Below are 71,222 nucleotides of genomic sequence, written 5' to 3'. Positions count from 1 at the left end.
ATATGTATGTTACATTAGAACTTTAGGCATTCAAATTATTTACCAATTTTTTCAATTTTCAAAGAATTATAAGAAAACTCAATATCTGGATGTTCTCAATATCTCGATCTTTTTCCTGTTCCTATTCGACATAACTAGAATCTACTGTATTAATAATTGTTTTTATTTAATATAAATTCCTAACGTAGCAAAAATTTCATTTGGTTTTTCAAAAATATAAAATTTTATTAAAAATAATATCGTTGTAAAATTGCAAAAAAAACAATAACAATAACAATATCTATACTTAATTAAATTAATTAGTTTACGTTTTTTATGAATTTAATTTGTCACTTTTATAAACAAACGAAATACCTACTTTATTTTAGAAATTCGAATTTACAAGTATTATTAAATCTACAATATCAATAGATATAAGTAGGGCTCGGAAGTTGTAGGAGCTAAAAAGACAAAATATGCATTAAAAATATTAAATTTGCAAAATAATTATTCTAAATTCCAAAAATAAAATACATCAGATGTTACTAATAAATTAATAATATACGTAAAAACTATTTATAATTGGAAAGAAAATTATATCTAGTTGGTATTTTGATATCTTGTTGAGCTGAAAATAAAATTAAAAGTATTTTTAAATTACGAAAAAAATGAATGTTTTCTAATACCTGTAATCTGTTAAGTTTAATTTAATATAAATTTAAATATACAGGTTAAGAAAAAAAAATCAATTTTTTTAGAAAAATATGAAATATGCATAATATGCGTATAAAATCAATGAAATATTGACTTTTTTAGCTAAAATTGGCAAAATATGCATTTTTAATTTTCAATTTTTTAATTCACCATTGTATACTTCAGATTTCTAGCTATATCTGCTATAAATTGAGAGCATACAGAGCAATATGCAATTCCTAAATATAAGATATCTATAAAATAGCATAATATAAAATAGAATATAAATTTAAAACATAATATAATAATTGGGGAAAAAAATAGGATATTCGTTCACCGACTTTGACATCTAAACCAGGAAGCATTGTATATGCAAATAGTTTACATATTATTGTCGGATTAAATTGTAGACCTGTTGATTTCAAAAATTATATCATTTTAGTATTATCTTCGATTTTGAGTCACAGTGCGATGAGGGTCGTGCCTATCTATTCCAATTATTTGGCATAAAATAAATATTTTAGTAAACTGTCAGTGTTGACGGAAAAACATGCATTATCATTGAACTTGCGTAAACAAAATCCTTCTTAACAATCGCTAGTTACATTATCTCCCAGAATTGTTGATGAAACAAATCATGAACTTATTCAGAAAATTCATGATCAATGGAGAGCTCTTCCATTGGAACATAACTCTATTCTAGAAAGCATCACTACATTAGAGATAGATAGATCAGTACTCTGATGATTCTCTAGACTTACTATGGTAAAATATTAAATTTGATTAAATTACAATTAAGGTCTCAAAGAATATCACAAAATGTTTCAAGAACTTGCTGATTTTTCACTGGCAGTTTTAAGACCTCCATTTCGACAGCATGTATCTACATTTGCAATTTATGAATTTTGTTATATACACTATTTTGCGGATAATTTGCGTGATTTTGCGGACAAGTGGTTTTTTAGCAAATCAAAAAAAAACGGTTGACATGCTGGTGAAATGTTGCAAAAATTAAAAATTTCGATTACTTCACTTTTTAGTATACCATTATTTTTCGAATAATTTGCGTAATTTTGCGGACTAGTTTTCAATTTTTGCGGACAAACAGTTTTTTTTTTTTTAGTAGATTAATATTTAGAATATTGCAATGAAGAACACGATTCTACTTATTTTAACATTTTGGTTAAAAAGATTTTCTTATAATATTAAGTTAAATTAAATTTTATTATGATTTTAAATAGCGTTTCTAGGTATACAATAAATGTATTATAATTTGTTAAGTATTCACCAAACAATATTCAAAATGATACAATTTATTCAAACATAAAATAAAAGTGATGAGAAAAGCTTATTGGGTGTGGCAAAAGCCGTCTTTGATGATGTTGTTTGCAGTTTGGAAAGCATACCAACAAAAATAACATTTTTGAATGAACTTTTTATATTGCGTGGAACAGCTGAATTTATCGGTAACAGAAGTACTGTAAGAACAGGTATGGGTCATTATGTAGCAGTTGCACTAAGAAATGATGGACATTGGGAAGAGTATGATGATTTTAAACATAAGCCAGTACCTATATCAAAATTAAAAAAATGTGGTGTACAAATTCTTTTGTATTCTAAGGAAACTTAGATGTTATAGTAAAAAATCGTGTGTTTTTTTAAATAAGTTACATTTTAATTTTAAAGAAAAAAGGGCTATTTCAATATGGTTTAAATTGGTAATACAAATAATAAAAGGTAATAAAAAAATAATTTATTAATTTCACGATTAATAGGAATACTGCAAATATAGGTTAAAATTAAAATAAACTGAGAAACTAAGTTAGCAGGTTTTAATAGTCAAAATAATAACATGTTTAAAAAAGAATAATAACAAATAAAGTACCTAATCTGTTTTTTTTACATTTTGGGAAAAAATTGTTTAATTTGTAAAAATTATAATTTTAATAAGGTATATTATAATATTAAAAATGTTTGTCAAATGAATTTGAAAAGTCCGCAAGATTGCAAAATTTTATTATAGCATGTCAACAATTTTTTTGATTTGCTAAAAAACTATTTGTCCGCAAAAATTGAAAACTTGTCTGCAAAATCACGCAAATTATCCGCAAAATAATTTATATAACAAAATTAAAAAAATTGCAAATGTACAAGCTGTAAAAATGGTGCTAGTTTTAAGTCTACCGCATTCTAATGCTGACTTTGAACGTGTATTCTCTAGACTAAATGAAATTAAAACCAAACGCAGATTCCGTCTCATAACATCTACTATCAATGGCACTCTTTTAGCTAAACAATGTATAAAGGGAGAAAGATATGAAGATAAAAATTTTATTAACTTTACTCGAACTCAAAGAATGATTAACTCTATAACAAGTGCAGTTTTATATCCTACTAATAGTAATCTTCCAATTACTGAACCTGATATGTTCACAGATAATGTGAATGCATCAATTTATATTCCAAATGACTAAATCCAAAAACACTTGCGGTTTAAAAAAATAATTATTTTATTTTATATTGTTTAACTTCATCTTAATATGCATCTACTTACCTTTACTATTGCATTTTATATTTTATTTTTCATGATATGGTTATAAAATCGAGATAACTAACTATAAACAGCTAATTTGTAACATTATATTATTTATTTTTTTAAGTATTGATAATGACTTTATCTTTAACAATTAATATTGTATTACACATAAATGTTGAAAGTTTTCGTTATATGGAATCCAAATACATATAATAGGTATGCCTATGGAATTTACAAATGAAAAAACTTCTTTATTTTTAAAAAATGACTATGACATTATACAAGTAGCTGGTATAGTGGTATTCGTATTTCGTACATAGGCCATAAGGACTATAGAGATAAAAACATATTATATATTTATACGTCTATGATTTCGTCCGATAAAGTAAGATAACTAAAATCAGTTTGGTACGATTATTAGATTTTAAAAATCTGCAACACTGCCGGTTGTCTTATAGTTTTAGTTTAGTGCCAGACATTGTCTGTATATTTTGTTCTCTGTCAGTCCAATTGTGTTGACTGAAGAAGTGTTTGATGAACAGCTAGATGTCTGCGTGGTGCTCAAATAAAAAGAGATGGTGCATATGTGTCAAACTTCTGAAGCAGAGCTCTTAGACATCAGAAAGAAGGTTAAAGCAGAATATACGAGCAGAGGTGCTGTACGTTAGGTATCTATAAGGTAGAAGATGGACTGTTGTATAGCAGATTTAATGGCAAGTTGCTATTCGTCATCTCCACGAGGAAGAGTTTTGTTGTTTAATTGGTAGTTATATTCATACAAAATATCGATACTTATTACATCTTATTTACGATAAACATTAAAATAATTGTATTATTAGGTAGTTGAAGTTTTTTTTGAAGCGCACGAGAATTACATTTAAAATATTGAAATTGAACAATAATATTTAACATTTTTTTAATAACTTTAAATGAGACTTAACTAATAATTTAAAAAAACCATTAAAATGTTTATTCTTGCAGTCTCATGCAGGAAAAAATAATAATATTATTATTAACATAATATATAGATTTGTTATTGCAAAACACCTAACAATCATTTATTTCATTTTAATTAATAAAGTAAAACTAATTAAAATGCCCATTGTATTCATACAATAATACCAAGTGAGTTAATTTTTCGTAATAAAATAAATTATTACTCAATAGTGCGATGCTAATAAAATTTCGGTTCTATTATTGCTTTTCCTGTCACTGCCATATACCGATTTAAGGAATAAAATATTTTTTTTTCTGCCAGTCATAATAATATAATGTTAATTCATACAATACTGCCTATCGGCCCCTTTAGTTAAATATTATATTATAAATAAAATGTAGTTACCGAAAATCCCCACATCATTACACATCTGTCTATTCTATAATCAATGCTATAGATATTATTGACGACATCGACTCGGTGATGGCGAAATAGTGCGTACAATAATCAGTACAAATGTCACAGCTATATTTTGTGTTCTTGTTACAGTAAATGGCAGTGCGAGCAGCGTTGGTAGAGGTTGTCTAAAGTTTGATGGTGTGTTTGCGGCAGACAGACGATGGCTGGCGCATAGTGCACTGATGATACTGTGGTTCTATTGGACAGTGCGCCGGTGCGCGTCGCTGGTGGGCGATTGGTCTTGCGGCGACGCCGTCTCGTGTTCGCCGAATGTTGAGTGGATCGTCTCCACTGCCGGCGCAGTGCAAGCGATAGTGTCCGTGGCCACGGCTGCAGCCCACCGGTGGTCAAGCACAGCACACCTGCTGAACTATGCGTACAACGTGCTGAGCCGTGGCACAAACAGGCGTGTTTCAGGTGGGCGATTGCTGCGGCGGCAGCACGCGTTCACCATGGCTGGCGCGTACGCAACGGTGGTCGGAGTAGTGGTGTTGGCCAGATCGGTGGCCGTGTTGATAGCCCGGCCCAATAGATTTGCGGTTGTCGACGTACTGCTGCTGTGCCTGCCTGCGGTCACCGTGACGACCGTTGTCGAATCCGTGATCGTGTGCATGTGCGTGATTGTGGAGGACACGTGCCGTGACGTCGTCTACCGGTTAAATAATATAGCACTTGATGCGGCCCGGCCACCAGCGGTCGGTCGTCGAGGTGGCCACCGGCCGCTACACTGGCAGCTGGAAGCTGCGTGGCGCGATCACTGGCGTGGTTGTCAGCTGGTCGACGGCCTGTCCACGTGTTACGGGCTCGACTTGGCAGTAAATTTGACCACTAGCATGCTGTATTTTGTCGTGTACGCGTACGTCACGCTCATTTCAGTTTACGCGTCATACACCTCATTAGATGATGACAATAGCACTACGGGGCACGACTACCCTGCCAGCGTCATCTACTGGAATATAGCGCTGGCATGTCAGCTGTTATGTGTCTCGTTCCGTATCGTGTTTATATCGTACCGGGCCGAGAGGATCAAGCAAGTGGTAAGCGGTGTATACCGGAGTGATTTTATTCCATAATCGCACTCATACAGTGAGCACAGCAAGTAGTGACATTAAAAACACTCTTAAATTATTTTAAAATTTGTTTAGACATTTAGGGGAACATGGGGCAAAATGGGAACGTTAAGGTTTTAGGAGGAATAAAATGTTAATTTCACATGATATTTTTTTAAAATTGGAGTCATGTGATCTTTATGTTGTTTAATATAACACCACTATCAGTTAATAACAATAAAACAATTTTTCACTTAGTAAAAATTAAAAACTTAAAAAGTTCATTTTGCCCTATGTATGGGGCAAAATGGGGTATGTTTAATAAAATGAATAAAAATTTGACAAAACACATATTTTTTGATTTATTTATTATTTTATTAATACCTATACATTTTTTTATTTTATATTTTATACTAACAAATGATTTTATGAGTAACAAGTATAAATAAAGTAATTAGGTAGTAAAAGATATTAGAGTAACACATTGAAAAAAAATTATAAACAAAATTCACACACAAAAATAGAGTCTTCTTCTTCATCATGCCAGCACAAAGATTATGAGCCCATCTCTTACAGAGTGAGCATTTAATCCAGCCATCAATAGACTTCGAGTACAGTTCATTACAATAAAAGCAAATATCATCATCATTTTCAGAACTTGACAATGGAATTTGATTTTTTTTTCTTTTTAAGTTTTTTGTCTTTTGAACTTCTAGTCATAACTTTTTTCTTTTTTGTTTCTTCTAATGTGTAGATGTATAATGTATAATGTATATAGATCTTTTAACTGAAGTTATAGAAGTTTTGTTGATTGATAGAGCCAAAAGTTCATTTTTATATGGTGATTCAGTTAGAATTGCAGTCTTGCCACGTCTCCTAGAATTTCTTTTAGTTGTCTTATTACTTTTTGGAATTGGCATTAAATCTTCTGGTGAAGAATTTGGAAAAGGCTGTGACCAATGAGAGCAACCTGGTAAAGAAGAGTGTGTTGGTGTAAGTGGTATGTATTCATCTATTGAAACTGCTGTTTTATTACTATTAGTGTAGCCTGGTGAAGATGTTGATGTATGTGGTATATTTTCTTCAATTGAACCATCTTTTTCTTGATTTTCCAACTCTATTTCTGTTGTAGCACTAGCTAAGAAATCCGATTCATTAAAATTATTAGGATCTAGTGGCCATATGCCAGTAGCTTTAAAGCCATTTATAGCAGTAGTCATTGTAGCAGCTTTTAAGTATGCTTTACCTAGAAGTGATGCGATTTGATAACGCGTTACTACTCTGTGCTCACCAGCATGCTCTCTTAACCATTTTTTCACTTCATCACAATAGTAAATGCTAAGAGGTTTCATAAAAGCAACGTCTAAGGGCTGAAGCTTATGGGTGCAGTGTGGAGGGAAGCAAAGTAAAATAACACCAGATTCACGTGCTTTATCTATAAGTGCAATGTTTTTTGTGTGGGTAGCATGGCCATCAAGCAAAAGTAATACTCTATTGGTATTAGAAGCTCTAGAAAACACAATAAACTTTTCAAACCATTTTAAAAATAAATCACTCTGAATCCATCCACTAGGGTGGACTTCTGCCCATGAACCAGGTAGAGCTCCATCAATTAATTCTGGTTTTGATCTTACACGGGGAAATATTAACATAGGGGGCATAAATGAACCATCGGCACACATGCATATTTCGACAGTAACAGTTTGTCCTCTTTCTGCAGAAGTTAAAGCACCTACTTGTCGACGTCCACGGCATGCAACTACTTTACTTTGTGTTTTTGGTACACAAGTAATACCGGTTTCATCGACATTGTATATTTGCGAAGCTTGAAGCTTATGAGTATCTATTATACCAGATAGTAGGGTATAAAACTTACCTACTGCTGTAGGATTGAAACTTGAAGCTCGAGCAGCTGATGTAGCTTCTGGTTTACGAATTGACAAATCTGGATGTCTTTTCATAAAATTGTACATCCAATCTAAACCAGCTTGATCATTTTCTTTGGCAAATGGATGGTTTATTTGATTTTTTTCTGCAAGTTGATATGCCAAAAGCCGAATTTCTTTTGTAGTGAGACCAAATAAACGAGCTTCCATTGCTTTAATATAATTAACAAGTTGATTTTCTTGTTCCTCATTGAAAACCGTTTTAAAAGCACCTAATCCTAGAATATTAAAAGTATTATCTATTTAATAAAACATGATAAAAATTATCAGATTTTATCTGTCCATAAATTTCGTTTTCTATTTTAATATTGGTAATAGTAAATTAATATTAAAATATTTATATTTGTTGAAAATTATAATAGTAAAATTAAATTAAAATACCTATGTTCTATTATTTTTCATGATAGATAATATCTATTATATACTAACTTTTTTTTCCTGGATCTCCAGTATCTTTATACTTTTTCAATCTTCTTTCTAAGGTAGATTGTGGCACATTAAAAGAAACTGCAGCTTTTCTATAGCCCATTTCTTTATTGCAGTGTTTCCCAACCTTTTTACCACCACGGACCACTTCCACAATATTTTATAGGTCGCGGACCACCTTAATTTTACACAAACTAGGAAGACCCTTTTTTTTTTTTTTGCTCATTAACAAGAATACACAAAATTTATTGAAAAATTTTTATTATTTTACTGTACTATTATATATAATTATTTAATTATTAAACTTTACTAATAATTTACTTAGTGTGATTTTTGTGGCTGCATTTCTTTGACCAGTTTTTCAATTCTCGGATGAATGTTGCTAATGGCTAAACGCATGTCGTCACTTACGTCCAAGCGATTTCCTTGTTCACACAAATACGTAGTTGAAAATACTACTAAATAACGTAAGGCAATTTCCCGTAGTTGAATATGTAATGTTGCCCTTCTGCACCAAAATTCCTCAAGGTTCATACCAGAATCAAACATATTTTTGCAGTCAGTCATTTTGCAGTTCGATGACAGCTTCTTGAAGATATTCTGGGGCTTCTTCAACTTTTGCACAAAAAGGGTTTCGAATTATTTTTTGAACACTGTTAACTTCGTTCCATTCCGGAAAGTAGCGAATAAATTCAGATTTTAATTTTTCCAGATGTTTTTTTATGTTATGTTGAATTTCGATTAAAATATCAGCATATTGATCGTCGTTGATAAGAGTTTGGAATGTCTGAAATGCTGAATAATTATTATTCTCGATTTTATTCATCCATAGATTAATTTTGCATACAAATGCGCGAATTTTATCTTCAAAAATAAAAATATTTGCTCTAAATTCCAAGGTTTTGTGTCCCGAACCTTGAAGTTGCAAATTAAGGTTATTTAAGTGCTCAAAAATATCTACTAAATAAGCAAATTGTAATTCAAATTTCAAATCACAAAATTTTTCAAGTAACTCTGAATCCTTCTCGTTTAAAAATATTTTCATTTCCTCTTTTAGTTCATACAACCGTTTTAGCATATTCCCTTTTGAAAGCCAGCGAACCTCTGTATGAAAAAGTAATGTGTCGTATTCGGAGTCCAATTCAACACAAAGTTTTTTGAAAATACGTGTGTTAAGTGCTTTGCTTTTTACAAAATTCACTAACTTTATTGCCAGTTTCAAAACATTAGCTAATTCTTCTGGTAATGTTTTTGTAGCTAACGCTTGCCGATGAATGACGCAGTGTGTTGTTAAAGTTGACGGATTTTTTTCTTTCACTAATGTTGCAAGACCTGAACGACATCCTAGCATAGCTGGAGCTCCGTCCGTACAAAAGCCAACTAGTTTCTCCCACTTGAGATCATGATTTTCAAAATAATTACTAATGATCTGCATTACATCGATCCCTTTCGACGTTGTCTCCAGTACACTTGACAGCAATAACTCTTCTTTTATGGTCTTATCCTCAACGTCTAAAAACCGCACAAAAACTAATAACTGGCAACATTGCGCAATGTCAGTAGTTTCATCACATTGAAGAGCGAAGTAAGGGGAACTTTTTATTTTACCTAGTAGTTGCTCTTCGATATCGCATGACATTTTTCCAATTCGTGCCTTTACTGTATTATTGGACAGTGGCATATTTTGAATTTTTTTCTTGGCATCTTCTCCGAAAATGTTTGCAGCTATTAGCAAGCTAGGCTTAATTAATGTTTCGCCGATACTGTGTGCTTTTTTTGACTTACTGATTAGTTGGGAGATTTCAAATGATGCAGTTAGCATTTGCTGTGACAATGCGACATTTGCCCCACTTGGTCCTAGTTTCGTTTTCTTTAAGCTTTTACATTTTCCTTCAAAAAATTCGGGTGGTTGGTCTTTGAGCGTAGGATGAATCGTATGCAAATGCCGCAGTAGCTTTGCTGGTTTCAAAGCATCGTTACTAAGCACAACAGTACATATCACACATTGAGGTCTTATTTCTCGATTTACTTCAATTTCAGTGAATCCATATTTAATATAACTATCATCATATTTCCTCTTTCGTGACATATTCTTGACTTAGTCCGACTAGGTTTCAAAAAAATAACACTTAAAAAAACTAAACTATAAACTTTTAATTTCTTTCAAAACGTACTGCGTGGTAATCAAACGAATAACGAGCGCATACTGAATAACAGTTATTTGTCGGTACTCATAAAGTATAAATATATAAGCAACGATGTTTGCAATTGACATGATCATTATCGTTCGCGATAATAGTATAATTTATTACTCTGATACCTACACACTTATAAAAGTGGAAAATACTTATCGGTCGTCGGCAGAAACAACGATAAGATAACCGTATATTACGGTAAAATAAAATATTTTTCGCTGTTCAAAAAAAAAAAAATAATTTTTAATAGAAAACTAAGAAAGGTACCGCGGACCACCTATGACTGGCCCACGGACCACCGGTTGGGAAACACTGCTTTATTGTAACATGCCATGATCGCATTTTCCATAGACTTTTCATCCCAAGACTGCCTATCAGTTTTTCTAATATAATTTCTAACCATTTTGTGTAATAATCTACGGTTGAATAATATTTAATCATAATTATCAATAAGCGTAGGTGTATACCGGAGTGATTTTATTCCATAATCGCACTCATACAGTGAGCACAGCAAGTAGTGACATAAAAAACACTCTTAAATTATTTTAAAATTTGTTTAGACATTTATGTTATTTATTGTTTTAATAATAAAAATGTAAACGACTAATTCTCATTATCAAATGAACACTATTAATTCTGTTCATAAGTTATTAAAACTATTATTATTTTATATCGATTTATATCACAAATATTATAATTTACCGTGATTTATAGTAAAAATATTAATACGTTTTATGAATTAAATTAAATGCATTTATGCTTTAATTTTAATATTTTCAATAAAATGTATCTCGCATCTCACGGCACGTGTAAGTATTAATTACGATGGTCTGACGACTGTATAGATTAAATCAGAATGAAAACTGACAAGAAAATGCACAGCTTTTGTACATCATAGTATATTTTTTTCGTTTACTAAAAATAATAACATATTTATATTACCATTTTCTATTTGGTAATATATAAATAACAAAATATTAGTAATATTTTTCTTCGACAGGCTGTCAATTCAGTTCTTATATCATTAAGAAATGTACTGAAAAACAATAATCTAGATATTTCCACCATCATGTTGGTAAGTATAGTAATATTATTTATTTGTTTTAATTAAGATCAAACGGAGGCTAAAATTACAGATATTGTATGAAAGGTTCTGGAAACAAATTAGAAATAAATAAGTGCAATAATGGGTTATTAATTTGGGCAGGAATGCGGGGAATTGATGAGTAAAATACTGAATTCAATGTAATTTGTATATAAGATTTATCAGATTGTGATAGTATGCATACCTATTTTCAAAAGTCATAATTAATGTACGTATAACGTAATTAATTAATATTAATTATATATAACGTATTACTACCAAATATTCTCTTTATAAACTTTTTTTGTTACGAATTATGAATGCTATGTATTAAAATTATTAAAATAAATGAAATACATACTATAGAATAGGGGTTGCCAACCTTTTCAAATAAATGAGCTTTATTCGAAAATTTTAATCGCTGGTGATTGGCATCTAGGCAAATTGAGAATTTAAGTCTTTAGGAGATTTTATTTATAAAAAAAGGTCTAAGCTTCAAAGAATAATTATTGAAGAATAAACCACATTATTCGATTTTTTATTACGCGATCAACCGATAATGGTAAAATTAATTTTTACAACGATCAACCAATCGATTGCGGTCGACTGGCCGGCAACCTCTACTATAGTCTGTAGGACATTAGCGTGTTTTAATATGTGTTTCTTAAAATTTATATTTTTTAGATCAATTCATTTACATACCAAATTATGAACAGAGAACTTAAAGTTTCAGCATGCGGTTTTTTTTCTGTGAATTTATCGTTTTTCCACGCGGTAAATACCTATTTAATAAATTTAATATATACAGTAGCGTCGTGGTGATCCGAGTGATGCGGTAACCCAAACGGCATCGAGCGTACATCGTCACCGTTTTATTATTGTACAGGGTCCGTTAGAACAACCTCATGTTTTCAAAATTATTAATACTTCAATTGGAGAAGTCCAATTGGCGTGGTAGACGGCTCGTTTTAAAGCTGATAACGTGCAGTTTTAGTTGTCAATATGGTGTGGTTTAATGGTAGTTTTTCGCCAAAACTTCCCTGAACGTCTCATTACGTGCTTTCTGTGGCCCCCTCGCTCCACTGACTTGACAACAGGTAATTTTTTGGGGTCATTTAAGATCAAAAGTCTATCAATACAAGCCACGAACTCTTGATGAAGGAGTGTGTGACGAGATCACACGATTGATGAGATAGGTACCGGGACATAGCTGACCGATACGATAGGCTCGTTTGGTGGGTACAACACGATTGCGAACGAATAACTCTTATCAGAGAATTTGTTTTTTTAGCCTAAAATCGAACGATTGCGAACGTTTTTTTAGACAACGTTGCCAAGTTTATAATTTCTGAATATTTTAAACATTTATTTATTTTTATTTATTTTTAACATTAATTATAAACATTTTTTTTTTTTAATATAAACTATTGGTATTAATAATACATACAATTAAAACAACAACTCTTCGTTACAAACTAAAATAAAATTATACATATAGGTATGTAGCGTTTAAAATGTTGATTAATTAAAACAATTTTCGTTGTATAAATATTAATAATACTGTTACAAAATGTACTTGTTAATTTTACGTTATAGAAACTGTACCTATAAAAAAATAATATAATACATTCAAAATACTAGTTTTAAAAATACACATGTTAGCTAGTATTACATTAGAAACTGAAAAATAAATAAAATAATACATACATACATAGATCTGAGTTCTGAATAAAAAATAAAATAATACATAAAAATACATTCAAAATAATAGTTTTTAAAAATTTTTCTACATTTTTACTTTTTTTAAAATTTTTTCCTTGGTAGCATTTTCCAGTTTTTCTTAAATATAAAATTAAATCCTTGTTTTTTTTATAATCATTATAATTTTGTAGAGTTAATTCAATTTTAGATTAATCTTTTTTAGCCATAGGATTATGTACATTGTTTTTAATTGAATTAATTATTGTCAAAGTTTGAGCTTGTGTTTTTTTTAAAACTGATATAACTACGTGTGTTGGAGGATGGGGGCTATAAAACTGACCATTGTACGTCCTATGAAAGCTCTCTGGAACATTAGTAGTTCTAAAAAATAATTATAAAAACTTAGAGATTTTGAATTTACTAATAAAATTAACATAGGAAGGAACAAGAATTTAATTTAAAAAATTTTAAAACCATACCTTGGATTTACTGAGGGTTCTTGTGCCCAAAGATATGGTGGAAATAATGAATCAGGTGCAATATATGTCGATACTAAATAGTCTGTAAATACATGAGCTTTTTCTAGGTTGGGGCATTCAGCTATTAATGCTAAAAATGCATCTTAAATTTCGTCACTGGGTAAAAACGGTACGCTGAAAAATCATTTTAACCATTGTACCTATCTATCTTATCGGCATCGCCCCGGCGTGGTGTACCTAATAGCAAAAAACCCTTATATTATTACTATTTGATTATTTTTAAAATTATTATTTAAAAATTTGTTATTAACACCAAATCTGACAACATCGCAAAATTAAAGTCGGGTAAAAACGTTCGCAATCGTGTCACCGGAAAAGGTCCGTTCGCAATCGTATATTACCCCGTTCGCGAGCGCCTGCATTTCTGGATAACGGCTCAAGAGTGCCATATGACCGATATTGTTTTCAACATCTAAATTTTGTTACACATAAAAAAACTGCATATAGTGCATGTGCAATTTGCTTCTATATTTTTAGGTAGGTATAATTAAAATTTGTCTACCGAAATACTTTTAAATACTTATAGCGTAGCATTATTTTGAAAAAAATGCGTTTGTTCTTTCTAACCCTGTACTTAGAGAGACCAATAAAAAAATAATTATATCGATTATTACGACTGCATATCACACATATGCATCGAAAGATTCCATATGTTGATAATGCGTTTATTCGCGTATCATACTTTAGAGTGATTTCATTTTTGTCGAAAAAAATACTTTAAAATGGCCCCACGTAAGCAAAGTCATAGGTAATCCGAATGAATTGATAAACTGATCGTTCCGAACCCCTTTTCCCAATTTCCTTCGGATTACCGTGACTACTGTAATTTGTTAAGGTTTACTCCAACATAATATAATATAGTAATCACATTTATGTTTCTGTTTTTACAGCTTATACGTTTGGCTACTACATACCTAATTGTTATAATCCAATATAACTCCGAACCTCAGAAACCAGTTACATAAGGTGTAAATAATAAGACATTCTCACTTTACTATTAATTCATTCATCGATGGTTATATAAATATAACTAATATAACTTATATATTAAAACACACAAATATTGATAATTTAACTAAAATAATCTTTTAACTATTAGTCTGAAGTCATTACAATAAAAAATAATAATAAGCTAAAAATTACGATGTACTACATTGAAATATAAAAACTTTTGAATCGCTCAAAGTCTTCAATTATTTTTCATTAAAAACGTTTGAAATGATATAATATGAAATATATGATATTGAAAATTTAAATTAAATTTCGGGCCACCTTTGACATATTGTCGATATTAACACACGGAAAAAAATAAAGGTTTAACCCAGCTATTTAAATGGTTATTTTAATCGTATTTTCAGGTTAACATAGGGACAATCTATAAGTGTAGTTATAAATACTAAATTGGTTTAGTTAAAAATATTTAGCTGTTTCGACTTTATATTTAGTTGAAATTTCAATAAAACTACTTCATTGTAGTAATTAAACAATATAGTTATGTTTACTATTACATGGGATTGCTTTACCTCAATATTATAGTTGGTTCAACCAATATATTAGATTAGAATTAATAAAATCAACCTTTATAATTATCAACTGAACTGAACTGTTCAGTAAACCTGACTTTAGTTTTATTTAATTCAACCATGCATAATAGTTAGTAAACGCAATGTTTACTATATATTTTCTTAATCTAACCTATTTAGTGGATTATAATTTACAATATATTAGATTAGAATTAATAAAATCAACCTTTTTTATTATCAACATAACCTAACTGTTTAGTAAACCTGACTTTAGTTTTATTTTATTCAACCATGCATAATAGTTAGTAAACGTAATGTTATTTTTTGAGGATAAATGAAAAATGGTGGTATATAAGTACCTACAGCATTTACTCCACAGACAATGGTAACTTTTTTACCCCTTTCTGCTGTCACTAATTTGGCTACTCGCTTTTTCCCTGTAAGAGATATAACTTTAGGTTGCTTGGTTGAAACTGTGGACAATCCGGACTCATCAACATTATATATTTGGAAACTTTGATAGTTATGTTGTAAACGAATTTCTTTTTAAGTACAAAAAAATGTATCAACATTTGTTTTGTTGAAGCACATAAGTCGGCCAACTGAAGTTGTTTCAGAAGTTCTTAAACTTAGTTTGTGTTTACTCATAAACGTTAATAACCAACCCGTCTTCTGCCATTTTAGTAACATTATTAAAACAATGTGCAATACCAACTTTTTCTGCATAATTATACACAAATTTTTGGCACTGTACTTTAGTTAATCCGAATGTACGGCGTTCAATATCAATAATATAATCCTTCAGTTGCTCTAATTGCTCATTTGAAAATACTTCTTTAAACCTACGTACTAAACTTCCTTTCACACTTTTCCAGGCTTAGAACTGGCAGTAATTTTTGTTGAAATTGAAGCCTGAGTGAATTTGAGTATTGAGGTATTTAACACTATTGTAACACGACTTTATGATTATAATAACAGTATAATATAAATGTAACATAGAACTTAATCTAGACACACATCGTACAACGTATCGTGTCCGAGAGTGAAATAGACGGTACTAGACCCTCTTGGAAAGGAGGGGGGCAGAAAATATTTTAACTATATTTGGGGGTCGTTAATGGGCGACTTCCCCTTCACCCCGATATAACCCCTTCCATTTTACTAATTGTATAACTTTGTAAATACAGATTATAAATATAAATAATAAAAACATTTAAATTTAAAAAGAACCATATATATATTACTATATTAGTCCACATTTTAAGGCTAGTAATACCTACTATTAAAAAAAAATAACATGAATTTTTGTACAATATATTTTATTATTTTATAGCTCCATGCGTCGCTCAGCTGGCCCTTAATGTTTTAACCGTTTCAATAACTTAGTATTATCTGTAATTTGTTTAATGGCAATCAACAAAGCAGAATATTTATTTTTTACAGCATTGACCACTTCAGACCGACATGCCCATCTAGTGGTTGATAATAATTTTATAGTGTTCAATTTTATATTTATTAACTTTGACAAATTTTCAAAAACTGCATGCCTGGTACAACTTCCTTCAATGAAGTTAAATACTATTTGGATACACCCAAAAAAGTTAAATGTAACTTTATTGTCATTGCCAATAGAATCAACTAATAATAAGTTCAAGTAATGGCCATAACAATGTACAAAAAAATATTTTGGATTTTTCTCCTTAAACTTTGTCTGAACTCCTGTCATATTTCCAGACATAGTTGCAGCACCGTCAAAACAAGTAGAAATAATATTTTCCCATTTTATTTCATACTCTTTAACTACCTCATTTAAAGCATTAAATATACTTGTGACAACAATTGTCATCATTCGCTTCATGCGTACAAACTGTTCTATTGGCTTGTTTTTAAATTTATCAAAATATCTAATTACAACAGTGAACAGATAATTGTTCATGGTGACAGTTGTCACTAGTCTTATCAGCCAATATTGACACTTTTTCATTTATTAAAGCAGCTTTTAACTGCCTTTTTGTATTGCGATTACAATACTGATGGACGCAATGAGATCATTTTGTATGTAATTACTACAATATATAGAATTTGTAGGTCCTGTTTCGAAGTGTTTTTTTAATATTGGGTCATATTTTTTTAAAAGATCAGCTATCCCCAAAAATAGATCTTTATAAACATCATATTTCTTCTCACTCTGTTCACGAAATGGTTTACCGCCAATGCCTAAAAAACGTGATTACAGCCGTTGGGCTGGCCCGTATTCGTCCAAACGAGGCGGTGGTCGCCCGTTCCGCCGTCCAACCACCCACCACGTCGTCAGGCCCGTCTCCGGACAGCTTTCTTGCGTCCCGTAGCAGTTATGTTGCTATTAACCTATTTCCACGTGGGCAGCCAGAGCCCCACGGGATGGGCGGTTGTTTCGGTTTGGCGCTGCTCGGTCTGTCATCTGAAAATAAACATGGTTAGTTAGTGTTCTCTGACGGTCTTACAGCTCGATTTATCGCTGAGACATGTAATTTGGTAGGGTATTTACCCTCTGTCAAGAACACTCCAGTTCCTAGTTGCTTACACAACTTGACCGGTCCTAACCATTTCGGAGCGAACCCCGCATGTTCCCGCTTTTCTGTACTTGATAGCGGATGCGCATTATAATAGACCCAATCCCCTATCGACAGACGGGTTCTGCCTGGAGGTTCTGGTTGTCTATGGGTTCTGACAGCTTTCTGGTCGGTTACAGTCGGAACATTCTTCTCCTTCACGGGAGCGTCGTCCGGTCTCACCGAAGAAACACCGGTTTCTCCCGACACGTTCCGGCCGGCTTCCCGCAACTCCGGACCATTTCCACTTTCCTCCGGAGATTATTGGAAATGTACAAAACGATATGGAGCAACATTTCGGACAATATTTGAGCACGGTGAACATAAACAAGACAATTGTTTTACCTATTATTAATGATCATTCTCACGCACCAGATACAGTTAAACATCATTGCAAAATTCTAAAAAATAAAATTAATTAATGTGCTCAAACTTCACAAGATTCGCCAAATCAAATATATCAAAACGAAATTGCGAATTGCAACGTTATAATTTCATCTCAAGTAACTAAAAACGCATCCAAGCAAATTGTAAAAAGACAAAGAAGAGGAAAAGAACTAGAACCAGTTTCATTAAATTTTATACCTCCATTGGAACTTCAAAATACAATTTCAGGACAACCATTCCTTTTGAAAAATGTAATCGAAGGAAATAATAAATTTATGATTTTTACAACCGTTCAAAATTGTATATACTTGAGGGAATCAAATTGTTGGCTCGCTGATGGAACATTCAAGGCTTGTCCTGGAATGTTTAAGCAGATATTTACAATACATGGATCAATTTTACGAGGCGTTAATAACAACATTTGTGTACCATTAGTATACGTACTGATGACCAACCAAACTGAAGATGACTATAAAACAGTGCTAAACGAATTTAATAATTTTGCGATTAAAAATAATATTAATTTCGAAAGTAATAAGGAACTTGAAATAATAACGGAGTTTGAAAAAGATTCAATCAACGCGATCAATGACGTCTTTCCATTTGTAACTCATTCTGTTTGTTTTTTCACATTTGTCAAAATATCTGGCGCCTTATTCAAAAAGAAGGGCTATCTATAAAGTATATGGCAGACCCGGAATTTAATTTGATTTGTCAGCATTTACCTGCTCTTTCTTTTCTTCCAGTAAATAAAGTACGTATTAAAAAAAAATTACATAACACTTACTTTTTTTTAATTTTATTATTTATTTTATTATTATCTAATATTTCAGAGTCATGCAATGTTAATAATATTATTCGTGGGAACTTGAAATGTTTAAAATATATTATATTTTTTAGGTAATCGAAGGTTGGGAAATTGTGAAATTATTATTTAGTGACAACGAAAGAGAACAATCACTTTTAGAATACTTCGAAAATACTTACATTTATGCTAAATAAGCTATGAGACTACGCGGACGTACTAAACCTCAACGACACCCTCCCTTATTTCCAATTGACATGTGGTCAGTAGCTCCAAGAGTTGATGCAAATTTGCCAAGAACAACAAATATTGCTGAATCATGGCCCGGTCGACTTAATAGGTAGGAACAATATATCAATAACCATAACATAATTGTTATAAACTTATAACTAAACTATTAAAAAATATTTATAGATCAAAACAACCAGGAGTTTACAAATTTATGAGACAGTTCCAAAAGATTCAGAATGAAACTGAAAACTCTATAGAGCAAATCATTCAAGGCCGAACAAGTAAAAAAAGAAAAACATGCAACGAAGAACGGGAACAAAGAATAAAAATTTAGTTCTAAGACTAAAAAAATGTAGACATAAGTATTATTGAATTTCTAAGAGGATATCGTATAATTTAAGTTTTTAGTTTTTTTTTTTTATTTAGCATTTACATTTATTAACGACTAATTTATTTTACGACTTTTTGATATTTTTAAATTTAATTTTTTACGCCAAAAATCGAATCAACGAATAATAAATATTTTGGTAAAATTCATGTTTCATTTATCGATAATTTCGAACATACGACCTTTCGAACACATGACCCCTTACCACTTTGAACATCACGAGCCGCGTTGATAGTAACCAAGGAGAATACTAAATAGCAATTTTAAATAATGATACAGGGGAGAAATTATATTTTAATTTTTTGAAAATAAAACTGTCATAGCTGTGATAAAAAAACTAACTTGGCAATGTCATAATAAAGTAATAATAGTGAAAACAAAGAATAATATATATATATTATTAAGTAGAGATATGATGTCTGGAAATTACTTCTACGTTTATCTTTACATTCTTGATACGAATTGAAAGCTAAAAATATTGGAGTGCCAATGTGCCCAAAGTTACCAGGTACTTAATTAAATATGCATTTTTTTAAACATACAAAAAGTGAGTACACATAACAGACCTGGGACATAAAAAAAAAAGGAAAAACAACCAAAATAATTTATAGTTGGTTGCAAAAATTAACAAGCAGTGACAGTTTTCCTAATGTACTGAAAGCAAGATACAATTTTGTGACTATACCGGTTACATTGTATTTATTAAATAAAAATAAATAAAGTAATACAACCTTAACACTATCGACTTTATTAGCAGGACCTTTTTTTTAAACTTTTCACAGTACATACTTTATAAACATATATAAATAATATAAACAGGTACGGCCTGGGAGAAAAATTCAGGCCGGGAAAATATATTACACCAGGCCACATGTTAAGGTTTACGGCATAGGCTTTAATATAAGGGGGGTGTGGGGAAGTTAAATTAGGTTTTACCCCCTCCCCCACCAACACTACAAATTAATTTTATAATTATTTATTTACCTAACCTTTTAGACTTTAGCTTATAATATATGTAAGAGGACATAAAAATAATAAATATACCTTTAATCAGTATCAATATTTTAGTGACTGTTCATCTCAATTCAATTTTTAAGCCTAAAGGCCTAGTTACGCCTACATGTATGTATTCTCTTGTAACGTGGTTGGGGAATGACCAGTTAAATATGGGATATCCAGGGAGAGTTGTAGGACTCTATAGATATATGGTTTCCGTAGCCAGGGGTAGAATGTAGGAATCTTAAATGTAATATAAATAACTAGGATTATGTTTCAGGTGTTATGAACTTTTATTATATACTAAATACCTATAAATAATGCTACTCCCGGTAATTATCTTGTATACTAAAAATGACCTAAACGTAGTCGTACGGAGTCCTGCAATCCTTTATGTCTAAGGTGTACAATCGACTAACTACTTATACATTCAGTGGCTTGGCCATAGGCCTTACAACTATATGTGTGTTTGTATGTGTATGTTAATAATGCATTGGTCAGCAGCAGAGTCCGTACGTATACATATAAGTGTCATGTAACATACTTATTTATAATTGTTACACTCTTTAAACAATTGAAAAAAAAGTTCAATTAACCATTTAACCATTTATTAAACATAATTATAATATATAAATAAGCAATATCATGCTTGAATTTTCTATAACAAATCATAATATTTTATAAATATAATATATGCCTAATAAACAAACCAAAATAAGAATATTAAGTAATTATTTTATGTTTTAAACATAAATAATAAGTAAATAAAAATGTTAAAGACATGATGAAAGAAGATTACTTTTTTGTGACAGTTAATCAATTGTATGATCATTATCAATATTTACCAACATTTATTTTTCAACCGACATTAGCATAAATGCTTCAGTATTTTCATTACTAAGTTTACTTTCTAACCGATTTTTTATATACCTACTTTAAAGTAGAGAAAGATCTTTCACAAGCAACTTGGGTAACGGGCAGACTAAAAAAGTTAAAACTTGATAAGCGTTACTATATAAATTGTATTTTATCAGTAACTTGTAACAACACAGTGTATAGTTTCTACAACTATTACACATAACTTGACTCATTTCTTCAGAGACACCTTCCAAATCATCCTCGTCATTTTCAAGTTCCCAATTCAATATTTCATATTCATCTGCAATTGACATTTTTAAAAATTCCCAGTTATTCGAAAAACTTATTAATTCTACATGAATTTGGTTATAAACTTCATCTTCAGTTTTATAGTTGGTAAATTTCAATATTTTTTTTGATAAAGTCTTAAAAGCATGATGTGGTAATTTTTTCTTGTGCCAAAAGAGCCAAGTCTGTCAACAATTCACTATTATTAGTAAATCTTGATTTCATACTTTCAATAACTGTATCCATTACATAGTTATGTACTTCAACTGTGAATTTTTTTTCAGCATCTTTTATGGGATCATCATCCAAATTCTCACCAGGCATTTTTTTCCCCTAAAACGTGTTACTTCAAATTGTTCTTGTATACATAGCATATTTTCTTCATCGTCCATAATTTAATCTATTTTATTATTTGCCTACTCAATAAATTCATTACTTGTTTTTTTAATGTCTTCCATTCCACGCCTAAATGTTTCTAATTATTTTAATGCTGCCTTTACTAACGGTTGGCATTTGAATAAATCTATGCCACTAGTTTGGAGATATTTTGACAGTGGGCCAGTTATACTAAAAATTCTAGAAAAAATATTTGCTGAACAATTTTATTGAACTAAAAGCATGAACTATTGTAGATAGTATTATTTTATTAGTTTATAATTCAGTTTTAATAATCAACTAAAATAAATTTTACTAAACTATAGAGTGCAATTATATTCATTATAGTGACAATTAGAGTATTCAACATAAAATTGTTTGCTTTCAGTCAAAATTTAACAAATAAAATGTTTGAATTAATTAATTATTACCATTTTCATTTTTTTTTTAATTTCTCTTTCATTTTTTTCTAAAATACTTGGTTCGATTTGATTTAGATTGGCTGAATCATTGTTAACACTTTCTACATCATCCAAGTATTGGCCATCTATGATGCATAGGTATAAAGATGAACAAATAAATATAAAAGTACTTATGTAGGTACTTCTAAGTTCTAGGTACAGTACTAAGTTCATAATATACTAGATCATTATATTTTGCTTCGACTCCCCTAATTAAAAATTATTTACACACCACCGTCCACCTACTTGGGAACTTGGCTATACACTATTTATTTAGTTTACTGTTTTAGATGACTAAATTACTACTAGAGTACTTCTAAAATTTAATAGTTAAACAAATAGGTCCTACCTTATTGAAAAAAATGAATTTAATTTCGCACATTTTTTCCCGACTTCTAACAACTATTTTTTCCTTTTTTCTTTTTCTCGAGCAGTTCTTCCTTTTCTTTTTATAGGTTTCATATTAAATAAAAACGATTATACAAAAAGTATTGTATAATATTATACAACAACGTAATTTGTTATTTGTATACGTAAATTTTTAATATTTATATCAAATAAGTACTAATGTACTATTGCACTAATGTAACGCACGTTTCCTAGTTCCTATTACAGTATATTGCGGAGTCTATTCATGATGAAGAGCTCAAAACGCAAATGTATCCATAAGACTAACGATCGTTTAAGCAAGTAATAATGTTGGGAAATGGCTGGTGTGTAAACAAGTTTCATAATATATTAATATAATAATAATTGCTATCGGTTATCAATATAGTTGGATTGGACTATTTGGACTATAAATAGAATAGATGGATAGTATGGGCTATGAATACAATTTACTATAATTTATCTACATTTAGATAGAGACCCCGCGGACCCCGGACCTACATGCATTCCTGTGTGTGAGCCGGGAAACACCTAGTCCCTCCAACGAAACATAATATACAATATTTATACTATAATAAAAAACGATTTTGGTCGTGTTTGAGGGGGTGTACAAAATTGTACAATAAAAAATACATCACCAATATATTCAGTATTAGACAGAAAAAATAGAGCCAGTAATAAAATACGTTCTCTGTTCATAATTTTTTTCAGTTTTGGACATATCATGTTTATAATAAATTTCGCAGTTTTATTTTGCTTTGCTTTGCGGGATAAAAATTCGAAATAAGTACTACTATCAGCTGCAGCACATGCTAAAATACTTAACAAGGAATCTGATGAGCAGCTGTTGTCTAGAATGATTTTACCTAATCTTGGCATGTTGTATAGTTTGTTAGGTACGAAATGTATTGCCATTCTTGAGAAATACAGTTACCTTTCCAGAACCTTTTTCATTTAAATCAACATGGTCAAATCCTGGCTGTGGCATAAGATACGATTCAACAAATCGACATTGTGATATAGTCGATGATTTTTGTTTTTTTTTTGCCAATGTTCAACAGCTTTACATTCTTTAGCTTTCTCGGCGCATGTTAGACATATCCGTGATTCTTCAAATCCTTCTTCGCTGTGTATATTCTTTACGGAAACCTATTGCTTTTGCGTCTCGTACATTAACAAATTGTGAAAAAAAGTATGCACAAATCGATAAAAAAAGCTTTGGCTATAGTTTTTGCTGTTAGGTATCTTCACCAATATGTTTAATCATAATATTATATATTATTATATTAATACCTATTTGAAGTACGAAAATATGTAATTAAAATTACGTATTTTAATGTCCGTATCTAAATTTTAATAGAACTATTTCTATTTGTTTATCTTAATTAATTTTTTGGAGTTCCCCATACCTTAGAATAGAATTTGAAAAAAATTAAGGGTACCTAATAGTGAAGTATTTACAGTAGGACTAAAAATGAGTAGCAGAGCACGAAAGATGATACAAATTGTTGTGGCAGGAGGACAAGTAGGTGCAGAAACACTAGTCAGCAGTGAGGGTCAACTAGCAACAACTTCAAAACAGCAGCACATTGAATTATGTGAAGAACCACCTACTAAAGAGCCAGAAACAGTAGTCAGCAGCGAAGACCAACAACAGCAAGTAAAGAAAGTTACACATAAAAAAAGTGTGTATTTTATTACAAGAACCAGCGCAACTAAATCAATTATAAAACGACAGCCAATATTGTTACGTAATTCTGAAAGTAGTTCAGATGAACTGTCACTTGGTGGCTCAAGTGACAGTTAGCAACCATCCAGTGAAGATAATGATTCATCAAGTACAGGTACAGATACACCGAGTGCAACTCGAAGTGCTGACTCGAATTCAGGTAATTTTCTTGAAACAACGTATCCTACTAATACTAACAAACCCAAAAAAGACTGTGCGATGTTAACAACTGGGGCAAATTGAAAGCAAAAAGGTTGAAAAATTCAGGACAAGCTTATAAATCAAGAACGGTAAAAATGGTTGATATTCGAAAGATGGGACCACCATGTAGTGATAAATGTATTCTCTCGTGTACAAAGAATATTTCACAGGACTACAGATCACAACTGTTTCAGATTATTGGGCCATGGGTTCTTTCCAACGACAACGAGACTACTTGAATTCATGTATTGAAACCCTTATTCTCAAATACCGTCGCGTAAGTGCTTAAGAACCTAGAAAGCCGAATTGCGCTTTCTACATTAAGAAAAATGTGCAAAAAATTCGTGTTTATAAAACTTTTTTGATAAATACCTTGGGAATAACCAAAAGAAGAATTCATACTATTATCCAAGGAACAACTGGGACTGGGATGGCGTCTATAGACAACAGAGGGAAACATTCAAATCATCGCAAGACTGATCCCGAAGTTTTGGCCTCCGTTAGAAACTACATAAACTCAATTCCTCGAATCGAGAGCAATTATGTAAAAAACCCAAACACTTAACATCCTTCTATAGACCCATAAGTCTACTCCCTACACTAACAAAAATATTTGAAAAAATTATACTGAAAATAAAACCTATAGTTAAATCTCAAAACATAATACCTCACTCGCAATTCGGGTTCAGGACAAATCACTCAACAACCCAACAAATTCACAGACTCACAGATCAAATAGCAACCACATTTTAAAAAAAGGAATTCTGCCCTGGAGTCTTTTTAGACTTTGCTCAGGCGTTTGATCGAGTTTGGCATATCGGCCTCCTCTACAAACTAAAACTTTTCCTTCTAGCACCCTACTACTTACTCATTCGCTCCTATCTTTGTAATAGGTCATTTGCAGTCAGACAAGGGAACTCGGTTTCCTCATACTTCTCTATACAAGCCGGAATCTCTCAAGGAAGTGATCTCGCCCCAAACTTATTTAATATATACACATCGGACACTCCCAAAGTTGCAAATACGAATATAGCTACGTACACAGATATACTGGCCTCTAACACAGACATCATACTTGCCTCCTCTTATCTTCAAACCCATCTTGACCTTATTAACATCTGGGTAAGTTGTTAGAAAATTTAGCATGGTCTCTTCATAGAATATATAATTAAACAGACCTAAAAGGTAATTTAATACCGAGGAAATGGTTGACAATATAATGTAAAGGCAATAACTACGTAAAAGCTGTTTATTGCATAGTTTGTATGGTATTCAGTTTTTCAGCTAGTAACTTTTTTTCTGGATGTACAAATTTCAAAAATAAATATGCCACCATTGAAGCCCATGAAAATAGTCAAGGCCATAGTTTAGCTGTTGAAGTATATTTTCTAGCATCCAATAATTACAATATTAAAACTTCTGTTGATAAAAATATGACAAACTTAAAAAAATCCAGCACTTGATCGTATTTATGTTTTAGAGCAAGTTTTTGAAATTGTTAAGCTTTTGAGGAAACAAAATCTCCCTTATAGAGGTTCAGGTTCATCTGAATCTTTATATACCTAATATTAACTATAATAGAAGAAACTTTTTAGAACTCTTAAAGTTTACAGCCAAACAAGATTCGATTTAACCTCTTCGTGCATGATTTTTTTTATGAACAAAAAAGTAAGTAGTAAATACCTATATATAAATTTTGACGTAGAATTCGAAAAAAATACTTTAAAAATATCAAAACATTATTTAAGAAGATATTTAAAAAACAAAATCCACAACATTTGGTGCCATCCCGTTTTGAAGTACTTGACTACATTACTACAAACAAATAAATAAATAATGTATAAAATATGTTTGAATTTTATTATTATAAAACAAAAGAAATATTAATTGATTAATTATTTTATGATAGCATACATATACATCAAATAAAAAGAAAAGAAAATTCCAAATTTAAAAATTGTTAGTTAATTATTTTAAATAGCTTGAAATAAAAAATGAATTACATACAGAAAAAAAAGTTTTACTTGTATCGTTTTAATACTTTTACAATTTAAAATTTACTTGTTAGGTTCCTACCTACTTAAAATTAAAGAATTCATTTTATATCAATATTAAAAAAAATTGAATTATTTTTTTGTATGAAAATTTTCCATAAATTCTGGACACACATGTTCTTGGCATTTACAACAATTATAACGGTCTTTTGCAGTCAGCATCATGACATCTTGGTGGATGGTTAGTTGAAACTTTTTTTGGGTAGTGGTTAGATCCATCATATCTATAAATCATAATTATTTTAACTAAATAAAATTTAAGTTATAAAACACTTAATTCTACAGGCCAGTCCATAATATCATCGAAGTAATTATTATCAGTATTATAATTTGGTACATCAAACTCACTGAAAAAATTTTGTTTCCTCAAAAGCTTAACAATTTCAAAAACTTGCTCTAAAACATAAATACGATCAAGTGCTGGTTTTTTTTTAAGTTTGTCATATTTTTATCAACAGAATTTTTAATATTGTAATTATTGGATGCTAGAAAATATGCTTTTACAGCTAAACTATGGCCTTGACTATTTTCATGTGCTTCAAAAAGTTTAAGAAAGTTGATAAACTTATTTCCAGGGTTAAACAGGTTTTCTTAAAGGCTCCTGCACGTGTCTTAGCATTTAAAAGTGAAGCACCAACCATACCACTTCCACTAGAACCAATATTAACCAGATAGGGTACATGGATAATGGCGGTTTCCTATTACTGCAAACATTACAATGATATACGAAAAGTATTACTAAGTCTAAATGCTGAAGATGCCTTATCTATTAAAGAAGCGCAACAGCTAATCCAAGAACCTGAAATGGAAGCTAATTTAGTTTTCATACATTCAAATTTTGGATTTATACCGGAATATATAACAAAACTTGAAACACAAAATATTTCACTATCAGAACTCAGAAGCATTATCTGCAGTTAAATATGTTGAAAATAAATTAAACGACTGATAGTGAAATCGGTGTTACAGTTAATTAATTGTATATGCCATTCGTTGAATACTTGTTCATCTAAAGCTTCTGATGTATTGCCGGCAAACTTAGAATTTATGCTTCGTGAAACCGTATCATGGTTTTAATATAGTGCGTTAAGGAAAATGGAATGTGCACGTTTATACGAAACTATAAATAGTAGTTGCAAAGAGCAAAAGCAGCTTGTTAAATTAAGTGCTACAAGATGGCTTGCTTTCTATAACTGTGTAAGTGTAGTGTTAGATCAGTGGCTGGAACTTAAGACATGCTTTCTAATGGCTTCGAATAATGAAAGTGTCACAGTGCAAGGACATTAAATGAGATGTATAAAGACAATACAAATTTATTGTACTTCACATTTCTAAGACCAATACTTAAAGATGTCACACAAATGAATTTAAAGTTTCAATGTAATAATGCAGATATCACTAATGCTTACGGGGAATTAAAACAACTGATGCTATCTAGCGCTAAAAGGATTATTAAGCCAAATTTCCTAAGAGATCATGATTGTCCAAATATATTAAGTTTGTTGATAGAGAACGTGTATCAAAGGCCCTAAAAAATAATCTTGCATTATTACCACTTGATTCTATTGATCATGGATTTAAATTCTCAGCGTTGGTTGAGAAAAATATTGTCAAGCCCAAAGAACTGCTTATTGTAAAAGGACGTCGTGCTAAATTTTTATTTACGCTTTGTGAAGAGCTGGTTCAGCGATTGCCACAAAACTCCAAAGTTATTGAAAAACTTAGGTGAACAGTCCTGTAGTTTTATTATCTGCTATACAACCAAAATTTAAAGACTTGCTTTTGGAACTATTAGGTAGTCTGCTAGTATAATAATTTATTAATAATTTATATTGTTGTTTTCATTTTAAATGTAGATGATGATGTTGACGTAGAAATAATCGAAATTCAATGGAATAAACTTTTAACATAAAAATACTCTGATATATGCAGTATAGAATTGATAAATAAAAAAGATACCTCTAGCTTTTGGGTTGATGTCTATAATTTTAAAAACAGTTGTGGAAATAGAGCTTTTGCAGATTTGGCGCTTTTCTCGTTACAAGTTCTTTCATTACCACTGGCTAATGCACTTGTAGAAAGGGTATTCAGTGTAATGAATGTTGTAAAATCAAAGCTTAGAAGTCGCATGACAATGAATACGCTTGAAGCTATTTTAAGAATCAGACTTCATCTAAATGTAGATTCAATAAAGTAATACATTTTAATTTGTTGTTTTAATTATTTAAAACATTTGATAGGTACGAAAAAAGTGTTGCAAACAATTTGAACCGTCACAATTGATGTTCCAAAAATGTACTTCTGCAATGTATGATCAACTTGATCAAGACCTATCAATAAGTAATTCAGATAGCAACCACAGTAACAATTCTCAAGATTGTACGTTAGAAGAAGTACTTAATTTACAAGTATTTAATGAAGAATATAGTGTGTGTATTAATAATTTATAATAAATAATATTGTTGTTATATTATTTTCTATTATGTTTAATTATTAAGATATTTTATCAATATCAATTATTCACTATTTTAATAAACAGATTCTAGTTCAATTAATATGACTTATATTTATGTTTTCATTGATAGAATACCACTGTATCTCTACACACATCGGAACATATTATCTGTGACATTTTGTCATGATTGACAAGATATTAAAATTTACACGTACACGTCACAAACGCACAGTCACTAACCAATATATGGTTTAAATTGTGTTATTTTGTATAAATTAAACATTGGCATCGGTGATATTGGGCCAACTGGCTAATCTGAGATGATGGCTATTTTGGGCGACCTGAACGCGCTCTACTGGCTACTAGACTCAAACATTATCTGGCAACCCTGGTCCGGACGTATACCGGCCGCCGGCCGTCTCGCTTTCTCGCGTGAACCGTCTTACCGACAACAGCGACAACGTCTCTTAGACGTAAGTCTACGTAAAGCATATAATTGTGTATTCTCTTATGTCGTCAACACCTGAAATAGTGACATTTGACAACTAGCTATTGTGTAAACTGTACCGTTGTTTATCATCAATAAAAATACATCGTATAAATAGTGTTGTTCTTTTATACTGGCTGGCTCACCACGGACTCACCGAGCACCTACCGCCGAAGCCGTGTCACATTTAATATCTTCTTGGCTACGAAAAAGTTTAAGTTAATATGTAAATGTATAAAAAAGTGCGGCGCGACCAAGCCGTTAACGCTAAACACGTGCGGTGGCACGGACCACTCGCGCCGTTCGTCGGCCAAGTGCGCGTATACATACCGCCGCAGAAGAAACGGTTTTGGTCCACTGCTGCTGCAGTTGCAACAAACGAGACACGGCCACGGTGCTTTTGGAGCTGCGTAAATTCTGTACGGATCCCGAATTGCTGGAGGCGATATGCGGTGACGTTGAGATTGGGTTGACCATGGTCGTCAAAGCCTCACTGTACGTACATCATTTCGTGTATACGAGACTGTTGCACAACGGAGCCACTGTGCTACGACCGAACCAAAACCACCTAACCGAATTCTATTTAATAATTAAAAAATAAATAACTGTTTTTTACTTACATGCTAGAAATGCCAAAACAGATCTATATATATGAAACTCTGACTGAATACTTGAGCTTCATTTCTTACACGAATTTTCCTTATTTCATTTGGCACAACATGTTCTTTAATTAATTTAGGAAGAATTTTCACATCTTGTACTCCACTGTCCAATTCATATGATTTGATGATGTCACATCAAGTAGCTAATTTTTCACCGTCAATATTAAATGAAAAATTTTAATCTGTTCAATGCTGTAGCCAAATTTGTAATCCACTTCAGAGAATTCGCCATTAAATTCTTTATTACAGGGCCTAAAAGTATGGTATTTTGCTATTGCACACCTAATTCCACACATCAAAATATTTTAAATTTTAAAGTAATTAACATAGATCTAGTGTATAATGCACATGCCACATTTAACTTTGTTGCATAATTATTTTTGATATTTATTAATAATTACCTAGTTATAATAAATACAATCTAAGATAATTTTCTATAAAAGCCTTTGATACCTATATGACTAAAAATTTAAAAATTAAAAACAAAATAGCTTGAGTTGATATACTTATTCTAATGTACTAATAAAGATAAACCTTAAATAATGCGTTTAAAATGTTAAAAAAATTTAATATAAAATGCACTTAAAATGGTTTTTAATTTTTATATTTATATTAATATTAGTATATTATTATATACATGAAAATATATTTATTTAATACAATTTGAATAATTTAAATTTTGATTTTGATTTTTCAAAAGGTTTTCAAAGATGTTAATTAATAGAATTTAATTAAAAATACCAAAAAGGAAAATATGACCTAAAAAGGCAAAACAATTATCTAAAAAATTAAAAACTTAGAAAAATGCAAAATAAATGTTTGATAAATGTATTTGTTGTTACATAATTCAAATTATATACTTACAAAGCTACGTTTCACAATTACCAAAAAAAAAAAAATGCACTTTCCTACAAATTCACAACCTTATTTATCAGCTATTCGGTATTGGCAGTCTTATTCATTTTTATATACCTATATCATAGAGTATATTCATAATATGTCATATTATCTTTGATAATATAGTTAGCATTGTGACTGTGACAGTTATACAACAGTTCTACTAACGTAGATTGGTACCACAACATCCCGATGTCATGCGGTAAAATGTCGTTAATTGCAGACGGTGTTAACGTAGATGCCAAAAAGAACAAACAGCACAATCGAATGAAAAAAAATCGATAATTTTCATTGTGGCGGGGCTGTGAAAATGGACCTATTTTAAATGAATACATGCAATTTAGTAATTTTCAATAACCAATGTTGAATATTAATTAAATAAAAATTTATAAAAGCCAAAAAACATACTGCACACAATTTTAGGCCCTGCTTTATTATGTTTCCAATAATAATGCCATTCATTAGGATGTTAATAGCCGCAGAATTAGTTGCAACTTGATCAGAAATAGTTGATATAACCGTTAGGCAAGTTGAATGTACAGCTTTGATAACTTCATGTATTTTATGTGTCAAATCATTTCTATTTGTCGTGTTTTTCAAAAAATAAAACAAATAGGCTGTTTAAAATTTTTACAATACCTCGTACCACAAAAACTAGGCTGTGATCAGCAAGTTCTTGAGTGCGGCCTAAGCTATTTTCTTCAAAACCGTAAATTTTCCTGTATTTACGAATATGAATAATACGTACCATAAACGTAAATTCAATCTTTTTTTACGTATATAATACTAATGTTATACGAATATTAGCTACGTATACCAAAGTTATCCTAATTATAAACGTAGATTAAACGTACTATGTTAACTATATGCTTACGATTACCGTATTTATCATCATTTCTACTACCATATTATTTAGGAACAAAATTATTTTATAACCATGTTATATATATATTAATATTACAACAAAATCACTCCTTAATCGTAAACATTCACACACGTGTTTGGATTATTTTTCTTGAAATGATATCTGTCAACGATGTCGGAAACAAAAGACTATGAACATTTTATTTTCTCGATACGTCATTCCAGCAGCTCTGTCATTTGCTTCGTTACGATTCGCCTCTTGAAGCATTGTTGATAGGTGTTTTAGCCTTTAGGGATTAATAGTAGCAAATTTCCTATTTATAAACGCCGGTCATGGTATGAAAAGCCTCTCATAAGTACATATTTTTACATTACCACTAAACCCGAATTTTGCCTCTAACCTAAATCTACTGTCTACTTTAATATAAATCTTCCTCACTCAACAGCTTTCCCTATGCCCTCTCCGTGATTTCTGTTTCATCCGACGTTCTAATTTGGTGATGTGTTAACAACTTTTGACAGAACACACTAAATTGCTTTGGAGTCGGATCACTTCTGGCTCTCGATGTATTGCAAAATAATTCAAGATGGTCCTGTAAAACTTTGCATGTTTCGAGATACTTCAGTTGTACATTTTTAAGACAGTTTCTTCAAAAACATTCAGAATACTTATTGATGATATTATTACTCCTAAAGAACAGTTTTTTTTATGTTCTACCATATAAACATTGTTTTTTTTATTACATTTCGGGTTTCTAATATACTCAGCAGTCAATAGTATTATACGTTTAGAATTTCAAACCACCTAACCGCTTATCTTATGAATTCAGTCGTATCTTCACTATTTTTAAAACCAACAACAATTAAAGTACGACAGAAGTCAATTGCATCAGCTACAGTTGAACTCAATGTTTGAGAAGCTATTTGACCATTGTTTGTCTTTCCCTCCCATCATATGTACTCTTATGTCTTCATTAGTACCACACATTTTCTTAACGATTTTAAGTCTAAGAGGCTTCCAAAGACTTTTAATTCTTTGTGTATTAACACCAGTTTCCGGGTCTACAAAATTCTTTGAATGATTAACTGTTTCATGTATATAGCCTTTTTCAGATAAAACCTTTATATCCAAGCCAGGAATCAGAATGAACTGTTGTACCAGGTAATACCTTAAAAATAAACTAAATTATAAACCCAAATTATTAGATAGACAATAAACAGTACACATTATTTCATAGGCACCCCATTTTAAATTATTTGATGTAATGTTTCTTTGTCTCTTTTTTCAACAACAAAAAATCTTGCATCAATTAAACCATTTTCCAAAACACGGCATACCCACTGTCCACCAATTCTCCGACCATAATTGCGATTGGTGTTTTCTTTATCTTCTTTTCTAGGTATAATTGCAGCTTTTAAATCGGCAAGTCGAAAGCATCCTTTATTATTTTTCTGTGCGCCTCATAACAAACATTCGTCAATTTGAACGATCTGACCAGGACCCCTAAAAGGTTGGCTTTTCTTAAATAGACGTATAAGAATGTCTATACAGAGATTCATCCAGTCACAAATAGAATTTTTGGATCTCCACGTAAATTGTATTATTTGAACTAGTTGATTGTCTGTAACCCAGAAGAATACAATCTCCATGATTTCACTGAGACTCAATACACTATTGTGTCGACTAAATTTACGTCCACGTAAGTAAAAATAAATTACTATTACGTACCGATTGGGTTGTTTGGCAACCTTTTTTTTTTACACTGGGAAACTTCTCTTACTTTTCCTCGGTCATTTCTTTGGTGCAGTTTTACTTCACTGCCACATTTGTAACATTGTTTTGCACAAGGTAGTAGGCCATAATCTTGTAGGTATTTGACAGTAGATTCTTCTTTTATAAAATTCTTTAACTAGCATTTTAAAAATTATTTTTTTCAGCTCAAAATTTAAAAAAAGTTGTTTTACCATACACGACTAGTAACATGTATTGTTACATGATAAAATATATATCGTTATGAAAAATTAAGATAAAACATAAAAATTGGTAGATAATAAATATAAATGATGCGGTATTCCCAGCTATAGGTAGAACACATACTATACTCATATATTTTATAGTTACGTAGCTCACAAAACGGAGGTAGACCGCATATTGGGAGATAGCCGTTTTATTTAAATAAATTAACTATTACTTAATATTTTTAATTACCCGTATATTAAAACGTTCAATATTATAAGTGCTAAACTGTCTTAGACTCGATTAAATAGAGCGATTAAATATGTTGGTCCTGTACATCCATTCGCCAATGTACGAATCCGCTACCCGCTTGCAATTGCATCTTGTTAATATGCGTTTCAGCTCTCTCCACGACCTTTCAATATGCTGCGTGTGGTAGCGAATCGGTTGTCGATTTGCCGGTACAGCTCCTTCCCACTGCTTATCTAACCATTCCTGGCTAAACCTTCCAGTCGTCACCCAAATTGGTGGCTCATTTTTGGGGGTTCAACAAAGTTAATTGAGTTGTTTACCACTCCATGACCACTATATAATTTTTTATAAATATAAATTAACGTTTAATTTACAAATTAAAATCAATTTACCTCTCGTTGGATTGTTGCTGTATCAGAATTAGTTAACCACAAATAAATTATTTGTACGATTTTATTGCACCCTAATTCTCCAGCAACATGTACGTACTCCAAAAATGTATTTTTAGTAGGATTCATTTTATGGCCATCTGCACATTTAAATCTATAGCCTAGTTTCCTACTGGAATCAAGAACTCTATACATAGGTCTTCCACATCTACACTCAGGGATATCAAATTCACTAGGAATAATGCCAAAATATGTAAATATGATTTCTCCTTGCTTTCCAGAAGTAATACGTTGCTCTTCAGTAACATCAGGTCCTAAAAAGGCGCCTAACGAAAAAACTGAGAGTCGATTTGGTTGGAGCAAAGTGTTGATATCCATATTTAATATTACTCAAAATAATTGTTGATGATATAAAAAGTGGAATCGGAATGACATATTATGTAGACACACTAGAATCTTAGTAGCATAGTTTAGGAACGCTAAATATATAGGTCCATTAATAATCGATAAAATTCGATATTGGCTTTATCTGATTTTTCTAAGAACGCAACAGTACAATTTTGAATTTGTATAATATTATATAATTAATAATTAAATATAAAACGTTATTATATATTGTGCGACAGCTATTTTGAGCGTCATTGTGTGTATAAAATATAATAATATATACTCTATAAAGTAATGAGTCACGATTATTTAATGATGAACACGACATTGTAGAGGTAGACGAAACACATTTGTTCCGAGCCAAATATAACGTTGGGCGTGTTATGGCATGGAACGCTGTTTGGTTATTTGGTAATTTAAAATAAAGATTCATAAACCGTAAATTAAACAATTATGTGATAATAAATAGATACTTTTGTGATGTAATGATTAAGGTGGAATAAGTCGTGCTACCAAAAAAGTATTTGGTATTGTTGTCCAGGACCGATCAACTAATACACTACTTCCGTTGATGCAAAAATACAAACACCCCGATGCATTTATATGCAATATTGTAAACCACTCAATTAAAATTTTACTTCCTCTTAACGTGCATACCATCATACCAAAGATGGATAGCTTGGGATAGGCTAGGTCCTAATAATATAGGCCTAATTATTAGGCAAGTAAGTAAGTACTTATATGCCAAATTGTACAAATAAAAACAAAAAAATAACATCAATAACAAATAATAATTAAACAAACTTTTCCTAAAATATGATAAATATTACATTATGTCATCATTAATTATTACAAATGTTTAATTGACTTTCAGATACTAATTCTCTATTTAAAAATTTAACAGAGGAAAATATTCTAAATATTACAAATAACTTTGTTAAATAAACATGATCAAAATTTGGACACGGGTGCTCAAAAGGTACATTAGATAAAAATTCATTTAATTTAGTAGCAATTCCTTTAGCAACTGCAAATAAAAGAAATCGTTGAATAAATATATTTTCAAGTTCAAATATGTATTGATAAAAATCATTGTTGGGCATTTGAAGGTTACCATAAGTTGTCTGCGCAGTATTAGTGTATGCTTTAAAATAGCACAATAAAAATGCTTGGTCTAAATTTGTTTGATACCTACCATACTCCACACATAAATCACAGGTATGTTGACTTAAGCACTTGTTATACAAATAACCACAAACATAATTTAAAGCATTTTTTTTTAGGTAAATTTAAGTGTCTATAATCAACAGTACCAATTTTGAAATTGAAATATGTACTTTTTGATGAAGGTCCTGGCAATACAACATTGGTAGACTCGACTTCTTGGTGTTTCATATGACACAAAATCTCATTAATGTCTTTAATACAATTAGCATTGGGTGAATGTTGAAAATAGTTTAAACAAAACAAATTTCGAAAAACTATATTAAATTGAACAGGAGTGGGATTTCGATTGTTTCCATTTTTATTGCGAAACATACCGAATAAATTTTCTAAATAATCTTGGTTTAAACGGTTGGTAAATAAACCATAATCACTGGGATGTAAACTTGATTCATGTAATGAAACCCACAACTTTAATAGCCCATTAATGGATATTAGTCAACCGTTTATGAAGTTCATCCTGCTAGTCACATCTGTGCTATTTACCTTAGAAATAACTTTAAGATTTTTAAAACATGAAAGCATCATAGAAAGATGACCGATTTGCATGGATGTATTTTTAAAAGGTCGTCTGAAGGATTTGCTGTATGGTACTTTACTCGAATTAAAAATGTCAAAAAGTTTATCCATTTTATCTATAAAATGAATAGTACAATTCGACTCCAACGGTAATTTACCCAACTCTAAGTGTGTGTTCATTGCAGCAGCTACTGATTGACTAAACACTTGGGCTGCCAAATAAACTCTCATTTTTTCAAATGGCCCTGGATTTATGTGTGCATGAGTAAGTTTAGGTGCTGCTCTTAAATCAAGTTTACTGTCTATATTATAAAATTGTATGATGTATTTGTTATCAGTAAGTTCATCATCAATGCAAAAATGATGTTTGAAAAACATATTACGAGTTGATTTCAACAAATGTGGTGGATCAAACAAATACACAATCTCTTTACCATTAACTGTAAAATAAGGACGCTGTGGGCTAACATAAACACTTTTACTAAAACTTACTTGGTCAGTAACAAATGCTTTAACATTTAAAGAAATGCTAAACAATTTTTTTATGGTAGACATTGTAATGTCACTTAAATCTAGGCTACAGCAGCTTCCAGATACAAAAAAATATGCAATTGGCTGCTTCCATGTTTCATTAATTCCCCTAATCATTAAAACTAATGCATACTTGGCTGCCTCATAAGTTTTAGTGAGATTTGTCTGATGAAATCCTATAATTTCATCTTTAGGAAGTGAATAATATAAATGAGTCTTTAAAGACATTTCATCAGCACATAATATGCAGTCAAGGGCATTAGTTATAAGGGTAGAGATTTTGAATTTTACAAAGTTAAATAAAAAAATCATTTAGTCCAGGAATCAATTCATATTTTGAAGTAACTCTTCTTAAGGTTCTAACTGAAGGAAGACTTATTAAAGTTTTCAAAAACCTATACACAAGTGGGCCTAGGAAGTATATTGTTAACGCTAATTGTTTCATATCATTTGTGTACCTGTATCCATGAGGGTTTCTTGTTTTGCTCATCATATGAGATTTCACTATGGTTAGTACAGCAGGTGAGAAATGTTGTTCACACAGCGAGAGCAAATTTTCAACTGTATTAAACTCAGCTAACTGATTACTCAAGACCAAAACAGTTTTTTCAGCTTTGAGGCGAGCTTCTTTATCCATCTTCAATTGTTGCCGTAACAAAAGTTTTCTAGGCATTTTATCAGACCAGGCCTTAAGAGTATGACTACCTTTTGAAGAACCTAAAGCATATTTATATAATTTTAATAATCATACAGTAAATTGTGAATATATAATTTAGTAAAATTGTTTGATTAAATCTTACTAGGACTTATGAAATCGAAATTATAAAAAAAAATGTATTTATATATATATATACATATGAATAAATATTTTTAGTATTACTTCGACGTGGATGGCGGCCACACGAATAGCTACAGATGACGCGTTGCTCAGCCCACGCTGGCGTGGCGATGCGTCCGAATCCTCCCGTAGCAGTGGTGGCGTGAGGGTCCGGTCCGAATCCGAACGCCGGCGTGAGGACGCGTCCGGGTCCCGCCGTTGGCGTGGTGCCCAGTGCCGCAACTAGGTCTTGTGGGGCCCTGGTGCAAAAAATGTTATGGGGCCCCTGTACCTGTACACTTGCCCCCTCAACCTACTCTTAAAATTAACTTTTAAACAAAATTTGGTAATTTAAAAAAACTGTATATTGAAGTTGTATAGTATTAAGTTCTATAATGTTTTGTTGTTGGTAGCTAGACATTGACCTTATTAAATGTTTGATGGCACAAATGTACTTTCGTTTTATATTAAATATATATATATAGGTTTTGCTAACCAAAACAGAACTTGACCTGAGTGTATTTTGGGAATAATAAAATATTGTAATTATTTGTTTTAAGATTTAAAATAATTCAACGGATACGGTTGAATACATGGATACATATAATTTTTATAGTTGTTATTACATGAGTATATTACAATACACTGTTGTGAGAATACACACACCATTGTTTTTATAATAAAAAATATTACATTATTATACTGTGTATGCATATACATTTTTTTATTTTGTTGGTAGCTAAACCTTTACACATAATATTATGATTAAATTTAAATATACTGAAAACTATTTGCCACGATGATTTGATTTGAAATATTATGATGTTTACAATATTATTATTTTTTCATAATATAAGTATGTTACTTTAATTTTTTTGTATTAAGCATTTCAGGAGATAAATTCAAGTATTGTATGTTTCACACATAATATATTTCAATATATATAATTATTTCAGATTGCAGACAAACACATTAAATAATATACAATTTGCTTCCCATTACATTCAGGTATTTTTTATATAAGATGCACTACATCATTGTCAATAAGCAAAGGAGATCCTTGCATAACATTTTAAATTTTAAATTATATATATAGACACAGTCACATAGAAACTTATGCATTTTACTTACTGTTCAATGTAAGTTACTATTACATAGACAGACACACGAGTACATTGCAATGCACAAACATAAGAATAATTAGAAATCATTTCGTTTTAATATTAATGTACATATATAATGTTTTGTTGTTGGTAGCTAGACATTGACCTTATTAAATGTTCGATGGCACAAATGTACTTACAACCATATACTTCAGCAGTAGTATCACAATCTAATTAAATTTAAGCAATTTGAATGCATTACATACATTTGATAGACACAGTAGGTAACATATGCATTTTACTTACACAGTACAAGTGCAATGATGAATTTGTACGAATGGTGTACTTATACTTAAAAATATCATATTGATAAAGATTGTCCTAATTTCATAACCTTTGTCACTGTCATTGGCTTGCAAAACACATAATGTCAATTAAATAATACCTATTATAATATATTATTTTTGTTTTTTTAAAACATTTTATTATATTAAATTATATTAAATGTTAAATAAAAGGCACTTGAAGAGTTATGTACATTAGCCAGATTACACGTTTCCAAGTCACTTAAATTAAGATTACATTTGTTTTACTTACCTATTTTCATGCAATACAGTTATTGCAATATACCCTTAACTCAAAGCTAAGAGTTATAACACTGTCATACCGTTTGTTTATCATACATACTACATACATAACAATAGTATTATACTATTACCAAAAGATAAATAATAAAACACTGCTAATAATAAATTAATTTCTTTAAACATACATGTTTAGTATATTAACCTTTAACTTACATTTATATTGAACTTATGGTTACTAATAAAACATTATTTAAGTATTACACCACAAGTTATAATGTTATAATATATATATATATAATATATAGGTATACACATTAGGATAGGACCCTTAAAGAAAAACACATATAAATCAATTTTTCAACATTTATTGAACATTCTGAAAAAATAGACATAATAATAACAAATTATAAATTACAATGTATTTAAATTACAAATTGTTCGCACTAGGGGCTCCTCACACTGCGGTTGGCACCTAGAACTCGCACACCCTGGACCAGGTACAATAGAGCTAATATAAATATTATACAAGTGAATTATAATAGGTGAATATAATAGATCTTTATTATAATTAAAACCAATAAAATAATATATTAGCTGAGATGATCAGTCTCAGACTAATAAAACATATAAAATAACAAAATATCTGTCAAACTGATAATAATATATTAATTACATATATTCTGTCCCATACCAGAATATATGAAAAATAACAATAAATCAATAAAATATACTCTGTCCCATACCAGAGTATATAACAAAACGAATAACAATATTATAACATGTATATCATATATATATAGATATATAATATACGTAATACAACGAACTATATGTATTAGCTTTATTATAATAATATTAAATACGGCAATAGCCAAGGGGGGAATGAGACAACTGCTCAATACATAAATAATAATACAAGGGGGTGGTGCTGAGCTGCATCTTGAGCTGACTGGAACGACTTGAGCTGATGGAAACCACGAGGTTTTGAGTCCGAACTGAACGGTGTGAATAAATATAATAGTTACCACACTAATACTGCTGCGAGCTGCAAAGGTAATGAGCTGCGAACTGCTGGAGCTTGTTGTCAATTGTCAACGAGACATATGACCTAATATGAATGATCTTCCAAAATGAGCGTTTTTCACGGAACGGTGCATTGGACACAACCACAAAATGGCGTCGTCTTATTGCGAACGGCAAAAAGGTAAGAAGACAGAACTGTCCGATAGAACGGCAACGGAAAAACAGAACGAGCGATAGCCGCCCAACCAACGCGACGTCAAAAACATCGCGACCGTTGCGAGCTGCAAGTAGGCGACCGGGGTGAAGAGGAGCGTCTCTTCAGTAGTGTTACCAACCTGGGGCAGTGGGACTGGGCAACACGAACTCAGGTTGACGAAGTCCGAACACAAATAATGTATAAATAATTTTCTTATATATTACTTACGTCCACATGCATGGCGGCCAAATGGCCCGCCACCGTCGACAAGGAGCTCGAGCCCCGCTGCCGGCGCGGGGCCGAGTCCTGTCGCCGATCGCGGGACGGTGCCGCATCGTGTCGCCGCCGATCGCGGGGCGGTGCCGACTTCCACCACCTGTCACGTGGTGGTGCCGACTTCCGCCGCCGCTCCCCTGGTGGTGCCGACGCCGCCGGTTTGTCACGCCTAGGTGGTGCCGTTGGCGAGTGATGGTCCCGCCGACGCCGCCGCTCCCGGGGTGGTGACCAACCGGCCGGATTTTTGGGCTTCTTGCCTAGATAATAAAAAACAATTATTTCGAGTTCAGACGTATTGCATACGTGTACAATTTGTATATATAAAAGATACGTACAGTCGCGAGCCATATGGCCGTGTTTTCGACAGTTGTAACATTTTTTATTTTTTTTTTTTATTTTACATTTTTATAATATACAATCTATTCCTGTGGAACAATAAGAATATGTGATAGTAGAATATTTAACATGATTGATTGATGGGAGGAGCTACCCAGTGGTAACACTGCCCTTGCGTGAGGTTACTGTTTTAAGTTTTTTTTTTTTTTTTTTTTTGAATCGTTTATTTTTATTTAGTTATTAAGAAGATCACGGCACCAATCTCTTTTAAGCCTTCTGGGGGGGTTTCCAGGAATTGTGAGGGAGGAGAGGTTTGAGATAAGTGGGTTGGTATGGGAGGGGAGCTTAGAATGGAAACGTTTGTAATAGGTAACTGCTTCTTCATGAACTGTTTTGATTTTTAGGTCAGTGTGTAAAGTTAAGTTAGAGATGTACGGTTCAGAATTTGTGATTTTGCGAAGAATTTTGTTTTGAAGGGTTTGTATTTGATTTATGTTGGTTTTTTTAGCATTGCCCCAGAGTTGGAGACCGTAGGTCCACATTGGTTTAATAAGGGATTTATAAATTAGGAGTTTGGCATTTAGAGAGGTATGTTTGTTGTTTGAGATTAGGGTTTTAAGGAAGCGGAGACGTGCATTTAGGGCCAGTTTTTTAATTTTGATGTGGTGTGACCATGTTAGGCGGCGGTCAACTGTCAGGCCTAGGTATTTAGCCGATTGAGATGGTGGTATTAGAATATTGTCCAGGGAAACTGAAGGACAAGGAGGAATGCGAAGAGTGAAAGTCGTATGCTGCGATTTGGACTGGTTAACTTTGATACGCCATTTTTTATACCAGTCAGCCATGAGATCGAGATGGAGTTGTAGGTTTTGGGAAGCTATGTGAGGATTTTCGTGGATTGAGATAATAGCTTTGTCGTCTGCAAACTCCGCAACGGTAGTGTTTGGAGAGGTGGGTTGATCCGACGCGTAAATGTTGAACAAGGTGGGAGAGAGGATACCCCCTTGAGGAACACCTGAGTTGATTTTTGCTATATATGTACCAACTCTGACCTGAAAGTAGCGATCAGTTAGGTAGGATTTGATTAACAGGTAATAGGTTGGATGGAATATTGGCTTAATTTTGTATAGTAGTCCTTCGTGCCACACCCTATCAAAAGCTTGGGATATATCCAAGAATACGCAGGAGCAATAACTTTTTTTTTCAAGGGAGAAAGAGATAGCATCTACTAGTCTGTGGAGTTGGTGAATTGTGGAGTGAGCGGTGCGGAAACCGAATTGGGTGTTTGGTAGTATGGAGCTGGATGAAATGTATGGAAGAATTCTATTAAGGATTAATCTTTCAAGAATTTTACTGAAGAATGGGAGGAGGCTTATTGGACGAAAGGAAGAGGATATGTCCGGAGGCTTGTTTGGTTTTGGAACTAGAATAGTTACAGAGAATTTCCAAGGCATGGGGAAGTAGGATAGTCTTAGACACGCATTGAATATAATTGTGAGAAGGACAATAGCTCTTTTGGGGAGACATCTTGCCACTTCTGCTGTTATCAGATCAAACCCCGGGGATTTTTTGAGGCTGTATTTTTGGATTGTAAATTTTATATCGCTGGGAGAGAAATGCTTAACTGCGGGAGACAGCGGAAGGGGGACGTCAAGAAAGCGTTTAACTGTGTCAGTATGCAGAGGTATATGTATATCTGGGTGTGGAGTGAAAGTTTCAGTTAGGTGATCTTTAAACAGTTGGGCTTTTTCAGCATCTGTAGTTGCGGATCCGCCATGGGGATTTTTTATGGGAACCAGAGGAGGTTTGTATTTTAGAAGTCTTTTAGTAGCTGACCAGAGACTGCCATTATTAGGTGATAAATTAGTGAGATAATTGGAAAAGGACTGATTTTTATGTTTGGCAAGTGTTTTTTTTAGAGAGTTAGATAGATTATTATAGATGTTTTTGTGAGATGGGAGGCGTGAGCGTTGATAAAGGGCTCTTGCTCTACGCTTGTTGGATATGAGGATACGTATATGTTCAGGAACAGAAAGAGGGACGTTTTGGTACTGTGTGTTTGTGGGACTAGAAGCCCATGCTGCCGAATGGATTATGTTTGTTAGATTGTTAATTGCTGTATCAATTTCTAGAGGGGTTTTGAGGCTAACTTGGAGTTTTATGTTTTGATCTACCAGATTATGAAACTTAATCCTGTCCGTGGAATGATGGAAGAGTTTGGGCAGAGAAGGCCGAATAGGAGGATAGGCACTGATAGTCAAGAGGACTGCTGAGTGATCCGAGCAGGGTTCTAGGAGATTAGTAGTAGAGCAAAATAAGTTGTGAGGAGTTTTGGATACAAAGATGTCGAGTATGTCTGGTTTTTTGCGCAGTGAGGTGGGCCAATATGTTGGTCCAGGGGGGGGCAAGGATTGTGTAGCCCTTAAGATTAATGAGATTGTAGAGTACCGTACCTCTTGGGTTGTTTGTGCGGCAACCCCAGCTGAGGTGCTTTGCATTATAATCGCCACCAATGATGAAATTTTGACTTAAAGTGTTAAAGTAATGTATATAGTTTTGAATGTTAATATTGTGTCTAGGAGGGGAATATATTGCTGCTACGGTTGTAGGGATATTGTTGAGGTGAAGTAAGATAGCACAGGACTGTAAGTGTGGTTGACAATAATTTGGAAGGGCTTGAAAAGACAGGGAAGATTTTATATAAATTGCAGCACCACCATGAGCAGTGTTGTCTGGGTGGTTTGTTTTTAGTAGTTGATAACCAGGTATTGGGATGTGGGAGTATTTTGTGAAATGAGTTTCGGATATCAAGGCAATATCAATACGTTTATTCTGTAGGACTAGTTGGAGTTCATTTGTGTGATTTTTGAGACCATTTGAATTAAATAGTAGGATAAGAAGAGAGTTGCTAGTGGATGAGGACATTAATTTTTTTCCAGAAGTTTTGAAATTACTTGAGTGAGTAGGGAGATTAATGGGTTTATCAGTAATTTAAACTCATCGAGGAATTTGTTTATATCAGAAACAGGGGCAGGGCTTAGGTTATTTGAGTGAGAACCGGCGGTGGCTTGAGCGTAGGTTTGGGACGAGTCTGAGGGGTGAGTTACAGGGTTTACCATTGGGTGACTAACCTGTACATTTTTTTTACGATTGATATTGTCCGACAGAAGATTGCTTTTTTTTGGTTGGTTACGATGTTGGAGATCCTTGAAAACTGCACAGCCTTTATAGTTGGAGGGGTGATTACCGGAGCAGAGGGCACATCTTGGAGTAGCATCCCGTGGGTTAGGACAGTCCGAAGAAGAGTGGTTGGAGCCGCAACGAACACAGCGGGCTGGGTAGCCGCAGTATGATTTTGTATGTCCATATTCTTGGCATTTGATGCATTGACTTATATTTTTTGGGTTTATAAGGTTCTTCCACTTTAATTTTCGTGTGGATAAGAGAAGTCAATTTGTAAATGTCATTGGAATGAATTGTAGGTTCGAGATCTACAAAAAATAGCGGGAGTGGGTGTTTGTTGATTTTGTGTAAAACATTTGTCACTTGGCGGACTTCGAATAGTCGTTGTTCAAGTTCCGATTTGATAAGTGCAGTGGACGTGGTCGGGTGGAGATTACGAATGACAACTCGTGTTGGTTTATCTTCTTTGAGCTGATACGTATGGTATTCAGCATTTTGTTCTTTGAGGAAATGGATAAGTGTTCTGTATGAAGTTGGGTTAGTAGTCATAATTTTTATGCGGTCGGTTGAAGATTTACAGGAAAAGTTATCTACACCGATTAATTCAATAAGTTCTGTGCATAGAGATGGAAAGTTGATTACGCGTTTTACAAACACTGGTGGGGGAAGGGTTGGCTTGATACCAACATTGACGTGCCCCTCTGGATTTGACTCAGGAGGAGGCGGATGAGTATTATTTGATGGAGAAGCGGACTCTGGTTCATCTTGTGAGAGTACATCGAAGCGGTTAGTCGTGTGAAAAAATTTTTTATTGTTGTGCTGTATTTTTGGCGAATTTTGATCGGAAGAAGAGGAGGAGAGGTTTCTTTTAGTTCTTATCGGTTAACTGCTTATCGGTACCTGTGACCAGTTGGCTGAAGAAGGAGAATCCATGCCTGTAGAGACTAGGTTGTCGACTGAGCGATTTTTATTGACAGAAGTTGAGGAATTGTTTAGGCGAGCATTCTGTATATTGACAGAGTCATTAGTATTTGTGGCGGCTTTATTTTGTTTTGTATTTTTGGTTGTTGATTGTGACATAATTGTTTCGCGATAAGGTCGCAGTCAGAGTCGCTGCCGCCGCGCGGCGTGCGATAAGATAGCACGCGAGTTGATGAGAATTACGAATACGTGCGAGTGGCGACGAAGCAATTATTATTTTATACTGTGTACGCACGAAACTAAATAATTTACTAACTATTATTTTACTACATACTGTTGTCTATGTAAGATTAGCATAGACGTTTTATATTATTTGTATAATATATGCGTAGACCATATGCGAAAATACGCAACGCGGAGAACGGACTAGTGTGCGGGACGGATGCCGAACGCGAACTTGACGACAGTTGTAACATCCTGAAAAAGAAAGGAGTATAACATTAAAATATTTATTATTATACATGTTAATATTCATGCATACTTTTTGCAGAGCCGCCGACAGCGCTCGGCTGCTTGCTCCGGGTGACGGGAGTATTTACCGTCACCCGGCAATTGTGCAAAGTAAACATGCCATCCATATCCATAATAATATAATAAGTTCTATAAAAAAATAAATACATTTTAATTTTAATTACTTATAACAATTAAAAAAAACCTAAAACAAAACACATAAAAATACTGTAAAAGAATGTGTACTCACTTCAGTGGACTGATGTAAATAAATGGAGTCCAAACGACAATTTTGTTCTAGCCCACGGATTGAATATTACGTAATTATGATTGGTACCAATAACGCAGGTCTGTCCATCGTTCTATCCATCGGCGATGATTGACAAATAGCTTTAATAATAATTAATATTATTAAATTATATGTGCGGTTATACTGGTGCCATGGGCGGCGGAGTGGAGAGCGAAAAGCGTCGCGGACCTGGGTCCGGTACCGGTTCTCCTACTTCAGTCAGCTTTTGACTTTTCTACGACCAGCGTTTGTGCAGTACGTTTGTCATTACGTACACATTTACGTACACTTAAATTTGCACACTTTTTTCTCAACTTTTTTTTTTTTACTTCGTTGGACGTTTTATACACCGGTGAGTACATTTTTTATTATTTAAAAGCGTCTATCCCGCGTATAGGTATATTCGTCACAGTCGGCCAATTATTCATTTACCCGAGCGTGCGTGTTCTCCTAAAGTCCACACATGGTATCTCGAGAACTTCGCGTTTTTTTTTTAATATTTGAAATTTAATGCGTTCTATTATTTCCACGTTCTTTCCTGGGATCGTCGTTCGGTGTGATCAACATATATTCCCATTACATACGTTGTGCGTTACCCCGCATTTTTTTCACTCGCACATTTTTTTTTTGTATTATGTTATTACGGACATCCTATTTTCTTATGCGTTTGGTTTGTACCGTTTCGTAAACATTATTATTTACCATGTACATTATTAATATACACAGTTTTTCTAAAAATAACACAAAACTCTTGGAATTCCCGTGTTGCTGCATTATCACCACTGATAACATACTGATAACGACATTGGTAACGATATTATAATGATGTCGAGTGTTTATACGTATATACTATACTATTTATTTTACTTATTATTAATAATATATATACTAAAGATGTTAATTATAATTAATAAATACATGTATTACGTTTTCGATATGATGCTATTATACATCTTTAAATTGTCAATTTTTAGGCACATCACCATGGTCAAATTATGTGTGATCTGTGGAAACGTCGATGGTGTCGATGGAGTTTCTGTGCACAGGTAACAATATATTTATTTATTAACAATTCAATGTCATTGTACCATTACTCTAGCCATATATTAACACTATTCATAATTTGATGATTGGATATCGGTTTCATCTCTTCTACTATATAGTTGAAAACCAATTCAGTAACCTAAAAAAATTGTATAATATTTATTTGTGAAATAATAATAAACAAAAAAAAAAATGATATAAAAGTTGTAATTTTGTAACTTTTAGATAGTTACATATTTGAATTCCATTTACTACAATTTTAAATTAAATGCAATTAAAAGCAAATTAATATAACATGACATATTATGTTTTTACATTTTAAATATATTAATTATAAATTTAATTTATTTTACGTAATTATTAAAAAACAGGTAATAAATAAATATCTTCAATAAAGTTATGAGATTTTATAGGTAGGTACCTATAATAATTTAAAAATTACTGAATACAAATAAAGTAAGGACATAAATATGAACTTTTTAAATAATATGGTATACAGTATACAGTATTTATATTATTTAGAAATTTCATATTTTTGTTTTTACTTTAATTGTATTCAGTAGTTCAGTACATTTTAAATTATAATAGGTAGGTACTTATAACTTATAAGATCTCAAAAGTTCACTGAAAATATTTTTTTTATTACAATTCATACAATTACAGCCAGTTAGTAGGTACTACACTTCTACACTACTGCATTTTTTAAAAGTTGCATAAAATAAATTAAATTTATAAATATACTTAAAATTTAAAATTATAGGTACCTAATAGATATGTTTTATTAATTTTCTATTACATTTAATTTTAAATTTGAATAAAAAGAATTCAATAGGTAATTTGTAGTACATAATATGTTCTATTAATTTTCTATTATATATAATTTAAAATTTAATTAAATATAAAATAGAATTATATTAAAATTATTTATGTATATAGTCATCATAGTAGTTAACTAATTCTTTGAGAGTTAATTAATAGGTGATTTTAATATGCTATATGCAAATGTATACCTTTTCTTTTGAACATTTCCTCTTAAATCCTGAGTTTTCAGTAGAATAATATAATTGTGTTTGCATTGGTTTTGATTGTTTTGACACATTGTTAGAAATAGACTTCTCTATTTTATATTCCTTTAATTTAGTCATCAAACCCGGATGCACATGCTATGAAAATATTCAAGAGTAATATTTTATTTAAATTTAAATTATTCAGTAAAATCAGTTATAATGGTAGGAACTATAGTCTATAGCAGAACCTACACTAGTACCAATAGATAAATGAATACAAAATGCAGTCTTTCTTAAAAACTATTAGGTTCATTTAAAGTAATTTCATCTATGAATTATAGGTAGTATAATCTACATATTACTCGATAAGGTTTTTTTATTTTGGGTACCTACTTTTATTTTAGGTATTTTAGTTTATTCAATGTACTTTATTAAATAATATAGTAACTATCAGTTATAAACTTATAACTAGTATAGATATTTTTGAATGTACAATCTAATACTTTTTTTCACAAAATACATATTATGTAAATACTTTAAAATAATATATTTGCACTTAGTAGTTAGTAGTTAGTAATATTAGTTATAACTAATTAAATAATACAATTTAAAATATTTTGAAATTACACTTACTTTATAGTGACTCAATAAGTTCCCGGTAGAACCTGAGTACGCGATTATCTTTTTAGTGCAGTTTAAACAAGTAACTGATATTTTTGATCCCGTGTTTGAAATCTTCTTAAAAAATTTACCATCTAATAGGTAATTTTCTTTTTCATCAATTGTTTCATTAATTTTAGATGATGTATTATTTTGAATATCTGGTTCGCGTTCGCGTTCAGACGGTCCAGGATTGTCGGTTTCAAATTCGTTGTCCTCATATTGTCTTTTAAGTGAACGAAAAGATGTTACAAATTTATCCATTTCGAAGTAATACCACTAATACGTTATACAATTATATCGCAATATTTGTAATTTAAACTTAAAGACATAAATACAAAATACACAATAAGTATCAACAAGACCACAACATTAAACTTCGGTAGGTAATGAATGACGAACGACGAATGCGGAAAAAGAAAAACTATAATATTATTTGATACAGCAGACGCTAATACCCAATAGGGCAATAGAATAATAGGTACTCAGTAATCAGTATGTTTATTTTAATTTTCAATAAAATAATAACTAGAAACAGCTGGTTCTATTTCCTCCGAAATTATTGTGTATACGGATCAAATGTATTATCAATATAAACACAATTAAGTGGTTGGGTCTTTAGACGTTAACGCATAAACTATTTTTAGCTAAAAATGTTTTTTCCCGCAATGTCGACTACGCGTCTACGCCGTATTTTATCGGGCCAATGTTCGTACTCAGGTACACCACGACTGTCTATAGTCTGTTATTACTTATTATCATAATATTTAATATTATTATTATGACGAAATGCAGTGAATATTCGGGATTTAAAAATTTGAATATCTAAATCATTTAATGAATAATTATCTAGATAATTATTTTAAGATAACCTATTTTTTTATCTAGATAAAATAAAAAGATACTTAAAATATGTTTTATCTAGATAAGATAAAAAGATAATTATATTTTATCTAGATAAATTATCTAGATAATGCACAACACTGCTTCGGAATAACCAAATTCTTCACAGGAATGTGAAGATTTCCTTGATTTAGAAAAATCCAATAGCATCCGTTATATTACAGATGACGAAAATAGAAGAATGAGGTAGAGACTTCCAGTGATTTATTAGATTTTCTGAAGAATATTCACCGGTTTCCATATCGGTGTTACGGCTTTTTATGGAAATATGGATTTTTTTTATAGGTGTTTTTTAGATTCTTTTAGGAACTTGATTAGAATTAACGGATATTTTGCATCAGTTAAGATTCAATAGGTAGAAAAATAGAAGACTCATTTTAACGACCTGGTAACAAATGAATGTACTTCGGAATAACCAAATTCTTCACAGGAAAGTGAAGATTTCCTAGATTTAGAAAAATCCAATAGCATCCGTTATATTACAGATGACAAAAATAGAAGAATGACGTAGAGACTTCCAGTAATGTATTTGGTTTTAGCGAATTACAAGAATTCAATAGCATTCGTTATAATTATGAGGTAGAAAAATAGATGAATCGAATAAAAAAGAAATGGAAACAGAGGAATGTGCTTTGGATAAAACCAACAAATGGAAAGTGTAAATACTCTAGAATAAGAAGAATTCAATAGAATCTAATATAATAAAGAGTTAGAATAATAGAAGACTCAAATTAGGACAAACTGGAAACAAGTGAATGTTTTTCGAAAAGAACATCTACTGGAAAGCCAAGATACTCTTAAATTAGAAAAATCCAATAGCATCCGTTATATTACAGATGACAAAAATAGAAGAATGACGTAGAGACTTCCAGTAATGTATTTGGTTTTTTTGAATTATATTCATCTGTTTCCTGGTCATATTTATTTGATTCTTAATTTGTCTACCCTATAATCCTTATTATCTTATCAATAACATTGTTTTAAGTAAACAACTACAAAAACGTAACAAAGTAAAGGAATGCTCAAAAAACTACTTAAAAATTTTTTTACATATTAATTAGATTTTAAATTACTTGTTTACTTTGTATTAACTAAATGTAATTCCAAATATAGGTTATGATCATCTACTCACTGACGGTTGAAGTCAACAACAAACAACATAAAGTCGAATACATAATAAGCAATGGAATAGACGATTATGGTAGAGACTTCCAGTGATGTATTTGTTTATTCCGAACAATATTCACCGATTTCCATATCGTTCTTACGGCTTTTTTTATGGAAATATGGAGTATTTTTAAGGTGTTTTATGGATTTTATTAGAAACTTGACTAGAATTTGCGAATATTTAGCATCAGAGTTAAGACACAAGAGTAAGATGACTCAAATAAAAACGAACTGGAAACCGATGACTGTACTTTGGAAAGACAAACTGCTGGATAGTTTAAATTATCTAGAATTAGAAGAATTCAATAGCATTCGTTATAATTATGAAGTAGAATAATAGATGAATTAAAAAAAACGATCCGGTAACAAATGAATGTACTTCGGAATAACCAAATTCTTCACAGGAAAGTGGAGATTTCCTTGATTTTGAAAAATGTAATAGCATCCGTCATATTACAGATGACAAAAATAGAAGAATGAGGTAGAGACTTCCAGTGATTTATTAGATTTTCTGAAGAATATTCACCGGTTTCCATATCGGTGTTACGGCTTTTTATGGAAATATGGATTTTTTTATAGGTGTTTTTTAGATTCTTTTAGGAACTTGATTAGAATTAACGGATATTTAGCATCAGTTAAGATTCAATAGGTAGAAAAATAGAAGACTCATTTTAACGACCTGGTAACAAATGAATGTAATTCGGAATAACCAAATTCTTCACAGGAAAGTGAAGATTTCCTTGATTTAGAAAAATCCAATAGCATCCATTATATTACAGATGACGAAAATAGAAGAATGAGGTAGAGACTTGACGCGTACCTACGGTTGTCACTGTGTGATGGTGAGGTCGCGTCGGATGGTGGTTGAACGGCTCACGGGAGGAGCACGGGGGAAAATGAATAAAGCAACACAAGTCTTTGGGGTACGATGGGGCTTTATTTGTAGGCAGAAAAAAAATAATACAAATAATGTGGTAAAAAAAAAACAAAAGTGAAAAAAAAAACAGAAAGGTGTTAATGGACGGTGGGCACGGTACGGCGAAAAAGGTCTGTCGCGTACGGTGCGGTGGAAATGACTGGTTTGTCTAGGGTAGAGATGTGTCGTTCGCGAACGAACGGATCAAATTGAACGGGTCAAACTTGTGAACGAAACAATCCGGATCGTGAAATAATAAAAAGTCGTTCATCCGTTCATTCGTTCAATTTCGTTCTCGTTCGGATTGCACTGCTACCAACTCAAAATTCTTAATAATGAGTGATCCGAACTCATTAGGTAATCGGTAATCACATTTCACTCTATGATATTTTCAAACCGCGATTTAGTTCATCTATAGCATAGACATATAATAGAATAGACCGCGAATAGAAAGAGAACTACAAAGCCAAGATATGTGCGAGAGAGAAAGAACCATAAGAGGTTTTCTCATGGATGAGTTAATAAAACTGTTTTTTTTTCCAGTTGAATTATATTATGAGGCGGGATCACGATGTAGATAATATATATAAAAATTACTAATTATTAATTAGACACAATGACAATTTACAAGTTTAAAAAAAATATATTTATAATTTAAACATTTTAAATTTTAAAGTATATAATATACAAATTATTACAAATTACAATTAATATATTATAATATGTGTTTTGTACAAATGGTATAATAACAAAAAAAAAGGTAAAACAATATGTTAATTTTATGTTAATTTTATGATATTTTATTGATGTTTAAAAAGTATTAATTTTGTGTAGAATGTTCTAATTTTTTGATCTATTGAATTTGTTGATGAATTAATATGATGAAGTCTTAGTGTAATATAAATGTGCATAATTAGTTTTAACAGCTGTAGGAGATGATTATTGAAGGGTTCTTGTTCGAGAAAATGATTTGATAATGAGATAAAATATTTATTAATATTAATTTTTCTCATACATTCAATTGTAATCCTCTTTACAACGTTTGACCCATCAATTCTTTGGTATCCACGAATTATACGTTCAGCTATTTTACAAATTTCAATGATATCTGGATTCGGTATAATTAAACCACCTCTATTTTTACGTCCAATTAGAGCAGGTCCCGATTCTTTTGTTCCCAAAGATTTTTCACAAACTGTACATAGAATTTTCTTCTTTATTTTGTAAACAACAAATCCTGCTATGTATGTTACAACATCATTAAGGTAATTTCTGTGCTCATAAATGTCTAATATATCTTCTGTTTCAATTATTTCAGTTCCTGCAGCACATAACAAATCTAGCATTTCAGATTGCTCATCTTCTTTTTTTGGTGGAGCGCTTGATATTCTTAGAATACTTGTGTCGTCTAATGCTAAAGCGTTGGCAGTCGATGGACATTTAACTTCAGCATTGATTATAATGGATTTGTATGCAGCTTCAAACTGTGCTACAGTGGGATTATTATTGAAACCTCCCTTAGCTCTAATGGCTCCAAATAGCAGTTCTATATGGTCTTGGTTAAATTTATAGGTAAGTAAAAATTGCAATAGTTTGGTTTCTATAAGCTCACTGTAAAGATTTTTAATAGTTTTTAAACATGTTATTAATCCTAAAAATCCAGTCTTGCGTTCTGATTGTAACACTGATCTTTTTCCATATTTAGGTGGTTTTTCAAGACATTGGATGCCATTTAAATAATCTATAGATTCGTCAATGAATATATTCAAGTTCAAAAAATTATCAGACAGTGGTTTGTTGAAAGGACTCTTACTCAAAAAATTTCTTGAATTTAATAAATCAAATATATTATTAATCCTTCGACAAAATTCAATGGTAGCTTCAGCATTTTCAAAAAGTTTGTTCTTCAGGTCTTTACAACAATATTCCAAGGCATCAGCAACACTGTTACTGAAAACCTGTGTTGCTAAACGTACCTTCATTTTTTCTCGATGATAATGTATATGTCTTGTTCTAATTTTTGTAGCAGCATGTAGACCAGTCACATTTTGCATATCGACCAAATGTTTAAAATATATCCATTTAATTGGTTTATTATTTTTGTCAAACAATAATCCCCAATCACCTAAGCAATTCCTTATTAATTTAACCATATGGCATGGGTCAAGAACTATATGTACATTATCTTCTGTTAATGGATGTTTAAAATTTGGCTTTAAATCAGCGTAATTTAGATTAGCACCAAGCAAAGACGCCATCGACATATTATTAGCCGCCCCATTAAAAGTTATTGTTTTTATTATAATACCAGTTTCATGTAGTTGATGAAGACAAGAATTTATAATGTTGGATTTTTCTTCTGCAGATATTCCATTGACTAAGTAATATGCAATTGGTACTTTCCAATGGGTATTTAAACCAACTACCATAATGACAAAAACATCTTTAGCATACGGCAAATTATCCATTGAATCGGTACCCCCTCCTTGACCATAATCAACATAGCCTTGATGCCTGGAACCTGTCCATTGAACATGTTGCTTTATGCTCATTTCGTCTATGATCAAACATCCATATAATTGTTTACCAATATTTTTCATTTCATTTACTTTAATGGAAATAGCCTGAAAAGATTTCCTCGTTAATCCCGGTAAGCCATTAATTGTTGTGTACCACTTTCTGATAGTACTAATATCTGGCAGAGCTTTTGAAAATATTTTTCTTATGTATAAATACGCAGATGGAGAGTAATAATGTAATGTAAGGGCGAACTTTCTTAACTCTGGTGTAATATTTTTACCACTACCTAATTTTAGTTGGCGCATAAGCAAGTGCTTTTCTTCATCAGATGCAATATTCTAAGGATTAAAATAAATACTCAATTTAATTATATATTTTTTAAATGTTCTTTATTATTATTATACTGATTACATATATTTTATATTAATATTATTTGAAAGTATCAAAAAATATAAAACATACATACATACATACAGATTTATTTGTATTCAATAACTTTATTTCCTGAGTATTCAAATACGTATTTTATATACTATTCAAAAGAAGTATCTGTATCTGTACTTGAATACTTTTAAAAAGTATCTTATACAAGACTGTACATTATTAATTTATTCTTAAACTGTATTAAAACAAATAAAACATAATATATTTCAGTCTCAGTCTTACACACATACAACATAACAAATTTTCGCTTATCAGTTTTAATAAAATAACAAATTTTCAAGCAAGATATGGATTTGTGAAATATCACAAATTAAAAATGCTCATCTTGCTTGAAAATTAAAATATCAAATAAAAACCTAAAAGCCAACACTTAATCACAGACGTGTATAAGACAAAGACAACCATAGACCTATAAACTAATAGACAGCGCATTCCATTTCGCCCTGCCCACAACGCATGGGAATCATATAAGAGAAAGAAAGCAGAAAGGACGAAGAGAGAAAGAACATAAAGTAGTAATCATAGACCTATAAACTAACACTGTATTTCCCCCATGTTCTCTTTTCTTTTACTCTATATTGTACACCTGACCTCTAGTCCTACGTTGTCCATTAGTTTATAGGTCTATGGAGACAACAAACGTATGGGTGGCATCTCTTAAAAGTAACTTAAACTGTATTTACCTTTAACATGTATGAACCATTAGCATTTAACTTGTTTTGCGACTGTAAATCATCAATTAAACTATTAAGGTTATTTATTTGTGATTTAAGACTACGATTTTTTTGCTGTAACAATTTAATTTTATCATTTTTAGTCTTAATCATTTGTTGATATGTTTTCCAAAACATTTTCCGTTTTCTAGGTGTCTCTAGATCTTCCTCAGAAAAGTCTCCAGCATATCTCAATAGTTTACGTTTCTTTTCTGAAAGATGGACTGAAAATTCAAGTACACAGTTAAAATTAATGAATGTCTTTTTATAATTAAAATGTTACCTTTTGTAATATCAATATTTTCATTTGCTTGCAGAATAATCTCTTCTGTATCATTATTCATTGAAACTGTAGAATTGTTTTCATCTTCTATAATAAACATATAAACAATACATATGGAAGTTTTAATTTGTGTTATAATTATATACTAACCATTTACTACTATTTCTTCTTCTAACATAAGATTCTCAAGATTGTCATTTACTGTAAGAATAGGTTTACCTGTGGACATTGATTCGCGAACTTCAAATTCTGTTGGAGATTAAAAAAAATGCATTTCATTAAGTAAAACCTAATAAAAATGTATTATTTAATTTTTTTTTAATACCAGGGAGTAACGATTTTCTTGAACAGAAGAACCTAGATGGTACCGCATCTGGCTTCAATATATCATTTCCAAATGATGATTGATAGTAATCATCATTTGTAAAATGTTTGCTACAGAGCCTAGTATACTGAGTTATGATAACAGGAACATCTTTTTTTATTTGTGCAACCCATTTTTCCCTCAGATTTATATCTTTAGGAAATCTGTAAAAATTTTAAAAAATATTTGTAAAATTCACGAAATGATCCAGTCTATAATATACAAGGTGATTTTTTTATCATGAACCACTCATTATTTTGAAAATATTTTTTAAGTTTTTTAATAAAAAAGTTAGTTTTTTAAGTTTTTTTAATAAAAAGTTAGTTTTTTAAGTTTTTTTAATAAAAAGTTAGTTTTTTAAGTTTTTTAGAAAAAATTAAGTTTTTGATAAAAGAATCATCCTGTATTATGAATAAAAAAATATTTACCCGTGAAGTTTGACATTGTCTGTCTTAGCAGAACCACAACTATAACATTTTTGAACCATTATATCAAAATGATCAAAATAAAAAGGCTCAATAGGCAACTAAAAAACTCACTGTTCACGTAAGAACCAGAATATGTTCATCGACAATTTGTTATTGTTTATTGTTATTTGTTATGGTAAAAAAATGATAATATCACTATCACCATTATTTTGCCATGGAGTAAATAGTTTTTTTTTCCATGAGAAAACCTCTTTAGAGTCTTTCTCACTCGCACATATGTTGGCTTCTATAATTTCTACATGTAATATGTGTGGTTCGCGGTCTATTCTATTATATGTCTATGATCTATAGCCTTGTCCGTGATCACAAAAACAATAATGATAATGATTGATTGATTATATATCAAATATTAAATAATACAAGCTTCATATCTATGACCAGCTAATGAGGATTTTTGATAAAACATTTTACATATTATTATTTATTTACCTAATACCTTTGGTGAATCTCAATTTTCTATCTTTGTTGTTGTATTTATGTCTATGACCATGACACAATATGTAGTACACACGCAGTACACACAAACTTTAATAAACGATAATCAGTTAATCAAACATTAACATTATCTAATATCCTTTTAGGTACCTACCTCGGGATTTACCATTACTTTATAAGTACCTAGATATTATTAGTGATTCGTGATACTTGTCCTATTAGCCTTTAAAAGCGTTGTAATAACACAGAATACATTAAAATATTAAAGCTATTCTGTGGTAATAAGTAATAAAATACAATTTATTGAAATTCGAAGCTGGATGTGACAACTAACAGGTAAGTTATAATTTATTAAATATACATCGCGCCTTAAGCATTGATATTATAATAAATAATTTTTAAAATTCATATAGGTAATATAAATTATTTTTGTACTGTATAACATGATTGATATAGTAATAGGTATAATATAATAATTTTAATTTGATTTATTTATGTAAAAATTAAAATACCTCATGGTAAAAATAAACAGTTAAATATTTATTTTGCTTAAGTACATACTTACTTTTCAAATTACCTGATTGACGTTTAATTTGTGGTCATTTTACATTTTAACATTTCCTTATATTTAATAAACAAATTATAATATTATGTGTAATAATAATAATAATATGTTATATGTTGAAAATTACATATTATGGTTTAAAAACAAAATCTTCGATATTTTTTTTGATTCAAGCCTATTTCTACGGTCTGTAATTACCTGTCCTGCCTTTGAAAATAACCTTTCACATGGAACGGATGTGGCTATGATACAAAGACGAGTTTTAACTATTTCATAGAGTCGTGGGTAAACTTTTTGTCGCTCTGACCACCAGAGTAGTGGATTTTCATGTCTACTGATAATTTGTTCATTCAAATATTTGTCTAGCTCAATAATTCCTGCTGATGTAGAATTATTTCCACCGATAGCATTAACCACAGACTTGTCAAAATCTCCCCAGATGGCCGAGTTGGAATACTGAGGTGTTGAAGAAGATGACTGTTGAGGTAAATCTAACTGCTCTGTTCTTATGCTGCTTTGTAATTTATTACGAAGTTGGGATATAGTCCTATTATATTTGTCCTCATTAATAAATCCATGTTTTTTGAATCTAGGATCCAGAACTGTAGCTTGAGCATTAAGTAAATTGTCTTCAATTCTGTCAAACCTAATCATCATCTTTTCTTTTAAAGTATTGGCCATATTCAGCACTTCTCTGGGTAAATTTGTGTCATTTATAAATGTCTGTGTAACTTTAAACATAGCTCTTACCATAATTATTTTTTTTGATATTGAAATATTTTTTTCTGCACTTATTTCAACAGTGGCATCATAAAAAATTTTCAACAACTCTTTTGATTTATCTACAACTTGCCATTCATTTGGAGTAAGTGAATTTAATTCGGTGTTGTTTAAAATGGCTAATGTTGCAATTATTGGCTCCTTTATTCTCAATATTCTATCGAACATATCAAAAGTTGAGTTCCACCGTGTTGGGCAATCTTGTTTCAACTTTAAAATTGGATTTCCGGTTTGTTTTTGATATTCCTGCAATTTAGCTAATGCATGAGAACTTCTTTTAAAGTAAGATACAATGTCTTTAATTTTTGTTACAACAGGCTCAATTTTACCCAATCCACAATGAACAATCAAATTGATATCATGCGCAAAACATGACAACCGTCTCCAATTGCATTTTTCAATTGCACTTTTAATATTTGCAGCATTGTCTGATACTACAACAGTTATACGCTGACTCAATCCCCACTCATCTACGGTATTTTTCAAAAACAAAGCTAAATTATCAGCTGTATGACTATCTTCAAAACTAGTACATGCTAACAAAACTGAAGATAATTCAGTGACATTATCTGGATCTATGAAATGAGCAGTTACTGCCAAAAAACTTTCATTATTCCTTGATGTCCATCCATCAGTTGTAAGATATACTGCAGATACATTTTTTAATTTATCTTTTACTCTTTGGACAACCATCTCATACATTTGGGGCAATAAACTATTAGAAACTGTTTTTCTTGAAGGAATTATGTAATTAGGGGACAGCATATTCAATAATTTTCTGAACTCTTTATCTTCGACTATGCTAAAGGGGTGATACTCTTTTACTATCATTTTTTATTAATTGATGGTCAATTGATACAGATTTACACAATGGCAGAGGTCGATGAATGAAATTTGCTATAGATGATTGATAACTATTTTTGTTTTGAATTATTGAAGACGAAAATGTTGTAGAAGAATGAACTATTGCAGATGTAGATTGAGAAGCGGATGTCGATGGTTGTGGATTGTCAAGGTACTCAGAGTTTGATTCCTCTGCTACCTAAAAACAACCAACAATAATTTTTATATCTATATTTTATTTTATTAGTTTTATAATTTTTTTGTTTGTGAATTTTTATTAAGAAATATAATATTTAGGCGTGACAAGCTTGAATGTTACGTTATTATTTATTATTATTTATTTATATTATAATTTATACCACAATTTTTAAAATGTTAAGTTTATTTTATAAATAATTAAATGTTATACATTACTTAACACATTTACAGAATGACAAAATTAAAATATTGTTAATACCTATGCAGTGAATATTATTTTTTATACTCTTAAAATTCATTTTTAGTGTTATTAAATTATAAAATGTGTACCTGTGGTGTTGATCTTTGCAGTGGAACTGTGACATGCTTTGTCTTTATGTGCCTTAAAAGATTGCCTGTTGATCCCCCAGAAAAACTTTTTTTTTCATTACAATAGTTGCATTTTGCCATATTCCCATTTGTAAGTGTGAAATGATTCCACACATTGCTACGTTTTTTGTACAATTGATTTGTTGATGAAGCCATGTTTATTCTAATTGTATAATTATTGTAATAAATATATTTTCTAATAATTTTTAAAAGATGGTATTTATATAATTTAAAGTGATTTAAGACTTACCTGTTTATTAATTATCATAAACCAATTATTAAGATAATTAATTTTAAAAGAATTGTAGAATAGCAATTTTTTTAAATGATAACTAATAATTTAATAATTTAAAACACTGAAATAAAAGAAGATCACCAATCAATAAAAACAGAATACAATTCAATTTTTATGAAAAAATCTTAACATGTTAATTCAGCCAATATTGATTTGTTAATGAGACAAAAAATAAATCATATTGCATAATACATTTTTGTATTAAGTTGTAACATGCTGAAGCAAGTTTGGTTTTTGTTTTTGCAGATTTATGTTATGAAAGGATTTAATATACACTAAATACTGAATGTTAAATTACAGTATTATTGTTTTAATTCAAATAAAGTATATTTAATTTGATCTATGTCAATCTTAGTATTTTAAATATTTAGTTGGTAAACTCAGCATCATTTCAATATACCAACATCCAAGTTCTTACATTATACCATTGTTTGTAAATATTAAAAGTCAATTGTATTTATAATCAATGTTTATAGTAATTTAACACTTATTTTACCTTTTTCTGAATTTAAATAATAACTTTAATTCAACGTATTACAACAATAATTGGAGTTGACTATATATATATATATATTCAATTTTTGATGGATTACTTATTTTAAATTTTTTTTACTGAGTACCTATATTTAATTTTTATGCAGACATACTTAAATTAATATTCAAGTATGGATTTGTATATTATTTACTTATATGAATATGAGTGTACTACAGTACTTATTTTCCGGGTAACACAACAATATAAAAATAATTATAGATTTATTGTTATAACTTTTTACAAAGTTCTTTATTCATCTAAACAATGTAATCCCACAAAAAAAACAATACCAGAAAGCATAAATTTATTATTTAATAAAAAGACTTCTAGTGAGCAGAAAGCATTTAAACCTCTTTATTCTCATAACTAGATAATATTCAATTAATTCAATAACCATTTCAAAATTTGATTATGAATTATGACTATTATCACGAAAGATTTTAAATCAATAAAATATTCCAAATCGTTCAAGTTTACTAAATGAACGCGATAGTACCTATGATATTATGACTGATCACTGATATGACTAGATCTTTATTTTACACAATAGTCGTTATGTTTATAATACGTTCATCATTCAATGAACGAGAATCGTATGATAAGATTGGATTTTTGTCTAATGTAATAGTGGTTATGTTTATAATACGTTCGTCGTTCAACGAACGAGATGAACGAAATGAACGAATCATATGAACGGGTCTTTTCAATGACCCGATCCAAACGAACCGAATCGTTCAATTGACCCGTATTGCCCATCTTTAGACTCTAGGGCCGGTTCACGGTCGCGGCGGGTCCGACGCTCCGACGCGGATCGTCGCGCGTCGGCGTCGTCCGTCGTCAACTTGTGGTTGAGAGAGGGCTTACGGCGAGGCTATCCGCGCAAATGCCGTTTGAATTCAAACGGTCTTTGCGCGGGGCCGCGTCATACTCCCCCCCCCCCAAACCACCAGTGACGGCGGTTTTCCGGTCGCTTCCGGTGGCTGTGTGGGTGGTTGGGTTGTTGGATGGCTGGCGTCGGTAGATTCCGGAGGAGGGGTATTCCGGCTGGGTGCAGCGGTCTCACTCCGGCCTATCTAGCCATGTTGTGGTGGTGTCGTGGGGGTGGGTTAACGTTTTGGAAGACGGTTTCCATATCCACGTCGTCTTGTGGACCGACATCCATGTCGCACAGCAGCTCCGCCTCCTCATCCGGCGATATTTCCATATCGTCCGGTTTTGGGGAGTCGGTGGCTCTCTGCTCCGTGACCTCGGCTTGTCCGGTAGGTATTTCTACCTCCGGTGCCTTGGCCTCGGGGATAGGTGTGTCGGGCGCCTCCAGTGACCGTGGATGTGTTGCCGGTGGTGAGGTTGGGGGCGCCGGTTTCTCCAGGCGGAATTGCTGGGAGGTGGTGGGGTCGGTGGTCTTCCTCGTGTCCCAGAATTGCCGCCTTCGTGCAGTGCTCCGGCGTTGCCGCGATGTTTTCGTCGCTGTTTTTGTTGCGGTTTTCGGCGTTTCGGTTTTCGGTGTTGTTGTTGCCGTTTCCGCCTTTTTTTTCGCGGGCGGTAGCACTGACGCTCTTGGTCGTGGGACCGGTGCTGCCATGAGTGGTTGGGGGGGCGGGCGGATCAGCCGTGCGGACTGCGTCATCGGGGGCGGTCGCGGTGTGCTAACCGGCTGTACGTGCCGTCTAGGGCTCCGGGACCTGTCGGTCGCCGCGGGTGTCGGACCCACGTTGGTCGCCTTGCGGAAGACCGACGTGCGGTCGTCCCACCCGCGGGTGTAGGCTGCCCACAGTACCGGGTCCCGGCGTAGCTCTGCCGTTGACATCCGGCGCACCCGTGCTGCTGTAGTCGCATGGGCGGCTGCCTCCGCATTCGCTACCTGCAGTAACTGCTGGGTGCGTTCCAGCAGTTCTGCGGCTTGCTGTAGGGGGGTGGTTGCTGTTGACTGTGGCTTCATCTTCGAGTGCTGTTGTTGACTGTTTGCGGGTGATGAAAACAAAATAAAATAACCATATAATAATTTGTGTTACCCGCCGTTATCGTTTTGTGGTGGTGTTGGGGTGTGGGTGTGTTGTGGTTGGCGCGCGTTTAAGACATGACACGTGAATTTTGCGCGGTGGTTGTTGGTCCGTGAGGAATACACCTTTTCCTACGCGTTTGTGCAGTCTTACCGGTCCCCACCATTTTGGTGCGAAACCGGCGTGAAATTTGTCGTGCGCTTTTGACAGGTGATGCGCTTTGTAGTAAACGACGTCACCTGTTTTATATGTGGGTTGCGTCTGGCCACCTGTTACCGGTGGTATGTCCAGTACGTCTTTCTCACGCTTTTCCCTCTCCCTATTTATGTGTTCGATCGGGTCGGCAGTTGTCCTACTCAGTGCCCAATCACCCGGTCGTTTGCCCTCTCTGCCGAGGACGAGTACCGAGGGGGGGTATCCTGTTTGGACGTTGCGTCTATTCCTGATCGAAAATAATATAGGGGGAATTTTGGTGTCCTAGGTGTTATGGTTACCGTTGGTGAGTAAAGTGCGTAGACCTTTTTTGATGTCCTGGTTGCGCCGTTCGACGGGGTTGGCCCTCGGGTGATATACCGGAGTTGTCCAGCCCTCGGCTCCCCACCGTTCGATCGCGTTGCGCATATCGTTTGCTACGAACTGGTGGCCGTTGTCGCTTAGGCACACACGGGGGTAACCGTAACGTGAAAAAAATTCTCTTTCGAGCGTTTCGGTTATTGTTTTTGTAGTGGCTGTACCTAGGGGGTATGCCTCGGTCCACCTACTAAACATATCCGTGGCAACCAGTAAATATTGTTTTCCCCTACTTGTGCGCGGGTAGGGGCCCATGAGGTCTATGCTGATTACCTCCCAGGGGTGGCGGGGTGTTCTGGCGGTCATTGGGTCATCTGCGCGCGCGTTTAGGGGTTTGGTGCACGCGCATTTGTGACAAGACTTGACATACAGTCGGATGTCATTCTTTTGACCTTTCCAGTAAAAGCGCTGTTTTATCGCCCTGTATGTTTCTTTCCAGCCTAGGTGGTTTGCTAGGACGTGATCGTGGTATGTCCAAATCACGTTCTGTATTTTTTGTCGTGGTATAATGACGGGTGTGTGGTCGCGCAAATTTACTCGCAGGAGGCCGTCGGTAAGAACGTATTTGTTCTTTTTTTCCGCGGCTTGCCTGGTATTGCGCGCCGGCGTGTCCGGTGTACCGTTGTCAATTATGTCACGTGTGTCGGTGTCATTGGACTGCCACGTCACGAGCGTAGCGTGTGTTATGGTGGGCTCGCTGGTGGTGTTGCCCGGGTCCGTAGTGGCGAACAGGTTGTCGGCCGGCGTGCTAGTAGTGGTGGTGATTTGGGTGGTGGGTACTCCTACTAGCCGTTCCTCGAGGTGATCCTCGTCTACGGGGGGTCCTGGGGCTGGGTTGCGAGACAGCATGTCCGGCCCTTCGTTCTGTACGCCGGGCACGTGTGTGGTTTTGAAGTCCAGGTTGGCCAGCTGTAGTGCCCACCTGGTCAACTTGGAGTTGGTGTTTTTGGCTCGGTGGAGCCAAGTGAGGGCGGAGTTGTCTGTGTATAGGTCAAAGTGACGGGCTTCTAAGTAAGGTCTAAACTTGTCGGTCGCCCAGATTATCGCAAGGCACTCGCGTTCGACCGCGGCGACCTAGTCTGCGTGTCACTAAACTTTTTGCTCGCGTAGGCGATTATCCGTCTTTCCTCAGGTCTGTCACCCCGTTGGAAAAGAACGGCACCTGCTCCTATTTCGCTAGCATCGGTTTGTAGGCAGAACGGTTTTCCGTAATCTGGTGTCGACAGTTTTGGCGAATCGTACAGTGCGTGTTTTATTTTAATAAATGCCGCCTGTTCCGTTTCGGTCCACGACCACTTAGTCCCTTGTTTGAGCCTATCCGTTAGGGGTGCTATGGTGTCCGTGTAGTTGTCAACAAACTGGCTGTACCAGTTGCAGACGCCCAGGAATTTCCGTAGGTCCCTTATTTTGGTGGGTGTGGGGAAGTTCATAATGCAATCTAGTTTCTCCGGTTGTTTGTCTATGCCGTCGGAGGTGACTAGGTGTCCGAGAAATGAGATTTCGGTTGCTCCGAAACTGCATTTCTCGGTGTTGCATGTCAGCCCGTGTCTATGTAGACGTTCCAAAACTTTGTCTAGGTGGCACTGGTGTTCTGTGGTGTTCGAAAACACCACTATGTCGTCAAGGTAGACACGTACGAAGTCGTCCAGATACCCCTTCAAAACTTCGTTCATTAGTCGTACAAAGGTCATGGGGCTGTTTTTGAGGCCGAAGGGAAGTACTCGAAACTGATATAGACCCCGACTCGTCCGGAATGCCGTGTATTTTCGAGCATTCTGGTTAAGTGGTACTTGCCAGTATCCAGACTTAAGGTCCAAAATGCTGAAAATTTTGGCACGTCGCATTTGACGAATCAAAGTATTGAGGTCCGGCATCGGGTAAGCGTCGGACTCAGTGACATCATTGAGCCGTCTATAGTCTATGCACAGTCGGGGCGAGCCGTCTTTCTTTTTAGCTAAGACGACGGGTGCGGCCCACGGGGAGGTGCTTTGTTCTACGAGTCCCTGTTGTTCCATATCCCGTATCATGTTGTCTATTGTGGCCTGTTTTGTGTGTGGATAGGGGTATGGTTTGAGCGCTATTGGTGTTTGGTTTTTAAGGAGAATGTCGTGTTCGATTAATCTGGTGCGACCTACTCTACCGCTGAAAACGTCCGGGTAGTTGCGAATTACGTCGGTGATTTTCGCGCGTGTATGTGGGTCACCATGTATTAACAGATTATCGGTGTCTGGTGTAGGGCGGTGTGTGGTGGTCCGGCCCTTCCAGCACGCCGTTGTTCTCCTATGTGAACCTAAGTGTATAGTGCTCGTGGTGTAGTCCCAGGTGACTTCGTTGGTTACCTTCCGGCCGTACCGTCCCGTGTTCGCGGTGTGTGTGGTGGTCGCGGAGCGCGTGACTGTCCGCCTCTGTCGCGTTCCGGTTTCGTTAACGCTTGAATGGGCAGGTGATCTGGTGTGTCCATAATCGCCGCGATTTGGCGGAGGTCCGCAAATGTGTTGGGGCGTTGCAGTCGTATATGCGTACGGTACTCATTGTGCGTTAATCCGACTATCGTATGTACTAGCTGTGGTTCAGCTAGCACCGGGACTTGCCCGTTGTTGATGCGGCGCGCGAGTTGGTTTTTTGTTGTAAGTGACTGTGTTGGTGATTGTCGGACGGACACTATCTCCGTCTGCAGCCGGGACTGAATGTCCATGTTGTTGAACTTTTGTAAAAAGTCCGCACGGAATTCGTCCCAGGTGTAGTCCAGTATTCTGACGGTGTTCCACCAGGTACTGGCTGCACCCTTTAGCTGAGGTTCGATAATGTTTGTCCAGGCCGTCCTATCTATATGCGTTCTATATAAGGTCGCTTCGACCTTATGTATAAACCGCACCGGGTCCTCTGGTGTCGTTCCGTGGAACTCCGGCAGTGAGTATCTCACTGTGCGTACATCGTCATACGGTATCAGTGATGATTGTGTCATATAGGTCTGCGGGTGGGCGGTGGTGTGGGGTGTATACGACGCGTTATCGAAGTGCACGGAGCGGTCTGCGCGGTGGTCGCCCACGGCCGGTGAATCGCGTGCCGCGGGACCCCTCGCTCCGTATTCCTTGCTGTTCGCTGCGTGTATGTGTGTGTGGTTGTGCGCGTTATCGGTCGGCGGCGACTCCGGTATGTTCCGGTGTTGCCCCGATGACATTGCGCGTTGAGGGCGGGTCGGTGCGGAGACCTCCGGTTGTGGATCCGGCGTCGGGCGTGACATACCCATCTCTAGGCGACGCATTGTCTCCGCTATCCGGCGTTGGTCTTCGCTGAAGCGGGCCATGCAGTTTTCGAGCATGGCTAGTCGGGCTTCCAAGCTGTGCCTGTGCGGCGCGCTTTCCGCCGACTGCCGCACCTCTTGTGTTATACCCTGGACTGCCTGTACGAGGTCCGTGGCATTTTGTGTGGTATATGGGGATGGGGGTAGTGTGTGTGTGGGGCGTGACGTATCCAACGGCTCTTGGGTGGGTATACGGCCGCCCGTGCTCGGCTCGGGTTGCCCGGCGTCGTATGCCTGGCTTACGTCCGAGTCGAGTCCGGTTGGCCCAGTGGTATTCGTGGGCTGAAACCGGACGGAATTTGCCTGTATACCCATACCCGCAAAGTATTGAGCTAAACGGATTTCGAGTGCGTCTTTCGCGCGTCCTTCCGTTAGCCCGCGTTGGCCACATTCGTACCGTAGCTCCGCAGCGGTCAACTCATTCATATATTTTCCTGCCATGACGTCCGGTAGTTTGTCCAGTGTTATGTTCAAGGAAAATATACAAGTGTCGGTGATATCGTTGGAAGCGGGTATCGCGTTCTTCCGATCCGTGTTGACCGCGTATCGGCAAATCTATTTGCGTATGTATGTAGGTCAGTGGGTCGTTGACCGTTGGTGTTGTGTGTGCGGGGTGATCACAATAACCGGTTTCCGGATTGTGGTGTCGCGGCTGCGCGTGTGTGCGTATTCCTGTCGACTATTTTGGTTCGGGACGGCGGCGGCGGCGGTCCGGTTTTGAGGTGACGTTGGGCGGGTGGTGGTGCTGGCGGCGGTGTGTATACCTTATCGCGCTTTAGCGGTCCTACCAATCCTATTCCCCGTGTGTTTGCGGTGTCGCGCGCGGTGAAGTTGGTGCGTCCGTAAATCAGGCGGCGCGGCTATCGTTACGTTCTTTATGGTTATGTTACGTAACGCCGGTTTTTCCGTTATAGCTCGCAAACCACGTTTTTGTCGTGTGGTGTCGGGAAACGTTTTGCGAGTCGCAAAATGGGGTGTTGGTGTCGGTAGTATAGTGGTAAGTATCCCCGCCTGTCACGCGGGAGACCGGGGTTCGATTCCCCGCCGGGGAGCCAATTTGACGCGTACCTACGGTTGTCACTGTGTGATGGTGAGGTCGCGTCGGATGGTGGTTGAACGGCACACGGGAGAGCACGGGGGAAAATGAATAAAGCAACACAAGTCTTTGGGGTACGACGGGGCTTTATTTGTAGGCAGAAAAAAATAATACAAATAAAGTGGTAAAAAAAAAACAAATGTGAAAAAAAAAACAGAAAGGTGTTAATGGACAGTGGGCACGGTACGGCGAAAAAGGTCTGTCGCGTACAGTGCGGTGGAAATGACTGGTTTGTCTAGGGCCGGTTCACGGTCGCGGCGGGTCCGACGCTCCGACGCGGATCGTCGCGAGTCGGCGTCGTCCGTCGTCAACTTGTGGTTGAGAGAGGGCTTACGGTGAGGCTATCCGCGCAAGTGCCGTTTGAATTCAAACGGTCTTTGCGCGGGGCCGCGTCAGACTTCCAGTGATTTATTAGATTTTCTGAAGAATATTCACCGGTTTCCATATCGGTGTTACGGCTTTTTATGGAAATATGGATTTTTTTATAGGTGTTTTTTAGATTCTATTAAGAACTTGATTAGAATTAACGGATATTTAGTATCAGTTAAGATTCAATAGGTTAGAAAAATAGAAGACTCATTTTAACGACCTGGTAACAAATGAATGTACTTCGGAATAACCAAATTCTTCACAGGAAAGTGAAGATTTCCTTTCGTTATAATTATGAGGTAGAAAAATAGATGAATCGAATAAAAAAGAAATGGAAACAGATGAATGTACTTTGGCTAAAACCAACAAATGGAAAGTGTAAATACTCTAGAATAAGAAGAATTCAATAGAATCTAATATAATAAAGAGTTAGAATAATAGAAGGCTCAAATTAGGACAAACTGGAAACAAGTGAATGTTTGTCGGAAAGAACATCTACTGGAAAGCGAAGATAATCTTGAATTAGAAAAATCCAATAATAACCGTTATATTAAAGATGTCGAAATATAGAAGAATGATGTAGAGACTTTCAGTAATGTATTTGGTTTTTTTGAATTATATTCATCTGTTTCCTGGTCATATTTATTTGATTCTTAATTTGTCTACCATATAATCCTTATTATCTTATCAATATCATTGTTTTAAGTAAACATTTACAAAAACGTAACAAAGTAAAGGAATGCTCAAAAAACTACTTTAAATTTTTTTTACATATTAATTAGATTTTAAATTACTTGTTTACTTTGTATTAACTAAATGTAATTCCAAATATAGGTTATGATCATCTACTCACTGACGGTTGAAGTCAACAACAAACAACATAAAGTCGAATACATAATAAGCAATGGAATAGAGGATTATGGTAGTGACTTCCATTGATGTATTTGTTTATTCCGAACAATCTTCACCGATTTCCATATCGTTCTTACGGCTTTTTTTATGGAAATATGGAGTATTTTTAAGATGTTTTATGGATTTTATTAGAAACTTGACTAGAATTTGCGAATATTTAGCATCAGAGTTAAGACACAAGAGTAAGATGACTCAAATAAAAACGAACTGGAAAACGATGACTGTACTTCGGAATGACAAACTGCTGGATAGTTTAAATTATCTAGAATTAGAAGAATTCAATAGCAATCGTTATAATTATGAGGTAGAAAAATAGATGAATCAAATAAAAAAGAAATAGAAACAGATGAATTTACTTTGGACAAAACCATCTAATGGATAGTGTAAGTACTCTAGAATTAGAAGAATTCAATAGAATCTAATTTAATAAAGAGGTAGAAAAATAGAAGACTCGTTTAAACGAACTGGAAACAGATGAATGTACTTCGGATAAAACCAACTACTGGAAAGTTTAAATTATCTATAATAAGAAACATTCAATAGCATCTGTTATAAATATGAGGTAGAAAAATTGATGAATTAAAAAAAACGATCCAGTAACAAATGAATGTACTTCGGAAAAAACAAATTCTTCACAGGAAAGTAAAGATTTCCTTGATTTAGAAAAATCCAATAGCATCCGTTATATTACAGATGACGAAAATAGAAGAATGAGGTAGAGACTTCCAGTGATTTATTAGATTTTCTGAAGAATATTCACCGGTTTCCATATCGGTGTTACGGCTTTTTATGGAAATATGGATTTTTTTATAGGTGTTTTTTAGACTCTTTTAGGAACTTGATTAGAATTAACGGATATTTAGCATCAGTTAAGATTCAATAGGTTAGAAAAATAGAAGACTCATTTTAACGACCTGGTAACAAATGAATGTACTTCGGAATAACCAAATTCTTCAAAGGAAAGTGAAGATTTCCTTGATTTAGAAAAATCCAATAGCATCCGTTATATTACAGATGACGAAAATAGAAGAATGAGGTAGAGACTTCCAGTGATTTATTAGATTTTCTGAAGAATATTCACCGGTTTCCATATCGGTGTTACGGCTTTTTATGGAAATATGGATTTTTTTAGATTCTTTTAGGAACTTGATTCGAATTAACGGATATTTAGTATCAGTTAAGATTCAACAGGTTAGAAAAATAGAAGACTCATTTTAACGACCTGGTAACAAATGAATGTACTTCGGAATAACCAAATTCTTCACAGGAAAGTGAAGATTTCCTTGATTTAGAAAAATCCAATAGCATCCGTTATATTACAGATGACGAAAATAGAAGAATGAGGTAGAGACTTCCAGTAATGTATTTGGTTTTAGCGAATTATATTAATCTGTTTCCTGGTCATATTTATTTGATTCTTAATTTGTCTACCAAATAATCCTTATTATCTTATCAATAACATTGTTTTAAACAAACAACTACAAAAACGTAACAAAGTAAAGGAATGCTCAAAAAACTACTTAAAAATTTTTTTACATATTAATTAGATTTTAAATTACTTGTTTACTTTGTATTAACTAAATGTAATTCCAAATATAGGTTATGATCATCTACTCACTGACGGTTGAAGTCAACAACAAACAACATAAAGTCGAATACATAATAAGCAATGGAATAGACGATTATGGTGGCGACTTCCAGTGATGTATTTGTTTATTCCGAACAATATTCACCGATTTCCATATCGTTCTTATGGCTT

At 33.3% G+C, this 71,222-nt stretch overlaps 5 protein-coding genes, 1 long non-coding RNA gene and 1 pseudogene across 6 annotated transcripts; 1 reads left to right on the top strand and 6 right to left on the bottom strand.

The window, feature by feature from the left end:
* Positions 1-8,584: 8,584 nt before the first annotated feature.
* Positions 8,585-9,826, bottom strand: LOC132925080 (protein FAM200C-like). Its single transcript, XM_060989505.1, has one exon. It carries the CDS (start codon positions 9,704-9,706, stop codon positions 8,585-8,587), a length of 1,122 nt encoding a protein of 373 aa, XP_060845488.1. The 5' UTR covers positions 9,707-9,826.
* Positions 9,827-13,214: 3,388 nt separating this feature from the next.
* On the bottom strand, positions 13,215-17,003 carry LOC132925079 (uncharacterized). The gene is made up of 6 exons (XM_060989504.1): positions 16,588-17,003; positions 16,438-16,539; positions 15,918-15,979; positions 15,466-15,609; positions 13,485-13,626; positions 13,215-13,386 (listed from the first exon to the last, which is right to left on the bottom strand). Exons 1-6 carry the CDS (start codon positions 17,001-17,003, stop codon positions 13,215-13,217), a joined length of 1,038 nt encoding a protein of 345 aa, XP_060845487.1.
* A 16,069-nt stretch (positions 17,004-33,072) lies between these two features.
* On the bottom strand, positions 33,073-33,833 carry LOC132925078 (uncharacterized; annotated as a pseudogene).
* An 18,840-nt stretch (positions 33,834-52,673) lies between these two features.
* Positions 52,674-56,459, top strand: LOC132927466 (uncharacterized). The gene is made up of 2 exons (XR_009661734.1): positions 52,674-53,140; positions 56,210-56,459. It is a non-coding gene; the product is annotated as an uncharacterized LOC132927466 (long non-coding RNA).
* Positions 55,429-57,304, bottom strand: LOC132927465 (THAP domain-containing protein 1-like). The gene is made up of 6 exons (XM_060992005.1): positions 57,133-57,304; positions 56,666-56,868; positions 56,491-56,589; positions 56,341-56,427; positions 56,028-56,281; positions 55,429-55,519 (listed from the first exon to the last, which is right to left on the bottom strand). Exons 1-6 carry the CDS (start codon positions 57,189-57,191, stop codon positions 55,484-55,486), a joined length of 738 nt encoding a protein of 245 aa, XP_060847988.1. The 5' UTR covers positions 57,192-57,304; the 3' UTR covers positions 55,429-55,483.
* Positions 57,305-57,820: 516 nt separating this feature from the next.
* LOC132925077 (E3 SUMO-protein ligase ZBED1-like) lies at positions 57,821-60,538 on the bottom strand. Its single transcript, XM_060989501.1, has 4 exons — positions 60,344-60,538; positions 59,840-60,014; positions 58,391-59,796; positions 57,821-57,850 (listed from the first exon to the last, which is right to left on the bottom strand). The coding sequence occupies exons 1-4, from the start codon at positions 60,536-60,538 to the stop codon at positions 57,821-57,823; spliced, it is 1,806 nt and encodes a 601-aa protein (XP_060845484.1).
* Positions 60,539-62,281: 1,743 nt separating this feature from the next.
* Positions 62,282-62,794, bottom strand: LOC132925076 (uncharacterized). The gene has a single exon (XM_060989500.1). It carries the CDS (start codon positions 62,792-62,794, stop codon positions 62,282-62,284), a length of 513 nt encoding a protein of 170 aa, XP_060845483.1.
* Positions 62,795-71,222: the final 8,428 nt, after the last annotated feature.

This window comes from Rhopalosiphum padi, chromosome 3, assembly GCF_020882245.1.
Source record: "Rhopalosiphum padi isolate XX-2018 chromosome 3, ASM2088224v1, whole genome shotgun sequence".
Classification (NCBI taxonomy): Eukaryota; Metazoa; Arthropoda; class Insecta; order Hemiptera; family Aphididae; genus Rhopalosiphum; species Rhopalosiphum padi.
Note: the sequence above shows the minus strand (reverse complement) of the source record. Positions and strands in the feature narration are given on the sequence as shown.

Bases quoted from the DNA above. Each gene is read 5' to 3' on its own strand.
- LOC132925080 (XM_060989505.1), bottom strand. From the start codon at position 9,706: ATGCCACTGTCCAATAATACAGTAAAGGCACGAATTGGAAAAATGTCA.
- LOC132925079 (XM_060989504.1), bottom strand. From the start codon at position 17,003: ATGAACAATTATCTGTTCACTGTTGTAATTAGATATTTTGATAAATTT. The intron at 15,610-15,917 runs GTACGTAGGTTT...GTACTTAAAAAG, and splicing joins AAAGTGTGAAAGGAAGTTTA to AAATTCGTTTACAACATAAC. The intron at 13,627-15,465 runs GTAAAAAAGTTA...ACGAAATTTAAG, and splicing joins ATTAGTGACAGCAGAAAGGG to ATGCATTTTTAGCATTAATA.
- LOC132927465 (XM_060992005.1), bottom strand. From the start codon at position 57,191: ATGGTTCAAAAATGTTATAGTTGTGGTTCTGCTAAGACAGACAATGTC. The intron at 56,869-57,132 runs GTAAATATTTTT...AAATTTTTACAG, and splicing joins GACAATGTCAAACTTCACGG to ATTTCCTAAAGATATAAATC. The intron at 56,282-56,340 runs GTAACATTTTAA...TTGAATTTTCAG, and splicing joins AAATATTGATATTACAAAAG to TCCATCTTTCAGAAAAGAAA.
- LOC132925077 (XM_060989501.1), bottom strand. From the start codon at position 60,538: ATGGCTTCATCAACAAATCAATTGTACAAAAAACGTAGCAATGTGTGG. The intron at 60,015-60,343 runs GTACACATTTTA...GGTTGTTTTTAG, and splicing joins TGCAAAGATCAACACCACAG to GTAGCAGAGGAATCAAACTC. The intron at 57,851-58,390 runs GTAATTACAGAC...ACGCTTTTAAAG, and splicing joins TATTTTCAAAGGCAGGACAG to GCTAATAGGACAAGTATCAC.
- LOC132925076 (XM_060989500.1), bottom strand. From the start codon at position 62,794: ATGGCAGCACCGGTCCCACGACCAAGAGCGTCAGTGCTACCGCCCGCG.